This window comes from Nicotiana tomentosiformis, chromosome 12, assembly GCF_000390325.3.
Source record: "Nicotiana tomentosiformis chromosome 12, ASM39032v3, whole genome shotgun sequence".
Taxonomy (NCBI): domain Eukaryota; kingdom Viridiplantae; phylum Streptophyta; class Magnoliopsida; order Solanales; family Solanaceae; genus Nicotiana; species Nicotiana tomentosiformis.
Genome location: NC_090823.1, coordinates 87057930 through 87130018, shown reverse-complemented (window position 1 = coordinate 87130018; position 72089 = coordinate 87057930). Strand labels below are relative to the sequence as shown.

General features: G+C 40.2%; 1 long non-coding RNA gene and 1 other non-coding gene across 2 annotated transcripts; one reads left to right on the top strand and one right to left on the bottom strand.

The window, feature by feature from the left end:
- The first annotated feature begins 35308 nt into the window (after positions 1-35308).
- LOC117274809 (small nucleolar RNA R71) lies at positions 35309-35415 on the top strand. The gene has a single exon (XR_004504992.1). It is a non-coding gene; the product is annotated as a small nucleolar RNA R71 (small nucleolar RNA).
- Positions 35416-40899: 5484 nt separating this feature from the next.
- On the bottom strand, positions 40900-70974 carry LOC138903675 (uncharacterized). Its single transcript, XR_011413010.1, has 2 exons — positions 70943-70974; positions 40900-41163 (listed from the first exon to the last, which is right to left on the bottom strand). It is a non-coding gene; the product is annotated as an uncharacterized lncRNA (long non-coding RNA).
- Between the last annotated feature and the right edge of the window lie 1115 nt (positions 70975-72089).

The window sequence follows — 72089 nt, the reverse complement described above, 5'->3', positions numbered from 1 at the left end:
GTCCAGGTGCCAAGAGAGGGTCATAACAAAATGGGTAAGGGCTTGTAACATAGTTATCAAATGAGAAAGACTAGAGGCTCAAAAGAGTTGACTAGGGATAACGATATTGGTTGGCAATAGAAAACTCAAACGGGCCAAGAAGAGCCTACAATCACTTCTCAAACCAAGCAAAACTTAGGATTTTACCTTGAAACACATTCGGGGCAAGTTCTAGACCCTTCACGCAACTAGATTGTAAAAGAGGATAGAGTGTAGAACCTACAACAACCACATTCAAGTTTAAAGATCACTATGGTCCAATTAAACCACTCGATGATTACCAAAGTCACTAACTAGAGCTATTTGTTTTGAGAACCTTGTCTCTAACAATACACATGTAGTTAAGTGTATTTGTGCTAATTGAACCATGGTTGACTCTTCGAGCATGACTTAATTAGGTCTTTTTATTCATTACTACTACTATTATTACTTATTCACAAAAATGAACTCATTCCCTTAAGAAGGTTGTCACGCCATCCATCGTTAGGAGGAGTCACCCGGTTCACACAACAACTACCTTTGGAAAGAACCGTGGCGTTAAGATTAATAAAGGCTTATTATCTACTAAAACATAAAAAGAAGCCACTTAACAAGACAAGAACTAATATGGAAAAAATAAAGAAGCTAGTAAGCAAAAAACTACTAAAGATAGAATGAATATACATAATGAGAGAGAGACAAAGAGAAGATATATAGATACAAATAAGAAAAAAGAGAATATCATCAAATTATTACAGGCCAATTGTATCAAAATGTACCAAATGTGTCAAATAAACTCCACCCCTCTCCGAATAAAAGTAAGCATTGTCCCCAATTTAGCAAAATAAGAGCAAAAAAGGGAAATGGTGAAGAAAACTCCCTATGGCTCATTGGACATCTGTATGTCCCCAACAATGTCATCGCCCTCCTGATCAGCCAACTGAATCTCATCATCCTCGACTCTAAGTGTGGCTGGGTTGGCGAACATGTGATGTACTGCCTCAACAATGTCGGTAGCAAGGTTTGGCTCTTCAGACTGGCTAACTGGTGCTACCAGTGTAGATGGGGCTGAAGGATCTGGGGAAGACTGGTGCGGGTCAAGCATCATGTCAAAGGGAAGGTCTCCATCTATAGCAATTCTGTTCACCTCTCTTCGGAGCTTATCCATAGACTTCTTACTGGCTTGGGAGTTCCTCATCTTCTTTACTTCCTTTCCCAGCTCTTCAATCACCGACCCATGTTGTACCAAGGTGCTCATAATTATCTTCTGGTTCTCCAAAATCTTCTTTAGTGTCTCATCAATGGTCGAGGGAACCTGAGGTGCCTGAGAAGTGGACTGCGCTGCAACAGTACTAGACAAGTCATACAACTTTGCAGTAGTTGTATGCATCCAGTTATTGAGACTCGCAATACATATAGTGGGACAGTAGGCCTGGGCACTGGCTAAAGAGCTGAGGTGGGAGTTGTGGCATGAGTTGTAGTAGGGGCTGTGGATGATGGCAGAGGCATAACTGCAGCACTGGAGGAAGGCTCAGCCGAAGTGGATGGAACATTAACTGTCTCAAAAACTACCACGACTGGCTCATCAGACTGACCTGTAATGGTAGGAGGCTGAACTTTCTTCTTCGGGTTGCTCGCATCCATCATTGAGTACCAAGTAAAAGGCTTCTTCGACTTCACCTTTATGTCACAATCCCCCGGCTTTACCTTTGCATCGATGAGATATTCTGTAATAGTGTTGGGATACGGGTAGGACGATTTATCTTGTCGTGCGATCACTGAGATGTTGGCCGACATCACAATACCCACATTGATTGGGTACCCGACCATAATAGATATCACAAGAACTCCACGAGGAATAGGAAGGTGAGTTTCGTTCTGGCATGGATCCAACCTGCTGCATACAAATGTCAGCCACCACTTTGCCTCAGAACTCAAAGTGTTCCGATGAATGGGAACCCTGGTGGCAATCCATGGTGGTGGTGGCCCTGGAGGTGCTAGAATATCAGCCAACCAAGGTCGGACTTCCTCTCCCAGTGCGCACTTCTCTAAATAATCCTTCGGCTCAACATCCTCAAAGACCAAATACGTGTTGAGTGTATGTTGATCAAACTACACCTTGAGGTTACGTACTTTGGTCACATTCATCCCCTTTTTTATATGAGCCACATTAGCACAGAATTCACGGACAAGGTATTCTTTGTCATCCACGACACTCTGAGTGAACCACATCCACCCCTTACGTGTGCTGAACTGTATCAAAATGGCTGGGTTGTACCTCACCAAATCCGTCAAAAAAAGTTGTCGCACAAGAATTAGTGACCTCACTGCCCACCACATACGGAAGCTGGTGAAGGCGGCCAGGCTGACAAAGCGGTCCTCCCAATCCTCTTTCTTCTTTGATCTTTCAAGGCCGGTAGATGTAGAATCTCCCCCTCTGCCATCATTGGGGATATAATGAACTGGTGTAGAAACCTGTGCCCCAGGAACTGGTGTAGCCGATGGCTTAGAAGCCTGAGTAGCACTCTCCGATCCCTCAGATCGGAAGTGCTATTGGATGAGGAAGGCTCATCCCTGAGCTGGTATCTCGCTTGCGGCCTCGACTTTATGGCCGACTGCTCCTAAACAGAGGTTGAGTTACCCTCTGACACTTCCCCAGATGAGATATATGAGCTAGTCTCAGAGAGGTCTGCACCTTTCCCTCTGCCGGCTGTTGCTTTCTTTCTTATTGTCTTTGGCTGGCCAAGGGTTAAGGCACTTTTGCCTCGACCCCGAGAAGATTCGCCTCTCCCTTTTGAAGTGTCACCTCGTCCTCTTGATTGAACCATTTTATCTATTAAGCAGAGGTGATTGTTAGTTGCAATTCAATATTAAAACATACATAAGAGACATGCGAGTAAAAGATAAACTAGAGAACGTAGTGGGGATGTGTTTTTAAATCATGATTGGAGGGAAAGTGATTTGCGGTCCGCAGATGGGGAATCGCGTACCACACATTTTTGTTGTGCGGCCACAGAAGTGAAGTGCGGTCTGCACAATTTGAATTGCAGGCTCACCTCTGAATCCCAAAATTGCCAACTCTCTGATGATAGAGAAATGACCTAATTGCGTCGCGAGAAGATTTCTGTGGTCCGCACAAATAGACTTGCGGCCGCACATTGGAGTCAAAGTGAGTACTCTCTAATGACATAAGATGGGTTGTTCTGCGGTCGCGATAGGAATTCTACGGTCAACACATTTTAACCTGCAGCCGCAGATCCCTTCTTCACTAATTTTCCCTCAATTCAACATCTGCGGACCGCACAAATTCAAGTGCGACCACATATTTCGAAAATTACGCACATACCAAACTTTTCTACCTAGATTTTTCAAATTCTCGCACAATTAGACATGGCAACATTATAAAATCATGAAATTTCACTAACCCAGTCCCAGTAGAGCATGTATCAAGTTAACTAAGTTTATATTTATCCTACATGGACACACAATTGAACTCGAATAACCAATGGCCTAAAAAGAACTAAAAATCTACAAATTAAACTAACTAAAAAGATTAACATGAAATTGAAACATACAAGATAGAGTGAGTGTAATGAGTGACTGATCAAAGTGGCTGTATGTGTGGACAGATGAAATCTCTAAGAAATTTCAATAGAGCACAATGTTTTAGTTCAGAGAGTGAAAAACGTAAAATGTGCCATGTTTCTCTATTTATACTACTTGTTTGATAAGGGGAAAAAGGATGAGTGCGGCCGCACATTTTCATGTATTGTCCGCACTCTGTTACCTGGGGACCTCATCTCAGTTATTCATCTGCGATCCGCATATTTTTGTGTGCGGTCGTAGATGACCTCCGCAATGACAGGCTAAAACTTCAGAGAGTTGGTATTTTCATCATCTCGATTGTGCGGTCCATAAGATAAATGTGCGGTTGCAATGCACTTTTGCTATAGCACCAACGAATGTGCGGTCCACATAATTAAAATACGATCCACATCTTATAACACTTAGCCATATTTTCGTCCACAATTCTCGTAAGTCACACTCACCCCTGTAGCACACTTCAAATCAAGTTAGAACAAAAATACCACCTAACTATAAAAGAAAAAGGAAAAGAAATATGGGTTACCTCCCAAGAAGTGCTCGAATAAATGTCTATGCACGACGCAGAATACCCTCAAGTGAAATGAATGACCGCCACGATGTGGCTATCTCCAACTTTTCCCAAGTAGTGCTTCACCCTGTGACCATTGACTCAGAATACTTCATTATTTTTGTTCTTCATGTCTAATGCACCAAAATGTGTCACACTCACAATTTCAAAAGGACCACTCCATTTAGACTTTTGCTTTCTGGGAAACATCATCAACCTTGAGTTAGACAATAATACAAGATCGCCCACCTTGAACTCGTTATTTCAAATGTATTTGTCGTGAAGATATTTCATCTTTTCTTTGTACAAGGATGAACTTGCATAAGTATGGTACCAGAACTCATCCAACTCATTCAAATGTGCAACCCTCAAGTTAGCGGCTACATCCCAATCAAGATTCAACTTCTTTAGAGCCCACATGGCCTTGTGCTCTAGTTCCACCAAAAGATTTCAAGCTTTTCCGAACACTAACCGGTATGGTGACATCCTACTAGGTGTTTTATAAGCCGTCTGATAAGCCCATAATGCATCATCTAGCTTCTTGGACCAATCCGTCCGATTAACATTCACCGTTTTGGACAAAATACTCTTGATCTCCCGATTGGATACTTTCACTTGCCCACTAGCTTGTGAGTGATAGGGAGTAGTGACTTTGTGAGTAACACCATACTTACTAAGTAAAGTGTCGAAAGCCTTATTGCAAAAATGTGACCCCCCATCACTTATAATTGCACGCGGAGTACCAAACCTTGTGAAAATATTCTTCTTTCAGTACGCCACCACACTTCTCGCCTCATTGTTGGGTATAACAACGGCTTTAACCCATTTGGACACATAATTCGCTGCGACCAAGATGTAGGTATTTACACAAGAATTTACAAAAGGGACATAAACACCCCACATATAAAAAATATCAATCTCCAAAATGGTAGTGAGAGGTATTTCATTTTTTTTTGAGATTCCACCGGCCCGTTGGCATTCATCACATCATTTCACTAACTCACTTGCATCCTTGTAAAGAGTGGGCCAATATAAACCACAACTAAGTACTTTGGTTGCCGTTCTCACTCCACTATGATGACCACCATATGGCGAAGAATGACAAGCCCCAAGAATTTCACCTTTCTCTTCATCCGGTACACATATTCTAATCACCCCATCTATGTAAATCCGGAAGAGGTATGGTTTATCCCAATAATAATCTTGACAATCCCGTTTGAGTTTCTTCCTTTGGTTTGAAGAGAACTCATCCGGGATGATTTCACACACAAGGAAATTTGCTAAATTCATGAACCATAGCACCTCTTTCATTGAAATCACCAAGAGTTGCTCATCGGGGAAGGAGTCATTGATTTCAAGGCCATCATGCGGCCTCCCCTCCTCCTCTGAACGAGACAAGTGGTATGCCACTTAGCTTTCACTACCTTTTCTATCTTGGCTTTCAATATAAAAATCTTGCAATAAAAGCACCCATATTATCAAATGAGCTTTGAATCCTTCTTGCTTATAAGACAATGAAACAACGCATGATCCGTGTGGACAATGACTTTTGCACCCATCAAGTACGGGCGAAACTTCTCAATTACAAACACAATGGAAATGAGCTCTTTCTTCGTAATGGTATAGTTGACTTGGGCACTATTCATGGTCTTACTAGCATAGTAAACCAAATGAAAAGTCTTGTTGATGCGTTGCCCCAAAACAACCCCAACCGCTACGTCACTTGCATTACACGTGAGTTCAAAAGGTACACTCCAATTTGGAGCGGTGATGATGGGAGTAGCTGTCAACTTGAACTTCAATAATTCAAAAGCTCTCATGAAATCATCATTGAAGTTAAACTTTGCATCCTTCTCAAGAGGCTTGCACAACGGGTTCACCACCTTAGAGAAATCTTTGATGAAACGCCGATAAAAACCTGCGTGGCCTAAGAAAATCCGAACACCCTTCACCAAAGTTGGAGGTGGAAGTTTAGAAATCACCTCAATCTTTGACTTGTCAACTTCAATTCCATTCTTTGAGATTTTGTGGCCAAAGACAATGCCTTCCTCAACCATGAAATGGCATTTCTCCCAATTGAGCACCAAATTTATTTCTTAATATCTAGCCAACACTTTGTCCAAATTTGTAAGACAATCATCAAAAGAATCTCCAACCAGCAAGAAGTCATCCATGAAGACCTAAAGGTAGTCCTCCACCATTTCCGTGAAAATAACCATCATACATCTTTGAAAAGTGGTTGGTGCATTGCACAAACCAAATGGCATCAGCTAAAAAGCAAAAGTACCATAGGGACATGTAAATGTTGTTTTCTCTTGATCTTCCGGAGCAATAAGAATTTGGTTGTAGCCCGAATACCCATCAAGAAAGCAATAGAAAGCACGGTCAGCCAATCTATCGAGCATTTGATCTAAGAAAGGAAGTGGAAAGTGATCCTTCCTTATGACTTTGTTGACCTGCGATAGTCCACACACACCCTTCAACCGGTCACCGTTCTTGTAGGAATCAACTTATTCTTGTAATTGGTGACCACCGTCATGCCCCCCTTCTTTGCGACATAGTTAACCGGAGAAGTCTATGAGCTATCGGAGATAGGGTAGACAACCCCGGTATCCAACCACTTGATATTCTTCTTTCTGACAACTTCTTGCATAGCCTCATTGAGTCTCCTTTGATGTTCAATAGATGGTATTTCACCATCCACCAAGTTGATCTTATGTTTGTAAAAGGCAGGGCTTATCTCCCGAATATCTGTCAAGGTCCACCCAATAGCTTTCTTCCTCTTTTGAAGCACCGCCAATGTGGAATCTACCTGCCCGTTAGTCAAACAAGAGGAAAGAATAACCGGTAAAGTAGAACAAAGACCGAGAATTGCATACCGAAGATGTAGAGGCAATGACTTTAACTCTAAGGTAGGAGGCTCTTCATAGAAGGCTTTGTAGGAGGCGTTGTCCTATTTTCAAGATCCAAGGATAATTTTCGAGGTGCATAATTGTACGACCCCATTCCTTGAAAAGAGTTCACATATTCTATGAAGCCATCCATCCCGTCATCATCAAAGTTGAGCAAGATGGCCTCCAATATATCACCAACATTGATTGTAGCACTTGTTTCATCAACCAATAACATCGGTCACCAAGCCCACAAAATAGCACACCTCATTGCTATTTGGTTGCCGCATGGACTTACACACATGGAATACTACGTTTTCATCATCAATCTGGAAGGTAAGTCCTCCGACTTCAACATCACAAAGATCCTTCCCCATAGCAAGGAAACGTCTCCTAAGAATAAACTGCACCTCATAATCAACTTCACAATCTAGAATGACAAAATCCACCGTAAGAATGAATTTATCAACACGAACCAAGACATCTTCAATCATTCCCGAGGGTCTCTTCATAGTACGATCGACCATTTGCAATCTCATAGAGATGGGTCTTGGTTTACCAATTCCCAAAGTCTTGAAAACGAATAAGGCATCAAATTGATACTCACTTGATGAATGACTTTGATAGTTTCAAAATTCATTGACTGTTTCTTTAGTCGTAAGATCTTTCTTGAACTTTGCATAATCAGGCATTTGTTCCAAAGCTTCCACTAATGGAACATTGATTGAGAGAATCTTCATCATTTGAATGAATTTATTGAATTGATTCTCACCATTTTGCTAGGCAAGTCTTTGAGGGTATGGAGGTGGAGGCTTAGGCAATGGTGCCTTAGCCTTTTGCACTACCGGATCTGTTATGACAATAATGTGTTCCCTAGACGGGTTCACTTTCTCTTGAGTCTCTTTCACACTATCATCAATATCAATCTAAACTTTATCATTAGGTTGCACCACATTGTTCGGGATTTCATATTCTTGCACCACTTGATCATCATCAACAAGCTGTCTTTGACTTGAGATGGGTGCATTTCCACCTATTCCACTTCTTGTGGTAATGGACATGCCATGTACCATGTTGTTTTCACCCTTTGGGTTTACCATCGTGTCACTTGGTAGTGCCCCCTTAGGATGAGAATTTAGTGCTTCACATATTTGCCCCATTTGAACTTCTAGGTTGTGGATTGATGTGTTGTGTAAGGCAAGTTGGGCATCCGAATCGGCATTCTTTTCCATCATTTGCTTGAATATATTTTCAATACGCCCCATCTCATTATTTGAAGAACTTGGACCATGGGAAGGATAAAGAGGTGGGTTGCTCGGTTGTTGATACATCGGGAACCTTTGAAAGTCCGACCCCCGGTTGCCTTGATTGTTACCCCCCCTCCCCACACAAATTTCCTTGATTGTTGTTGTCATTCAAATTCCCTTTATTGTTGCCACCATTCCAATTTCCTTGATTGTTAGAATTCCAATTGCCCTAATTGTTTTGAGGTCACCATTGTTGTTGTCTTGGGACTTGGAAGTTGTTTATTTGCCCTTGAAAATTGTTCACATATTGTACTTCCTCTTCTTATTCATTATAGGAATCATCTTGCTCAAAATCACTATCTTTTTGCACATAGTTCTCCATTCGATTTTGCACTTGCGGGCCCTTGGTCCTTCCCTTCTTCACCATCATGTTCACTCCTTCCATTGCATTGACTTGCTTAGGATTTTGCACTTGATGAAGTTGAGCTTTTGCTAATTGATTCACGGTAGTAGTCAATTCAGCAATGGCTTACCCATGGTCATGCAATTCTTTATAAAGGTGGATCATATTCAGATCACCTTGTGGAATATTTTCCCGGTATTGCCAAGCCGATGACGTTTACGCCATTTTATCCAAAATCTCACATGCCTCCACATATGGCCTAGTCATAAAGTTCTCATCGGCAAGTTGATTCACTACACATTGGTTGGTTGTGTTAATCCAACGATAGAAGGTTTGTTGAATAATGTTTTTCGTTATATCATTGTTGGGACATTCCTTGACCATAGTTTTATATCGCTCCCATATCTCATATAGTGGTTCATTCGGCTCTTTTTTGAATGCCAAAATCTCATCTCAAAGTGTAGCCATGTGCCCCGGAGAGAATAACTTAGCAATAAATATTTCCACCAACTCATCCCAAGTGTGAATGGAATGGTTCGGCAATTAATCCAGCCAATCTAAAGCTTTCACCCGTAGAGATAAGGGGAAAAACCTTAGCGAGATGCATCCTTTTTGTTTGTTTGCTCTCCAAACAAGTATCCACAAAACCCTTCAAATATTTATACACATTTTGAGTTGGAGCACCGGTGAAGAAACCCCGTTGCTCAAGCAAAGTGAGCATCACATTGGTGATTTGGAAGTTTCCCTCCCTAATACGGGGAGGGACTATTGCACAAGCATATCCTTCATTGGGTAACACCCGGTGTGGAGACACTCGTGGTGGAGGTGGGGGTGGAGCGGAGAAATTTTCATGAGGCACTCGGTCTCTTCTATTGGCTTGAGGTTCAAGAGGAACCTCCTAAACTTGCTCATCCTCGACGTCCATATCCCCCAAAGGCATATTTCCAAGTTCATTGTCTGCGGCCATGGTTATACCTAAAATTGTTTCACACAAGTTAGTAACATGGAAGGAAAAGAACATATTACAAAAAAAACCAAATATATAGCTAACACCATTTTAGCTCCCCGACAATGACGCCAAAAGTGGATGACGTCCACAACACACCTCGATAAGAGATATGATACAGTCGTATGCAATATAAATTACCCAACTATGAGTCGGGGTCGAATCGACAGGGAGTTATAAGGGGTGTTAGGAGTATATACTTGATGAGAGTGACTGGACTAACTAAATTTGCACGTCCACAACAAAGTGTTGATTTCTACTTCTACTATAACTCTAGTAATTGCAAGCTAAGGAAAAGAAACTAGAAATGAACGATTGTTTTTGATATTTTTTCCAAATAATTTAAAAGCCTAGGGATGTGATCATAACCTAGGTGTTCACCTAATGGGATAGAGACATTAATACTTGTTTTGTTTATTGGGGTGTATTATAGCTCTCAACTCTATATTACCCACTCAATACCTCTCAGTCAGAGAGTGATTTTGCCCAATTTGGCTTTCTCAAGTCCAAATGGTTATCAAACAAAATAGTTGATATGAGCTCAAGTCGGGTTCTTACTATCTATAGTTTGAACCCTTTAATTAGACTAATCAATCTCTCAATTAGCCCAATTCTTGTTATCCAAGTTATCCTAGACTAGATCTCTCTTTCTCAAGTAGAGACTAACTCGAAAATGCATGAATTAATATTTGTAACCATTAATTCTAAAATTGAAGCACGAACTAAGCTAAATAATTAACACCAAATCATTAAAAATATTAAATTAAATACCCATAAGTCACAACCCTAGTAAGAATCTTGCTACTCATAATAGGAATTGAAGAAAATAAAGAAGAAAAGCTAATTAAACTCATAATCAAAGATTACAATGATGAAATATAATGTTTACGCACTAAAATAATCACAAACTTCCTAAAATGGAAAAATGTAACGGCTACAACAACTTTGAACTTTCAAACTTGACCTAAAATTGTGAAACTCGTCTATTTATAGTGGGCCAAAAATTGCTGACAAAAATGCCCATCGGGAGGTTCTGCCGCCACAATTCCATGTGCAGTCCGCAAATTTCTTCAAATAACATGAGAGTGGGTTTTGCAGCCACACATTTCTGGATTGCGGTGTCACGCCCCGACCTTATGGAGCGTGACCGACACTCAACCGATATACCTCGGTCGAGCAAGCCTGCACAATGCCGTCTACCCGACTCACCCAAGAACAAAGAGAAGGTACATCTCATTAATCAGACAATAAGATGTCACGTAAATAACACCATATCATTACCATTTGTTACTTCATTTATAAGTCTCAAAATAGATTACACATTCATGGTCTGAAGTGGAACATGTGATTCAAATACAACAATTTTAGTTTGACTTTTCCAACACCAATATACAACCCACACCATGTCTACGGAGCCTCTAAAAGAACCAAAGAGTGTATTGACAATGCCGACAAGAAGGCCCCAACTATACCTCAAAATGCTCTGTACAAAGGACAACAAACGCATGATCCCGAAATGAAGTGGGACTCACCAAGTTAGCTGAGGAGAGGGTGTACTGCTATCACTGCTCAATGTCGTGTGCTATGGAACCACCTCCATCCATTAAAGATGCAGCACCCCCGGCAAAAGGTACGTTAGTACATATGGAATAGTACTAGTATGAAAACTAAACACCCCCTCAATAGAACGAGTAATAGTATAATGATAAAGAAATATGAAATCAATGAGGGTCTCATCAATATTAAAGTACCAAGTTAGGAGAAAGTATAAATTTCAAGCAAGTTTTAATATTTTAGGTTGGGAGATCTTTAGTACCGATACACCATCGTGTTTTTAGCGGAGTCCGATCTCAGCCTGATCAGCTAAGCCGTCTCACCCGAGACGTCTACCCACAATACCACCATGTGGGCGGCATGTCGTCCGATCTCAACCCGATCGACTAAGCTGTCTCACCACAATGTCGTGTGGGTCGACATCACCTCACATTCCTCTAGCAATAATCTTATCCCATTTAAGGAGAATTATCCCAAAACATCAATCTCATCCTATATTTGGGGAAATATCTCACCACCTCACACGAGTATTTTACCCCTCACTCACTCCTACACCGACACTTGTATTTTTGGGGTTAGGTAATTTCAACCTACCCTTCCTCGGTGACTAAATGATACTCCCAAGGCATTTATTATTTAAGGAATTTGCAGCTCATTTCAATGGCTTTTACACTTCTCTTCATTTCATTGGCATAATGGACTCTATTGTAATATCATTCTCGGCACATTGGCCGTGTTTCGCATCTCATGCTCACTTCTTTTGCTTTCAAACACCACTAAGGATTTTCAACAACAAGGCATTTCTATTCAAGACTTTAAGCACACAAGTGAGCAAATGAGAGTCTTAGGCACAATGAGATTTCTTACACAATTCGACATAATAACTTTCATTAGAATCACGTCTTGAAGTTTTAACATGTTAACACACAACACATACTTAGATCACATTCCTGAAGGATAACACAATAAGATAGAAACATTCTGAATAGTCACATTTAGAATGATCAACCCGAGGCTTACAAGAATAATGTGGGATTCAATTCTAAGAGAGATTTAGCCAACATACCTCGCCTCGAGCTTTTTAAATTACTACAATGTTCCGAAAATTTTAGCCACTTCGATCTATTTATTGATATAGCAAAATTGAACACAAATTACGAAGGAGTTCATAGTTCTACCTCACTTGACCATTTTATCAAATACTAGGTGTGCATTAAGATTTCAAGGTTCTCCTATGATGGATTCCTTCATCCCACTACCCAAAGTTTACCCAAATGATCTCAACAATCTTCCCACTACCTTTGATGGTACATTCATACATAATGAACTACTCCCATACCCAAGAATTTCTTTTCTCATTACCTATTTCCAATTAAATCCCGGAATTGAGGGCTAGGGAGTAGAATCTTACCTCTAGGACGAAGACCTAGAGAGTTTTTCTTGTGAATTCTTCAACTTTGAGCTAGAATTTATGAATGATAAGCTTAGGAACTTCCCTTCTCACTCTATGGCAGTACCTTTCTCTAGAAGTATCATATGTTGGCTTCAAATGTGGCCCTTTACTTCAACATATCAAAATAGGGTCGGGTAAACAAATTAGGAAAATGAAGCCCTGATGCAGATCTGTGGTCGCACATGCGACCACATAATGCTTCTGCGGTTCGTAAAATGGCCTTTTGGAACTGGGCATTTCTGCTTTACTCTGTAACCGGTCTGCGGTCCGCAGACCTATTTTGCTATCGCATAATGCATCGTAGAACTTTCCTCCAAAACATTTCATGATGGATCTGTGATGGATTGTTCGGCCCGCAAAATGATTATGCGGCCGCATAATTGAACGTAAAATATCATCCATAATTTGCCCAGTTCCCTGCTCCACTCTACGGTGGATCTGCGGTCCGCAGATCAGTTCTACAACCGCAAAACTGACCGTAGAAATGCCCTACTCTGGCAAATATTTTCTTTAACTCCCCAACGCGTTGTTCAACCCAAAAAGCTTGTACATCTCTACAACCATCAACACATAAGTCTATCTAGGCATCACAAAACCCCGGATTTTAGGTAAAGTTTTTCGGGGCCTTACATGCGGCTGCGAAGCAACTTTTACAGGCGCACAATTCTTGTGCGGTCCGCACTTCTTTGCCTCTGCACAATTCATTAGTTTTAGTCGAATTTCATCATGGGAGACAAAACATCCAACATTCCTACAATTTGTACAATTTCATTAGTTTCGGGATCGTAAATCATTACTTTCGGACTAAAACAAAAGTAAAAAGGTGCTAATAAGTAGTCAAAATCCACACTTATCACCACCTATGTACTTAACAGAGTGCCTACAAAATCGATTACTACTACTCCATATGAGTTATGGATTGGAAGATAACCCAACCTGAGTGTATTAAGACTTTGGGGTTGTACTAACTATACACATGATTCCTCTCACAAATTTGGCAAATTGGGCCCGAGGGGAAAGAAAGGTATCTTTATAAGATACTTTGAAACCTCAAAGGGTTATGTGTTTATAGGTCATCAAGACAATGGGAGTGTAACTGAGTTTGAATCACGAGGTGTCACATTCTAAGAGATTGAGTTTCCTAAGAATAGAGAGGTAGGTCAAGACCTAACCTTATTTGAGATATGGATCAATAAGTACGAGGATTACTTCATTCGAGTGGCAAAAGTTTAGCAGATGATGACTTAGTTTCTCATCAACGACCTCCTTCATCATCAGATGTGAATAAAAGTAATCCTTCTATATTTCGTGAAAGTGACCAAATAGATCTTGTTTCAAGTGGGAGCGAGATGGTCACACATCTTGTTCCAAGTGGGAGCATGATGAAAGTTCTTGATCCGAGTAGGAGCAACATTGATCCAAATGGGAACAATGATAAATCACAAATAATACTTGGTTATCATAAAAAGATTCCCCACCAACCATTTGATGTTGAAATCGGTGAACTATTTATGATGCTCCTACAAGAAGAAAACGATCCTAAAAATGCAAAAAACGCTCTCTCATGCCCTTCTATGGATAAATAGACAAAAACAATGGAAGATGAATTGGAGTCTATGAGAGTCAACAAAGTTTGGGAACTAATTGACCTCCCTGAAGGATGCAAAGCAATTGAAAGCAAATAAGTTCTCAAAACTAAGCTCAAGGTTGATGGCACAGTCGAAAAATGTAAGGCTCGAGTGGTATACACAACATAAAGGAATAGACTACGAAGAGACTTTCTCGCCTGTTGTACGATTTACCTCTGTTCGCCTGGTTCTAGCTATTGTTACAAGCTTGGAACTTGAATTACACCAGATGAATGTAAAGACTACATTTCTCAATTGAGAATTAGATGAAGAAATCTATATGGAAAAACCTGAGTGTTTTATTGAAAAAGGCCACGAACAAAAGGTTTGTAGACTTTTGAAGTCTATTTATGGCCTTAAACAATCTTCAAGGCAGTGGTATATACGCTTTCAGAATGTTGTTGTATCCAATAGATTTACCATAATGGATGAAGGCCATTGCGTTTATAACAAAAGATCAACGAATAAGTTGTACCCTTTTTCGATTAATACACACTAAATAGGCACATTCAATTGAGAGCTCTTCAATCAACCACAATGTAAACGTAGTTGAACATGTAGAGAGAAATCAAAGGCAAATCTATATTAAACGTAGTAAAAAATCATCCTCCAATAGGTTCCATCAAACCCTAGATTAGAAAGTTTATCTACTCATAAATGTATCAACAATCATCATGATATTCATAGACATTAAACTACAAAGTACAAAGATAAACAGAGGGAAAACTTGTTTGATTCTTGCTCCACAGTGATCTGTAGCCTTTTTATTCTCCAAAATAGTGTCCAATCCTTTCTCAACTCGTTTGGGGAGTATTTACATGTTAGGGCAGAAATCCTTCAGTCCAAATCTGGGTTGGAGTCTTTTAACCCCGCGACTTTTAATTACTGAGCTATAGACCTCGCGAGGCCAGACTTATAGCGCGGTCAGCCTGACGACAGAGCTGGCTATGTCTGGCCTGTAGTGTGGTCAAGCTTGCTATAGAGCTGGATTTACTTAGTTTGTAGCACGGTTATGCAGGCTATAGAGCTGACTTAACTTGGTATGTAGCATAATTTGGGTACTTGATGCTTTTGTGCTCTTTTCTTGCAATTTTTGTCCTCTTTTTGTGCAACTTTCATTCGACTCTTTCTTTTGATGCTCCTACACATAAAAAAACATAATTTAGATCAAATATCCTACAATTAATCAATAGCCAAAAACAAAATAGGGGGAGTAAATTACTAAAAGTATAGCATTTTGGCCGAACATCACCACCCCACACTTAAATGTTGCTCGTCCTCGAGTCAACCACCAATTCACATTAACCTAGAGCACTCTATTTTCTTTTAGCACATCCGAACCACGCCATACCTATGACTATGGTTGATAGCAACAATTAAACTTTAGCATATGCTTTCAACACACACTTCCCATTACTTTATGCCATACTTCAAATATTTATTCAACACAAGGCAACATGTTTATAACAATTTGAGCCTCACAAACCGACTCAGTATCACGATGCATTCATGGCTTGAACACTTAACATAATAGAGAAATCTAATAATGTCACCTATCTCTCGTGAAATAATGTGCACTCACAACAAAAACAAAAGAGTAAGTCGAATCCACACACTCGAATCAAATGTTCAAATACATTTTAAGGACTCAGATAAATCAAAAAAATTCCTCACTCTCACAAATAAGTCATATGCATGCACAAAGTACCATAGGATTGCACATTATGTAAACCTCTACTAATGTAGGCTTGCTCGATCTAAAATCAATTAGGATTTTTTATGGTTGTAATGTGGGCTAAAGGACGGGTAGGATAAATTTTGGAATAGTGACTAACCCTCCTAAGCACTTTAACGCATCACAAAATTTACTTTAAGCGCATTTTTCTTCAACCCAACTGAAATTTCACAAATAATATCATCCCCAAAGTATTTTTTCTTTCTTTAAGCACTACTTTAATTCATACCCACTAGCAAGGACAAGATATGCTTATTTTTCTTTGCTACATTTTTTTCTTTCTTTTCAACCATAACTTCCTTTTTTTTCTACCATTCCTGCTAGTGGTGTAATCCTTACAATACAAGTGGACCTTTATTTCTTTCATTGGTTCCACTCACAAGCCACCCAAGTTCCATCCTTACTTCTTTTACCGCTTATTTTATAATTAATGTACTTTAAGAGGTAAAAGGATCAAAATAATGATAATTAAGATCAAATGGGTATAGGATTGTAATGTGGTTGCTAAATAAATATTTATAGGCTCAAAAGGATTGACTAGGGATAATTATTATTTGTGCTAAGAATTAAGCTAAAACAAATCAAAGAAAGCCTAAAATCATTTTTCAAACCGAGCAAAACCTAAAATTTCGCTTCAACTCACATGCCGGGCAAGTTCTAGACTTTAATACAATGACATGGACTATACAATTTCTCCCCACACATGGCACATGACTCACTGAGGACGGTTCCATTCCGATTCTCAAACAATTGCAAGTATTCACGGAGCGACAAAATAGTAAGCATCAAGCAGAAAGTGACACAAGCTAAGAAAATGAGATATATGCGTCAATAAACATGTTATCTACTCAACAAGGCATCATAAACATTTTCAAACCATAGGGAAGGTACTACACATGCAAGAGTCTAAATATACTACTATCAAATTAGTCAAAGGCCCCTAACAAATCTCATTCTGCCCATCCTTTTATTCCCTAAATCTACTCTACTCTAAAGATAAAAATAATTACTACCCGGTTCGACTACATCCCATGAACAGAACTGAGGTACAAATAAAAATCACGAGGGATTATTACTACCTAAAATAATAAAAAGACATTTTTTTGGATTTTTCTATTTTTTAATTTTTTTTAGACTTTAGTCCCTCAAGAAAACTGCCTATGAGATCCATCGTCTGGAAAAGTCCAATCATTTCATTTTTTTCGCTTTTCTGTATTTTTTAAAGAGATTAACTACTAAAGAAATCCTAAAAACTATAGACTAAAGATAAAATACTATACTATTTTTTATGCTAAATTAGAAATGACAAAGTCAAAAAAAATAAAACAAGAAATAATTAGTTTATCTAATATTTACAAGTCACAGTGAATATATAACCTCCCATCCCACACTTAATCCATGCAATGTCCTCATTGCATATATAAATCCATAACAAAATAAGTAAGGTAGTAGGAAAAACTCCTTGATCACGGCGGGTAGTTGTTTAATTAAGGGTATGTGTTTTAGGAAAAGGAAATAGAAAGAGAAGAGAATTAAAAATATATATTTAAACTTACCGGGCGTCGTGAGGTCTTCCGCGAGGTGGATCTCGCTACAATCCAGGTGACGCGAGGGAGGCAGCGAGCAGGGGACTAGGCTACGCGCGTTCTGCAGCAAGGAGGGGACCTGGCGACGCGAGATAAGCAGCACGGGCTAGCGCGCTAGGAGCTGGGCGAGGTGAGGTCTGCTCCCAGGTCCACTATGCTTTAGGCTATGTGGCACGAGGTAGGAAGCGAGGTCTGGAGCACACTCATGTGATTTTTATTCCGTTTTGTGAACTACTCCAAGTGTTGTGACCTCCCAATATCTCCAGTACATGTTCAAACACCAAGACTTAAAGTGATACGCCTTTTCAAACACCAATTTGTACAGTGACATACCAATCAGAGTTTTAAATGCAATGCGGTAAGCCCATAGTGCATCATCCAATTTTGGTCAAAGCACTCTTGATTTCTCTGTTTGACACCTCCACTTTCCCACTTGTTTGTGGGTGATACGGAGTGAAAACCTTATGGAGAACGCCATATTTTTCCAACAACTTTGCGAAGGCTCGGTTTCAAAAGTGAGTTCCTCCATCACTGATGATCGCTCTTCTAGTACCAAATAGAGTGAATATATTTTTTCATTGAAAACCAAAAACTCCCTTTGTATCATTTGTTGGGAGTGCCACGGCTTCTACCCATTTCGAGACATAGTCCACCGCTACCAGTATGTACTTGTTGCCATATGAGCTGACGAATGGTCCCATAAAATTTATTCCCCATACATCAAATACTTCCACCTCTTGATAGGGTTCATGGGCATCTCATGTCGACGGGAAATATTACCAGTCCGTTGGCACTCATCACAACTCTTTACCCAAAAGTGTCCATCTTTAAATAACGTCGACCAATAAAAGCCTGACTCCAACACTTTAGCAGTTGTCCTTACTCCTCCAAAATGGCCTTCATAAGGCAAAGCATGACATGCCTGCAAAACAGAAGCTTGGTCTATCTCGGGAAAACACCTCGGGATCATGTTATCAATACAAATGGTTGCACAAATATGGTTCATCCCATAAATACATGCGACAATTATGAAAGAACTTTTTCTTCTACACAAGGGATAAGTCATAGGGAACAGTATCGCTCGCCAGGTAGTTTGCAATATCTACATACATTGGCGCAATCTAAAGGCTCGTGGCTAATAGTTGTTCATCTGGGAAAGTATCCACGATCCCTTCCACCTATGTCACGACCCAAACATCCCTCCGAGACACGTTGTGATGGCACCTAGTCTCTACGACTAGGTAAGCCTAACAGATTGCGGAAATATCAATAATGGAAGCAAAACTAAACAGCTAACTGCATTAGATACTGAATAACCAATAATAATGCCGCTCGGCATATACAATAATCAAAACACTAGACGTACACAATTTCTCAAAACCCGGAACATCATAATTCACAAGCTACAGAAGGAAACTAGTATCTCTATACACCAAAGTCTAACAAAAGAAGTACGAAAGGTAAATGACATAGGAGAGAATAGAGGGGGACTCCGAGGTCTGCGGACGCAGCAGATGTACCTTGAAGTCTCCGTGCAACAACAAGCACTCTCAGCTAGTAGCGAGGCTGATAAGAAGTACCTGGATCTGCACACAAATACATGTACAGAAGAGTAGCATGAGTACACCACAACGGTACCCAGTAAGTGCCAAGCCTAACCTCAGTCAAGTAGTGACGAGGTCAGGTCAGGCCCACTGGTATATAATAAATAAAGCAGGAGAATTTACAGAATTTAACAAAAGAAAACACAACAAGGCAATAGTGCAACACACAGGGGTAAACAACAGGGGATCTCCTGTCACGACCCAAAATTTTCCACCGACGGGACCGTGATGGCGCCTAACATTTCACTTGCTAGGAAAATCAACGTTAGAAAATCATTAAACCAATTCCTTATTTCTATTCAGTAAATAACAATAATTAACTAATATGAAATATAATAAGTGCGGAATATTATAAAACTATATTAATTACTACCACCTGGATCTGGAGTCATAATTCACGAGCATTCTAGAATTTTCTACAAGTAATAGTCTGAATGAAATACAACTGTCTGAATGAAAGAAATAGTAGGACAGAGAAGATAGATGGGGACTTCAAGGTCTGTGAACGCCGACATATTTACCTTGAGTCTCCGGACAGCGGACCAATAGCAAAAATCTCGATCAACCCGAGCATGTACCAAAATCTGCACAGAAAGTGCAGAGTGCAGTATCAGTACAACCGACCCCATGTACTGGTAAGTGTCGAGCCTAACCTCGACGAAGTAGTGACGAGGCTAAGGCAAGGTACCTATAAATCAACCTGTACAATTTAATAGTGTATATACAAATAACAGAAATGAAGAACTAAACAGGAAATGTCAGGAGGGGAACATGCTGAGGGGAATACGAGATAAAGAAATACAACAGAATGATAACCGTAGTAGTCAACATACCAAGAATCAACAGGAATAGTGAATACAATAAAGAAAAAATGCACGGCATCACCCTTCGTGCTTTTACTCTCAATCTCATCATAAAATCAATAGAAACGGCACGACATCACCCTTCGTGCATTAACTCTCATATCATGGCACGACATCACCTTTCGTGCATTAACTCTCATATCATGGCACAACATCACCCTTCGTGCATTAACACTCACAATATGGCACGGCATCACCCTTCGTGCATTAACACTCACAATATGGTACGACATCACCTTTCGTGCATTAACACTCTTCCTTACCATAATGAAATGCATAAATAACAACATGGAGATAGAATAACAAGTACAAACCTTACTTCAACATTTGGTTCCATAATATCAATCTCAACTTTGAAATAAAAACTCAATTATCACCAGAAAATTCGTAAACATGATACGAACGATAAATTGAACAACAATAGTATAACACATAGCAATTAGGCATAGGAAAAAGACAATATAAGAAAAACAGAGAAACATGGAAAATAGGTAAATTGGCAGCGCATAAGTACTCGTCACCTCACATATATGCCGCTCACATGAATTTCACTTAGCAAGTAATCTAAGGTTCCTAATTCCCTCAAGTCAGGGTTAGACACAACACTTACCTCGCTCTGAATGTCACTTAATTCTCAATCACAACTTTTTCTTTGGAATTCACCTCCAAAACACTCGTATCTATTCAAAAATGATTCAATAATATCAAATATTGCTAAAGAAATCAATTATATTGCATAAATTAAATTTCCCAAATTTTTCTCCAAAAAGTCAAAAAATCGACCCCGGGTCCGCTTGGTCAAAACCCGAGGTTCGGACCAAAATCCATTTACCCATTCACCCCCGAGCCCGAATATGTAATTAGTTTTGGAATTCGACCTCAAATTGAGGTCTAAATTCTTAAATTTCCGAAATCCCTATTTTCTACCCTAACCCCTAATTTTACCATGAAAACTCTAGATTTTAGGTTGATAATTCATGAATGTAATGGGTAATTGAAAGAAAATGGTTTCGAATCACTTACCAACACTTTGGTGAAGAAATGGCTCTTGAAAAATTGCCTCACACCGTTTGGTTTTTGAGAAAAATAACTTTTTTGGCTAAATCCCGTGTTTGGATTCTGTTAAGTGCTGGGAGACCGTGTTCATCGCGATCGCGTGAACACTGCCGCGAAGAGCAGCCTTCTAAGGACTTACGCGATCGCGAGAGGCTTTACGTGTTCGCAAAGGCTTAGCCCGCCTTGCCTTCATGTTCGCGTGAAATGACTCTTGTTCACGTAGAGCTTCCCCAGGTCCTCTGCCCAGCCTTGCTAAAGCTACGCGTTCGCGTTAGATGGGTCACGTTCACGTAGAGCAACTCCCCCCAATGCTCCACGTTCACGACCATGGTCTCGCATTCACGTAGAGTAAATCCTCCCCAGCCTAGTTTCCCCTTCGCGATCGCAAGAGTAACTACGCGATCACGAAGCACAACATAGTAGACACCAGATACAACAAAAATACTAGATTTTTCTAAGTCCAAAACATCCCGTAGCCTCTCTGAAACTCACCCGAGCCCTCAGGGCTCCAAACCAAATATGCACACAAGTCTAAAAGCATCATACAGACTTGCTCGCGTGATCAAAACGCCAAAATAACACCTAGAACTACGAATTTAGCACCAAATCAAATGAAATTCTCAAGAGCACTTTTATAATTTCTATCTTCTCAACTGGACGTCCTAATCACGTCAAATCAACTCTGTTTCTCACCAAATTTCACAGATAAGTCATAAATATCATATTGGACCTATACCGGGCTCCAGAACAAAAAATACGCACCCGATATCAACAAGGCCAAACATCAACCAATTCTTTAAAACAATAAATTTTCAGACTTTTAATTTTTATCAAAAATTCATAACTCGAGATAGGGACCTCCGAATTCGATTCCGGGCATACGCCCAGGTCCCATAATTTGATATGGACCCACCGGGACCGTCAAAATACGGATTTGGGTCTGCTTACAAAAAATGTTCACCGAAGTCAACTAAAATCAACTTTTACGGCATACATTCTTATTTTCATCAATTTTCAACATAAAAGCTTTTTAGAAACATGTCCGGACTGTGCACGCAAATTGATGAGGGTAAAAATGAGATTTTTAAGGCTTAAGAGCGTAGATTCGAGTTCTAAAACATAAGATGACCTTTTGGGTCATCACATCTCCCGAGGTACCGCCTCGTAGTCTCAAAATAAATATACAGGGAGAACTCCCGTGGTACCGCCTCGTAGTCTCAAAAGTAAATATATAGGGAGAACTCCCGAGGAACCGCCTCGTAGTCTCAAAAGTAAATGTACAGGGAGAACTCCCGAGAAATCGCCTCGTAGTCTCAAAAGTAAATGTGTAGGGAGAACTCCCGAGGAACCGCCTCGTAGTCTCAAAAGTAAACACACAACTCAAACCGACAAATATAACAGTTAATAGCAAGTTTTCAACAATTATACTGATAAAGAACAAGGAAAAGCTTCAACTAGGCATGCTTCACAAAGTTCAAATAAGTAGTTAAAGCACATAGACATGCGATATAAGACTAAACAGGATAGCTACACATATTGGAATAGCTCAATTAAGAATGAAAACATACTAATACTCATTTAAATGGTATAATTCAAATTAAAGGAAAAACGGGTTGCTACTCAGTAAAAATAAATCGGGTTTTACAGCAAATAGCCCGTGTATGTACTCGTCACCTCACGTACACGGCGCTCACATATCAAAATAGTACCAAATCCTAAGGGAATTTTCCCCACACAAGGTTAGGCAAGCCACTTACCTCGAACCAAGCTCAATCAATCGGTAACAATGCCTTTTCCATGAATATCCGACTTTGAATGGACCAAATCTAGACAAAATCAATTACATACCATAAATACAACTATAAGAAACTAATCTAATTAATGAAATCAAAGTTAAAGAAAGAAATTAGAAAATTGCCCCAAAAAAACTCCCTGGGCCCACATCTCGGAATCGGGTAAAAGTCACAAAATATGAATACCCATTGACTCACGAGTTCACTCGTACCAAAATTATCCAAATCCGATGTCCAAATCCCAATCAAAACCCAAAATCTTGGTTGAAGAATTTCTTTCCATTTTTCCCAAATTTTCACTCAAAATCCGAAATTAAATGATGTAATTAATGATAGATTAGTAGGATATAACCAAAATGGAGTGTAGAATCATTACCCAATCGATGTCTCTGAAAATCCCTCAAAATCGCATCCAATTCCGAGCTCCCAAACTCAAGTTTTGATAAAAATGGCCAAACCCTCGTTTTCAAATTATATAAGTCTGCCTAGTGATTCCTTAATCGCGATCGCGGAAATAGCCTCGCGATCGCGAAGAACAACTTTGTTGCCCCAGGATTTAACCCTACGAGAATGCACAAAACACCAAGCGAACACAATGTGTTGGCTCTTAGACTTACGCGATTGCAAACGTCCTCACGCATTCGCGATGAGCAAAGCGCGTGGCCTAACCTTAGCCTCCTTAACTTTACGTGAACGTGACCTTGGCCATGCATTCGAGAAGCACCACTTCACACCACTACGCGTTCATATCCTTATGCCCGCGAACGCGAAGAACAAAAATTCCTCCACCCAGTTGAGCCTACGGGATCGCGGCCCCTCTCTCGCGATCGCGTATAAGGAAACCAGATGCACCAGATCACAGAACTTCGGCCATTTGTATAAGTCCAAAACGCATCCGATAATGATCCGAAACACACCCAAGGCCCCCGGGACCTCAACCAAAGATACCAACAAGTCCTAAAATACCATATGAACTTAGTCGAGCCCTCAAATCACATCAAATAATGCTAAAAACACGAATCACCCTCTGATTCAAACTTAATGAACTTGAAACTTCCAATTTCTACAGCCGACGCCGAAACCTATCAATTCACGTTCGATTGACCCCAAATTTTACACACAAGTCATATTCAAACCAACGGACCTACTCCAACTTCTGGAATCGAAATCCGACCCCTATATCAAAAAGTCTACTACCGGTCAAAATCTCCAAAAATTCGACTTGCACCATTTCAAGCCTAAATGAGTTTCAGACCTCCAAAACACAATCCGTACATGTCCCTAATTCTAAAATCACCCAACAGAGCTAACATAACCGACAGAACTCCATTTCGGAGTCGTCTTCACACAGGTCTGACTACCATCAAAATCCTAAGGCTTAAGCTTCTGTTTAGGGACAAAGTATCCCAAAACACTCCGAAACGAAAAACAAAACCTTCCGGCAAGTCATATAAGCAGAACAAAATACGGGGGAAGGGGATCGGGGCTAATACACTCAAAATGACCGGCCGGGTCGTTACATCTTCCCCCTATTAAAAACACCATTCGTCCTCGAATGAGTATAGAGATATACCTGAAGTGGTGAAAATATGAGGATAACGTCTGCGCACATCCTGCTCGGTCTCCCAAGTGCCCTCCTCGACCGGCTGACCCCTCCATTGCACCTTTACGGAAGCAATGTTCTTTGACCTCAACTTTCGAACTTGCCTGTCCAAAAATAGCCATTGGCTCCTCAACATAAGATAGATCTTTGTCCAACTAGACTGAACTGAAATCCAACACATGAGCCGGATCGCCGTGATACTTCTGGAGCATAGAAACATGGAATACTGGATGGACCCCTGCAAGACTGGGAGGCAAGGCAAGCTCATAAGCAACCTCCCCAATATGTCACAACACCTCAAATGGGCCGATAAACCTTGGGCTCCCCTTGCCCTTCTTCCCGAACCTCATAACGCCCTTCATAGGAAAAACCCGGATAAAGACCCGCTCTCCAACCATGAATGCAACATTGCGGACCTTTCGGTCTGCATAACTCTTATGTCTGGACTGGGCTGTACGAAGTCGATCCTAAATCACCTTCACCTTATCCAAGGCATCCTGAACCAAGTCCGCACCCAATAATCTAGCCTCGCCCGGCTCGAACTAACCCACTGGAGACCGACATCGCCTACCATATAGAGCCTTATACGGTGCCATCTGAATGCTCGACTGATAACTGTTCTTCTAGGAAAAGTCCGCAACTGGAAAGAACTGATCCCAAGCATCCCCAAAATCTAACACACAAGCGCAGAGCATATCCTCCAGTATCTGAATAGTGCTCTCGGACTGTCCGTCTGTCTGAGGGTGAGATATTGTGCTCAACTCAACCCGAGTACCCAATTCCTATTGTACAACCTTCCAGAACTGTAATATAAACTGCGTACCCCGGTCAGAGATGATAGATACCGGTACGCCATGAAGCTTGACAATCTCACAGATATAAATTCGAGCCAACTGCTCGGAAGAATAGGTAGTCATCACATGAATGAAATAAGTTGACTTGGTCAGCTTATCCGTAATCACCCAAACTGCATCAAACCTTCGCTGAGTCCGTGGGAGTCTAACAACGAAATCCATAGTGATTCGTTCCCATTTCCACTACGGAATTTCTAACTTCTGAAGTAACCCACCTGGCCGCTGATGCTCATACTTCACCTACTGGCAATTTAGACATCGAGATACGTGTTCCATCATGTCCTTATTCATTATTCTCTACCAGTAATGCTGCCTTAAGTCCTGATACATCTTCGCGGCACCCGGATGAATGGAGTACCGCAAACTGTGAGCCTCTTGGAGAATCAACTCACGCAAACCATCCACATTAGGCACATATAGTATGCCCTGCATCCTCAATGCACCATCATCCCCAATAGTGACCTACTTAGCATCACCGTGCTGGACCGTGTCCTTAAGGACAAGCAAATGAGGGTCATCATACTGACGCTTCCTAATACGATCATAAAGAGAAGACTGAGAGACCACACAAGCTAAAACTCACACTTTGAAAATTTCACATATAACTTCTCTTCTCTCAAGGTCTGAAGCACAGTCCTCAGGTGCTGCTCATGATCCTCCCGAGTCCGGGAGTACACCAAAATGTCGTCAATAAACACAATGACGAACGAGTCAAGATAAGGCCGTAACACACTGTGCATCAAGGGCATAAAAGCTACTGGGGCATTGGTCAGCCCAAATGACATCACAAGGAACTCATAGTGGCCATACCGAGTTCTAAACGCAGACTTCGGGATATCTGGCTCCCGAATATTCAACTGATGATAGCTTGAATATAAGTCAATCTTGGAAAATACTCTGGCACCCTGTAACTGATCAAATAGGTCATCTATACGAGGCAAAGGATACCTGTTACTGTAACTTTGTTCAACTGGCGGTAATCATTACATATCCGCATAGAACCATCCTTCTTCTTCACAAATAAGACAAGAGCACCCCAAGCACTGGGACGAATGAAGCCCTTATCAAGCAACTCCTGTAACTCCTCATTGAACTCAGGAGGAGCCATACGATATAGAGGAATAGAGATGGGCTGAGTGCCCGACAACAAATCAATGCCTAAATCAATATCTCTGTCGAGCGGCATTCCCGTAAGATTAGCTGGAAACACATATAGAAAGTCCCTCACTACTGGAATTGACTCAACTGTAGGGGTATCAATACGGATATCTCACATAAGCTAGATACGTGCCACACCCCTTCTCAACTATTCGTTGAGCTTTAAGAAATAAAATAAATCTACTGGGAGTATACTCTAAGGTACCTCTCCACTCAAATCACAATAATCCTAGCATAGCCAACGTCACGGTTTTGGCGTGACAATCAAGAATAGCATAATGGGGCGACAACCAGTCCATGCCAAAGATAAAATCAAAGTCTACCATGTTGAGTAATAATAAATCAGCTCTTGTCTCAAAACCACTAAGAGCAATCAAACACGACCAATACACGCGATCCACAACAAGAGAATCTCTCACAGGAGTAAACACATTAACATGCAAACTCAAAGAATCCCGTGATACTCCCAAATAATGGGAAAAATAAGATGACACATAGGAATATGTAGAGCCTGGGTCAAATAATACCGACACATCTCTATGAGAAATCAGAACAATACCTGTAATGACAGAGTCGGAAGCAACTGCCTCTGTACGAGCCGGAAGAGCATAATATCTGGCATGGCCTCCCCCTTTAGGGTGACCTCAACCTCCACCTCGAGCTGGCTGAGCAGGTGGGCGGTAGCTGGTGCTGGAATCATAGCCTGAGGACCCGGTGGAGCACGCTGTGCCTGAGAAGTATGTGGAGGTGAACCCCTCCTAAATCTGAGGTAATCCCTCACCATATGGTGGGTGTTGCCACACTCAAAGCAAGCTCTCGGAGTGCATGACTAATATGAATGGATCGGGCCAGGTCTGCAAGACTGGCTGCTAAAAGCACTCCGAGCAGAAGGCACACTAGATATTGGCGGTGCATAATAAGGCTCCTGGGGCCTAACAGTGACCGGAATACCACTGGCAGCTGGAAGATCTGAACGAACTGGGCGACTCCCATAACCCCTACCATGGCGAGCTGCTGGGGCACGAGCACCAGAATAAGAACCAGTCTCTCGAGACCTCTTGGCCTCTCTTTCCTCTCTATCCCGGGCAAGCATACCCTCCAATCTCCTGGCGATACTCACAACCTGCTGATAAGAAATATCTATCTCCAACTCCCTGGCCATACTAATCCGGATACTAGGGTGCAGTCCCTCAATAAACCATCGAACCCTCTCTTGAACTCTGGAAACAAGTCCGGTGCATGTCGGGCCAAATCACTGAAGCGGATTGCATACTCTGACACAGTCATAGCACCCTGGTGCGGTTGCTCAAACTCTACGTGCCATGAGTCCCTGAGGCTCTAAGGGACATACTCTCTCAAAAATATGTCGGAGAACTGAGTCCATGTAAGTGAAGCTCCCTCATCCGGACTACTCATTTCATAAGCACGCCACCACTGATAGGCTGCTCCTCTAAGCTGGAAGGTGGTAAAAGAAACCCCACTCATCTCCGTTATGCCCATAGTACGGAGAATACGATGACACTCTTCCAGAAAACCCTGAGCATCATCTGTAGCCAATCCGCTGAAGGTAGGTGGGTGGTACTTATTGTACCTCTTAAGTCTGAGCTGCTCCGCCTCAGAAGCGGTTGTCCTAGTCTCGTGCTGAACCGGAGCTACCGGCTATATCGGCATAATCTCTGAAATCTAGTCGGCCTGGATCTGCTGCTCTGGAGTATCGACGACGGGAGTCTGTGCTCCTAAACCGACCAGAGATGTGGCAAGAGCAAGTGGAATCAATCCAGCCTGAGCTAAGGTGCTGAACATGCTCAGAAATTGGGCTAGAGTCTCCTGGAGGGCTGGTGCAGCAACAGGTACCTCAGGTGCCTACCCTCCAGCTAGAGCTACTGAGGGCTCTTCTGTAGCAGCTCTTGCGGGTGCTCTGGATGCACCGCGTGGACGTCCTCGGCCTCTACCCCGACCCCGGCCTCTCGCGGCTCTAGCAGGGGGCGCAAATGCCTGGTCATTAGATCCTCTGGTACGAGTCCTCACCATCTAAGAGAAAGAATAGAATACAGAAGTTTAGAATTTTTTTTTATGTCAACAAATTTCGCACGACAAGGAATCAAAGAAGTATAATTTTTCCTAACAGTTCTATAGCTTCCCGAAGATAAGTACAGACGTCTCCATACCGATCCGTGAGACTCTAATAAACCGACTTATGACTCACGACACCTATGAACCTAGAGCTATGATACCAACTTGTCACGACCCCAACATCCCTCTGATACATGTCGTGATGGCACCTAGTCTCTACGACTAGGTAAGCTTAACAGATTGCGGAAATATCAATAATGGAAGCAAAACTAAACAACTAACTGCATTAGATACTGAATAACTAATAATACTCGACATATATAATAACCAAAATACTAGACGTACACAGTTTCCAAAACCCAGAATACCATAAGTCACAAGCTACAGAAGGAAACTAGTATCTCTATACACCAGAGTCTAACAAAAGAAGTACGAAAGGTAAATGACGTAGGAGAGAATAGAGGGGGACTCCGAGGTCTGCGGACGCAGCAGATGTACCTTGAAGTCTCCGTGCAACAGCAAGTACTCTCAGCTAGTAGCGTGACTGATAAGAAGTACCTGGATCTGCACAAAAAAATATGTGCAGAAGAGTAGCATGAGTACACCACAACGGTACCCAGTAAGTGCCAAGCCTAACCTCGGTCGAGTAGTGACGAGGTCAGGTCAAGCCCATTGGTATATAATTAATAAAGCAGGAGAATGTACAGTATAATAAAAGACTAGAATTTAACAAAAGGAAATACAGCAAGGCAATAGTGAGACACACAGGGGTAAATAGCAGGGAATCTCCTGAGATACCGTCTCATAGTCTCAAAAGTAAATATGCAGGGAGAACTCCCGAGAAACCGCCTCGTAGTCTCAAAAGAAAATATATAAGGAGAACTCTCGAGGAACCGCCTCGTAGTCTCAAAAGTAAATGTGCAGGGAGAACTCCCGAGGAACCGCCTCGTAGTGTCAAAAGTAAATATACATGGAGAACTTCCGAGGAACTGCCTCGTAGTCTCAAAAGTAAATGTGCAGGGAGAACTCCCGAGAAATTGCCTCGTAGTCTCAAAGTAAACACACAACTCAAACCGATAAATACAACAGCTAATAGCAATTTTTCTACAAATATACTAATAAAGAACAAGGAAAAGCTTCAACTAGGCATGCTTCACAGAGTTCAAATAAGCAGTTAAAGCACGTAGACATGCGATATAAGACTAAACAGGATAACTACACATATTGGAATAGCTCAATTAAGAATGAAAACATACTAATACTTATTTAAATGATATAACTAAAATTAAAGTAAAAACGGGTTGCTACTCAGTAAAAATAAATCTGGTTTTATGACAAATAGCTCATGTACGTACTCGTCACCTCACGTACACAGCTCTCACATATCACAACAGTACCAAATCCTAAGGTGATTTCCCCCACATAAGGTTAGGCAAGCCACTTACCTCGAACAAAGCTCAATCAATTGGTAACGATGCCTTTTCCACGAATATCCGACTCAGAATGGCCCAAATTTAGCCAAAATAAATTACATACCATAAATACAACTATAAGAAACTAATCTAATTAATGAAATCAAAGTTAAAGCAAGAAATTAGAAAATCGCCCCAAAAAGCCTCCCCGAGCCCACGTCTCGGAATCGGGTAAAAGCCACAAAATATGAACACACATTCACTCACGAGTTCACTCGTACTAAAATTATCCAAATCCGATGTCAAAATCCCAATCAAAACCCAAAATCTTTGTTGAAGAATTGCTTTCCATTTTCCTCAAATTTTCACCCCAAATCCGAAATTAATGATAGATTAGTGAGATATAACTAAAATGAAGTATAGAATCATTACCCAATCGATGTCTCTGAAAATCCATCAAATTCTCGTCCAATTCCGAGCTCCCAAACTCAAGTTTTGATAAAAATGGCCAAACCCTCGTTTTTAAACTATATAAGTCTGCCTAGTGATTCCTTAACCGCGATCACGGAAATAGCCTCGCGATCGCGAAGAACAACTTCGCTGCCCCAGGATTTAACCCTACACGAACGCGCAAAATACCAAGTGAATGCGATGTTTTGGCTCTCAGACTTACGCGATCGCGAACGTCCTCACGCGTTCGCGATGAGCAAAGCACGTGGCCCAACTTTAGCCTCCTTAACTCTACGCGAACACGACCTTGGCTACGCATTCGCGAAGCACCACTTCATACCACTATGCGTTCGCATCCTTATGTCCGCGAACGCGAAGAACAAAACTTCATCTGCCCAGATGAGCCTACGCGATCGCGGCCCCTCTCTCGCAATCACTTATAAGGAAACCAAATGCACCAGATCTCAGAACTTCAGCCATTTCTCTAAGTCCAAAACGCATTCGATAATGATTCAAAACACACCCGAGGCCCACGGGACCTCAACCAAAGATACCAACAAGTCCTAAAACACCATACAAACTTAGTCGAGCCCTCAAATCACATCAAACAACGATAAAAACATGAATCACCCTCCGATTCAAACTTAATGAACTTGAAACTTCCAATTTTTACAACCGATGCCGAAATATATCAAATCACGTTCGATTGACCCAAAATTTTTCACACAACTCATATTCAATCCTACGGACCTACTCCAACTTCCGGAATCGAAATATGAACCTGATATCAAAAGGTTCGCCATAAGTCAAAATCTCCAAAAATTTGACTTACGCCATTTCAAGCCTAAATGATCTTCAGACTTCCAAAACATAATCCGTACATGTTCCTTAGTCCAAAATCACCCAACGGAGCTAACGGAACCGACAAAACTCCATTCCGGAGTCATCTTCACACAATTCCGATAACGGTCAAAATCTTAAGGCTTAAACTTACGTTTAGGGACTAAGTGTTCCAAAACACTCTGAAACCAAAAACATCCTCCCGACAAGTCACATAAGAAGAAAACGATATGATAGAAGAAGTTAATAGGGGATCGGGGCTAATACACTCAAAATGATCGGCCGGGTCGTTACAACCTCAACCCTTTTTTCAGCTTCTTCATGCCTGGATAAGTGATCGGTAACTTGGTTTTCCATTACCTTTTGATCATGAATTTCCAAGTCAAACTCTTGTAGCAGTAGCACCCATCAAATCAGGTGGGACTTTGACTCCTTGTTCTCAATTAGGTACCGAAGAGCAGCATGGTCAGTATAAACAGTTACCTTCGAGCCTATCAGGTATGACCTGAATTTGTCAAATGCGAACACCACTGCTAGCATCTCTTTCTCTGTCACTGTGTAATTCAGTTGGGCACCACTCAAGGTTCTACTTGTATAGTAGATTGGATGAATGACTTTATCTTTTCTCTGCCCTAGAACTGCTCCCACAACATAGTCATTTGCATCACATATCAGCTAAAAAGGTTGTTCCCAATCAGGTGCCACTATGATTGGTGCAGTCACCAATTTCTTTTTCAACTCCTCGAAAGCTACCCTGCAATCACTAGAAGACACAAATGGGTGTTCCATTTCAAGCAATTTACAAAAAAAGGTTAGAAATTTTGGAAACATCTTTTATAGACCGCCTGTAGAAGCCGACGTAACCAAGAAAACTTCTTATGGCCTTGACGGAAGTGGGTGGAGGAAACTTTTCAATTATATCAACCTTAGCACGGTCCACCTCAATGCCCTTACTTGACACTAGGTGTCCCAATACTATACCTTCTTGTACAATGAAATGGCATTTTTCCTAGTTCAGTACCAGATTAGTATCCATACATCTCTTCAATACTCTTTTCAAGTTCATAAAGCAATCATCGAATGGGTTTCCCACCACTAAGATGTCATCCATGAAAACCTCCATTATTTCCTCAACCATATATGTGAATATGGCCATCATTCACCATTGGAATGTGGTGTGTGCATTGGATAGGCCAAACAATATTCTCTGAAAAAACATAGATGTCATACGAATATGTGAACAACGTTTTTCTCTATCCTCGGGGGCAATAGGGATCTGGTTATACCCCGAGTATCCATCCAGGAAGCATAAAGTGGAACCTCCCCGCCAATCCATCTAGCATCTCATCAATGAATAGCATCAGAAAGTGGTCTTTTCGGGTGGCCTTGTTCAATCTTCTGTAATCCATGCAGATTCGCCATCTTGTGACTGTTCTTGTTAAGATCAACTCATTATTCTCATTTTGCACTACAGTTATTCCACCCTTCTTTGGCACACACTGAACTGGGCTGACCCAGATGTTGTCGGAGATGGGGAAGATGATTCTCGCATCTAACCACTTGATCACTTCTTTCTTCACCTCTTCTTTCATATTAGGTTCAGCCTTTTTGATGTTCTCTAGAAGGTTTGTGCCCATCTTCCAGTAGAATCTTATGCATACAAAAACGTTGGGTTGATACCCTTTATGTCTGCAATGGTCCACCCAATTACAGCTGTGTATTCCTTTAGAACCTGCAAAAGTTGTTCTACATGTACATCTAACAAACCAGATGAGATAATAATAGGTAAGGTTGAGCTAGGTCCCAAGAAAGCATACCATCTACATGTACATCTAACAAACCAGATGAGATACTAATAGGTAAGGTTGAGCTAGGTCCCAAGAAAGCATACTTGAGGTGAGATGGTAACGAATTTAACTCCAATTGTGATGGCTCTTCAATTGATGGCTTAGCTAGAAAGGTCTTTCTTTCTTCTAAGTGTAAAGGCTAGAATTCAAGCTCTCTTTTCCAGTACCCTTGGCCTTCAAGGGCCAAAACCCACTCCCCTAAGTCCTCACTATCTACCTCTTCTAAGTTCATTAGGAAGGCTGCTAAGGGGTCTTTTGCATTCAGTGCCTCATCTACTTCCTCCAGAATCACATCCACAACGTCGATCAGAGAGCAATTAGCAAACCCACTAGGTCGCCGCATAGACTTCTACACATTGAATGTTCATTTCTTTATAATTTAGTCTCATCTTTAGCTCCGCAGTTTCAATCAATCAAAGCTCTCCCTATGGCCAAGAAAGGCCTTTCCAAAATTATGGGAATCGTTTCATCAACCTGGAAGTCCAGAATAACAAAATATGTCGGAGACACAAACTTTTCAACCTGCATAAGTACATCATCAAGTATACCTGATGGCCTTTTGACCGTTCGGTCAGCTAGCTGTAGTAACATGGATGTGGGTCTTGCCCTTCCAATGCCTAATCATTTATAGATAGACAAGGGCATCAAGTATATGCTCACCCCCAAATCACACAATTCTTTGGCAAAACCATAGTTGCATATGGTGTACGGGATTGTAAAACTCCCTGGGTCGGATAGCTTCTCAGTTATAGGTCTTGTCACGACAACACTGCAAGTCTGAGTTAGTGTCATAGTTTCCAAGTCTTGAAAGTCTAACTTGCGAGGCATCAAGTCTTTCATCATTTTTGTATAACCGGGCATCTCCCTCAAGGCATCAATAAGTGGAATGTTCACCTTAATCTGCTTCAAAATCTCCATTAATTTCTTATACTGCTCATCCTTCTGATATTTGGCCAACCTCTACGGGAAGGGTGCTAGAAGTCGCTTCCTTCCTGTGACTTTAGTTAGATCCTGCTCAGGCACTTTTTCTAATGCCTTCTCTTTTACTTTCTCTGTCTCCTTTGCAATGTCTTTCTCTTTGATTAGTTCCTCCTGAGCTGGTTGCACTCTTACTTCTATTAGCTCAGTTGACTCATCTACCTTAACTGGTACTGGCACGAGTATCCCAATTGGTCAGATTTTGCGAGCAGTTTCTTGCTCTAGATAAAGATCACAACCGTTTCTCAGACTCATCGCCATAAGATGCTTCGCTCCCTGCTCTTTTGGATTGACATGTGTGTCCGCGGGTAACGTACCTTGAAGATGATTATTCAGAGCCATAGATATCTGCCCCAATTGAATCTCAATGCCTTTTATCGCTGAGTCATGTGCTTTAACCTTCTATTGTATTTTTTCCAATGGACCCAATCAGTTGTTGCAGTATTCCTTTAATTTCAGACAACCCATCATCTTGTCTCACTATCTGTTGTTGTTGAGGTTGTTGAAAAGCTAGCTACTGATTTTGTTGATTGTATCTATATTTCCTATGATAAGGCACGACTTGACTTTGTGGTCGGATAACTCCAAGATTGTTGTTGTTATTGTACTGCTGTTGTGCTGGTCTATACTGCTGATTCTGCTGCCCCCAGTTCTGACCACCTTGCCTTTGGCCTCCATAGTTGCCCACATAGTTCATATTCTCTTGATAGTTTTGATTTTCACTTTCATATTCACCACTCCACGAGCACACATATGGTTAGTTAATTCATGGTATGCATAAGCCTCCATTGGCCATGTCAACTATGTACACCTGATTTTGGCCCGACTCAACAATCTTGTTGGTTAGGATACTCAGTTGCATCATCATAGTAGCCATATTCTCAGTGATGAAGTTGTTTGGTTCTAGAGCTACTGAGTGAACTACAGGAATGATTGTAAAGTCTCTTGTCATCCATTTTGAGTTTTGAGCCATTTTATCAAGTAAGACCTTACATTCTCTGAATGATTTTTTCAAAAATGCTCCACCTGTTGAAGCATCAACATTGGCCTTCAAGCTATCGTCCAATCCCATGTAGAATCTTTGACCCAACATCTGATCAGGAATGCCATGGTGTGGACACTTGACCAGCATCCCCTTGAATGTCTCCCACGTTTCTTGAAGTGTTTCAGCTGGTTTCTGCCTGAAGCTCAATATCTTATCAACTTGCTTGGCAGTCTTATTGGGTGGGAGAATTTGTTCAAAATCCACTTGACTAATTCATCCCAGGTAGTGATGGAGATTATGGGGAGCGAATTGAGCTAAGTCTGAGCCTCTCCCATCACTGAGAATGGAAATAACAACAATCTTATTGCTTCCGGTGTTACATTCGGTTGATTTTGCATAACACAAATCGACAAGAAATGTTACAAATGTTGTTGTGGATCTTTAATGTAAGACCCCGAGAACAATCCCTTGTTCTGCATCAAATGTAGCATGTCGTTTGTAATTTGAAATGATTTCGCTTGTATTGGAAGGACAACAATTGCAGTTGCCAGGTTTTCGGCGGTGGGTTGTGCCAATCATACGAGGTTTCTTCTGACACAAGAGGTGCCACACCCTGATCGTTCGGGTTATTCACATTGTTTTGGTTGTCTATTACGTCACCCATGTCTAGTTCGATTCGTTCTGTTGCGTTCTGTTGTCGTCTGTCTTTCTTGTTTGCTCGATTTATTGTCTTGAAAGCTTTCTCAGGGTCTGGTAATGCTTCGTACAATTCACCAGTTCCGGAGGCGTTGCTAGGCATGTGCCTGTAACACACAAGACTATAACGTTAGCGTTTCAATATAATGAATTTCAAGTCGAGAAAGCTGACTAAACTAAGAATTCTAACAATTCTTTTAGCCGTAATTAATAACACCGTTAATTTCCTAGCAACAACGCCAAAATTTCATCACGCCCACCTATGCCTCCTAAGAGGTCTAGCGGTGGTTGCAAATATAATTCGGTTTATAAGTCTGGAGTCAAATTTTACAGAGAATTAACCTACTAATTACAACCACTAGTTTCGCACGAATTCAAATAGTCAACCTTTAGAAATATTAAATAAGGATTTGAATGTTTACTAACTAAGAGAAAAGTAATTAAAATGCAGTAATTTATAACTAATAGAGCAATTGGAAAAGTCTAGGGTTATGATTTTTCCTATTGTCGGCATCCTCACCGCTACGTTTCCTATAAATTTGCCTAAGTATTCTCTACCGATCGTGAGTACTTTGGGTGTCGTAATTCTCTTTCAAGTAACTACCACAATTTACTAGATGTATTCTTACGAACTACGCTAGCAGGCACTAATTCACCGCTCACTAAGATCGCACCAAGGTTTCGCTATTCCTAATCCCACCTTTAAACATGTCGTATTGATTTCTCACATACGTTAGGAGTGATGTTGTTCAACAACTACCTAAATATGTACCATTTTTCAAGCAATACACACTAAATAGGCACAGTAATTGAGAGCTATTCAATCAACCACAATGTAAATGTAGTTGAACAAGTAGAGAAAAATCAAAGGCAAATCTATATTAAACGTAGTAGAAAATTATCCTCCAATAGGTTCCATCAAACCCTATATTAGAAAGTATAGCTACTAATAAATATATCAACAATCATCATGATATCCATAGACATTAAACTACAAAGTAAAGAGATAAACGGAGGGAAAAGTCATTTGATTCTTGCTTCACGGTGCTCTGTAGCCTTTTTCTTCTCCAAAATAGTGTCCAACCCTTTCTCAACTCGTTTGGGGAGTATTTATATGTTAGGGTCGAAATCCCTCAGTCCAAATTCGGATTGGAGTCTTTTAACCCCGCGGCATTTAATTATCGGGCTATAGACCTCGCGAGGCCAGGCTTATAGTGCGGTCAAACTGGCTATAGAGTTGGCTTTACTTGGTCTGTAGCACAGTAAGGCAGGTTATAGAGCTGGCTTTACTTGGTCTGTAGCACGGTTTGGATATTTGATGCTTTTGTGCTCTTTTCTTGCATTTTTGTCCTCTTTTTGTGCAACTTTCATTCGACTCTTTCTTCCGATACTCCTACACATAAACAATATAATTTAGCTCAAATATCGCATAATTAATCATTAAACCAATAAAATATTGGGCGAGTAATGTACTAAAAGTATAGCATTTTGGCCGAATATCATATATCTTCTTTTTTTTTGGGTAAGGAGTCCTTATCTCCCTTAATGGCCCTGGCCAACGCAAATCTGGATTAATTGAATCAACGGTTTCCGAAATGCTAAATGACTAAATCAAAAAGAAAACAAAAATTTAAGGAAACATCAAACAACATAAGAAAATCTATGTATTAATTATATTCTGAAGTGCTGAACATATGTGTTTGTGTTGATGCTATACTACTACACCAGTTGCTATATCATTTTTCTGTAATTATATAAACAATACAGTTTATTTTATTTGTACGACTTCACTTCAAGTACGTGATGGCCAACTGTAATATGTATAAATATAAAAATTGTAGAAGGCATTGATTCTGCTATTTGATATGAGGCATATAGTTTGATCGAAAAACAATAAATAATAATTGTTTGACAGATTCCATTTTAATCTTATCTGTTATTTATGGACTATGGTAATGTCATGTTGAGAATCAATTCTCATGATTTAGCACAATAACTGGAGTCGTCTTCACAAATTAAAGGCTTTGGAACACACATGAATTATCATCAGGAGGCAATGCAAATCTCAAGTCTGCTAAAAAAGGGTAATATGGTTTCAATTATTGTGCTTTTGTGGTAGTTCAATGTCCCCAATTCCAAAAGCTATAGTTTTATTGTCAATTGTTGTTGCCAAACTGTCCAATAATGAGATGCGTTACAACAATAGATTGATTAGTTGCTTTATTGTGAGAACGAATTAAAGTAATGGTATGTTACTAGTAATAATTTTCATAATATTCTTACAACTCATATACCTTTGTGAGTTGTGGCTAAGAAAAGTTCAGGAAAAAGCGAACTAAAGTTATTCCAAACGGCTTAATGAAGTGATTAGCATGTAATCATAGAATTATTAAACTTGAGGTGGACGTATTCTCCACTTTTGTCTTGAGATAACCTTTTACCTTTTCTAGTAATCAGACATCACACAAAATAGGGAGCAAAACGGTCCAGCACAGATTACTCCATTATGTTTGAAAAATAGGGTTGATGAAGCGTTTACCAGGCCTACTATTCAACTTAATGGAGCAATTTGTACTGGAGTTGATCAACTCCCCACAAAATACATACTAATATAACGGTAGATATTTATTTGCACACTAGGGAATATGCCGCGCTTCGCGCGGTTATAAATGATACACATATATTTAGAAATAATTTTATAAATTTAGTTTATATATATGTGCACGCGCGCATGCGCATATAATTAAACAGTTAATCATACGAATAAATATTTTAGTGAAAATAAATAAAAATAAAAAAAAAGTTCACTTACACTTATATGATCTGCCGGGGAGGTTAATACATGATTCTTTCTCTCTTTATTCCTTTGACTCCCCTCTACCATCTACTATTAAGTAGGGGCGGGCATAAAATCCGAAAAATCGAATTCCGAATCGAACCGAATTAATTTGGTATTTCGGTATCGGCTTTTTTGGTATTTTGATATATTGGTATACTTCGGTACAGAAATTACGGTACTTCAGTATTTCGGTACGGTATTCTTGATATTTTGTTATACCGAAATAGTGAAATATTTAAGTCAAAGCCCAACTCTATTTCTATTTTCTAGCCCAACAAGCCTAAGCCCAACACCCAAGCCTCGTACTTCCCTAATCCCTTAGCGCCTAGGGGCCTCTTTAAGCTCAGAGACAGACTTACGGGCAGTAGCTTCTTCAAGAGTAAAAGAATTGAGCGTGAGGCATGAGTGCACCAGCAAATGATCAGTTGGCTCTGTCGTGACTCGTGTAAGTCATAGAACTGTTCTTAAAAAATGGTTTCAGCATCTGCAACTTGTAACATGTTCATACATGAAAATGTAGGATAAGTGTCAAACTCTTTGACTGGGTTAATCTTTTAGCCGGGAACATTTGTCTACTTGACCCTAATGTCTAATTTGATTGGGAAATTGTATAATGCAGCTTTTTCTCTCCGCTTCATTCAGCTTTTGCAACTGCGCAGAAAACATCATATTAGAGTTGGGGGAGTCTTTTGTAATTGGAGCAATTCAAAAGTCCCCTCCTAAATTTTAATTATATTATCATATGGGTGTCGGCTAAGTGATTCACGTTTTTTACTCTATGTAATTATGAAGATTCTATTTTCTAAGTTTGCCTATGAATCTTGGGAGATTTGAAAGCTTTTAGTATGATACTGAAATTGTACCGAATCAAATAAGAAAATATCGAACCGTACCGAACTATTTTGGTATGCATAATTGATATATTAAAAACCAAAGTATCGAACCGTAGTTATTAAATACCGTACCGAAGTACCGAACGCCCACCCCTACTATTAAGTTCTAATTTTTTCATTATCACCCTCTTTCCTAATGCTATTTTCCTATACAGTCAAAACTCTCTATAACAATCTCGTTTGATCCAAAAATTGTTAGTTGCTATAGTGAAGTGTTGTTATAGAGGACATATATTATAACATAATATAATATTTAGTGAATGGTTATTATATAGGGATATTTTAGAGATCTCTCACCATATTATAACATCCACTTTCTTCTCTCAATTCTCTATAAAATTTCAAAAGTTTTGTTTTATTTCTATTTTAATATATCCCGAAATAAGCTTATACATAGGAAACAATAACTCAATAAATTAAGAGAAATAATAAGAAACATAGCAATACAAGTTTCTTCTACCCGCTTACAACTGGTTTACATTTTTCCCTTTTTCTTTGATACCATTGAATGAAATTTTTTATTATGTTACCTATCAAGCATCAAGATTCTAGAGTTCAAGACTTTTAATTATTTAAATGATTCTGAAACACTCAAAACTAACAAAAAAAACTTAGCTTTTGTAGTCACATAAGAAGAAAGGAGCATCAAGAATATCTAACTTCAAAACTTTTAACTATTTCAAAGACTGAAGCACTCTCAAATCCAAAAAACTCAGTTATTATAGTAAAAAATAAATAAATCTAAAGATAAAAAGTTTAATATTAAAAATTTGAAGTAACACCACAACCTCACAAAAAACTAAGCTTTTGTAGTCGTATAAGAAGAAGAAGAAGACACATGATCCACACAAACTGAAGGATCGGAGTCCTTTTATTCTTGCTTCATCACCGTTTCAAATCAAAAATAATGTTGTTATTATATAATAGAACCGCAGAGGGCTAACCAACCTCTTGCAGCAAAAAGAATTTCCATGCATATATACCTTTTTTCCCCCTTACACTAGGAAATAAAAGTGAGAGGGTACAGAGCATTATCTGCAATTACTTTAAAGAAATGGAAGGAGAATTCTTTAAAATCTACGATGAGCATGACATGAGATTGGAATGAAAAACTTTGTGACAACATAAGCAAATCTCCTTTTTAAGCATGCCTCAAAGCAAATAACTGGAATTATAACTAAATTCTTATAAGCAGAAGTGCATAATATATAATTCGTACTTTACAGTGAAATTAAGATATGACATCAACTTCTACTTAGATATCCTCTGTTGGGAACAAAGGGTTCAACCTTGCTTAAACATCATGTGGCTGGAAAAGACATAGAAAGAATAAGATGTTAGATGAGATGACATTTTGACTTAGGAATCAATAACATGATCCGTTTAATTTCTCACCTTTCTTTCTCTTCTTCTTTTGTTTTTGTATTGCATTTGTTTCAAGTTTTTTTTCTCTTGCATTTGTTCATTGTTGCAACTTTCCTATAACGTAGAGAGGTGTCCTTTCAAAGTGCTGCGTTACTATTATTGAGTGTTGCAACCGTTACACTTGTCATGTCCCAAATTCCACTAAAGGCCGTGATGGCGCTTAACACCGCCGTCAGGCAAGACAACAGTGATTTATCAACTTAATTACTCATTTTAGTAGTTTGAAATCATAATTTTCATTAATTAAATAGTATGAAATAGAATTTACAGGGTGAATGGTAATATTTACACGAACTATAATGATGAACAATCTGTGGGAACCCCAAAAATCCGGTGTCACAAGTGCATGAGTATCAACTAAGAAATATAATAAAATACAATATTTGTGTGGAATACAAATTAGATAGGAGAATATAAATAACTCTCATAGAGACTCTGCAGGTTGCGGATCGTAACATGAAATGCAGCTCACGGTAAAGTCCCTGCAATAGCCGCGCCTCTGCGCCAAAAAAGACCACCAGATATATATGTACGTGCACAATAATTGCAGCAAGTGTAGCAGGAGTGCGTAAATCAACGCATACTCATTAAGTATCTAGCCTAACCCCAAAGAAGTAGTGACGAGGGATCGACATCGACACTTACTAGTGATCCAATAAGACAGATATAGTAGAAGTAAACGGATGTGAATCGGAGTAAATAAACGAAATATTAAGTATAAATACGTGGTACAATTCTCTGCTCAGCAATAACTCAAGCTCTCAGCTAGTAGTTACCTCCTCAATTGGAGTATATATATGATAGACCTCACCAAATAGGTCGTCACAGTTCAAATAAGGAAAACTCTTAGATATACTGGCTTCTTGTCAATTATGACGCACGATTTCATAAGAGTATTTTATAGAAATATCGAGGCGTACAGCTCAATCCCATCATAATATGTGCACTACCGAGGGTCGAACCGCACGAACTATAGATACATCTATTATATTGTCGAGGCGAATAACCCGCTCCCATGAGAGTGTGATACATAATCCTGTCGAGACGAACGGCCCGAACGGCCCGATCCCATCATAATGTGCACACTGCCGAGGGTCAAACGGCACGAACCATAGATGTATCTATTATACTGCCGAGGCGAACGGTCCGATCCCATTAGAATAAAAAGCTTCAATGGGTCATTAACCTCATTCATGAATAAACGTGCGAGTTATGAACTTTAAGAAAAACTTTTGGATGAGAATGCATAGCGCGACGAAAATTCGTAAGAGGAGTACAATTATTCCGCTGCTAATCATGAAGCCCATCAAATCTCTACAAATAGCAAGTCTATCACTCTACGCAATTCTAGTCTGAAGTCGTAATGTAAGGTAAAGGAATTTGATAGGCAAGGGACAGCTCAAATAGTACAGTTATAGCATGGCGGGAACCTAAGTCTACCCGAACATAACATGAATATGGCTATGTATGGACTCTCGTCACCTCGTGCGTACGTAACCCCTGCAACAAGTAGCACATATCAAATACATCACCCAGGGGTAGTTTTCCCCTCATAAAGTTAGACAGGAGACTTACCTAGTCTCCGAAGTTCCATAACAGGCTCCAACACCTCCCAAACACCTCAAATCGATGCCCGTCTCTCCAAAACTAGTCAACCAAATATTCAAATCCCTAAATATATACTCTATTACCCATAATTAATCAATTTATAACAATTTCCAACTCCGGTCGAAAAGTTCATAAAGTCAACCCTCGAGCTCACTTGCCCGAATTCCGAAACTTTTCGAATATAATTATTACCCATACCACCACGAACTCGAATACATAATTTATTCCTAATTCCATGTCCAATTTTGTTGTCAAAATCCAAAAATACCAAATTCTAGGTTTTTCTACCAAAATCACACAATTTCCATAATGTTTCATGTATATACAAGCCCACACTCGTATATTTAACTCACAACTTGTAGAAATTACTTACCTTATGATTGATGATGAAAATGACGTTCCAAATCACTCCAAGGCCGGCTCCCATGGAAGAAATGAAATGAAAATGAGCCAAACCCTAGCACTTAAGCAAGCCCTCTGCCCAGCGATCATCGCAGATCGCACCTGCGGCCACTTGACCGCTTCTGCAGTTTTGTAGGTGCGGCTAAAATTCTGCTTCTGTAGTCCCCCTTTAGCCCTCCAGCCTTCGCATCTGCACACCAGACTCCGCTTCTGCGGAGTCGCACCTGCGACCAGGTATATACTTCTGCAGAAACAACGAACTCACTCCCCCTTGCACATGCGTATCTCTTTCCCGCATCTGCTATCTCGCAGGTGCGGCACAAACCTCGCACCTATGCACCCAACCATCCTCACTTCCTACCGCTTCTGCGACCCCCCGGCCACTTTTGCGGTCTCGTAGGTGCGACACCAACCTCGCACCTGCGCATCCAAAAATCCTCACTCCCTACCGTTTCTGCAACCCCTGGGTCGCTTCTGCGGTCTCGCACCTGCAGCCATAACCTAGTAGGGGCGATCGCACCAGAAGCCTTAAGCTTCAGCAGTTTTCTCCAAGTTCAAACTCGATCCGCTTACAATCCGATTCGCATCCGAGGCCTCCGGGACCCCGTCCAAACATACCAATACATCCCACAATACGATAAGGGCTTAGTCGAAACCTCGAATCACGTCAAGCAACATCAAAATTACAAATCGATGGCCAAAACCTTTCGTCTAACTTTCCAACCTTCTAATTTCGTTGAACGCGTCTGAATTACACTTAAACACCCCAGAATGACTCCAAACCTTACGTGCAAGTCACAAATCATGATACGAACCTATTCCATGTCTCGAAACTCCAAACGGATATCGATAACATAAATATCCACTTCAAACCAAACTTATAAAATTCTAAAACTTTCAAAAATGCCAGCTTTCCATAATAAGCACTGAATTGCTCCCGGATGATCCGATACTCAACCCGAACATAAGCCCAAGTCCGAAATCATCATACGAACCTATCGTAACCTTCAATTTCTGATTCCAAGGTCGTTTACTCAAAAGTCAAAACCTTAGCCAATTCTTCCAACTTAAAACTTTCGAAATTAGAATTTTCTTTCCAAATCAACTCCGAACTTCCTGAAGTTCAATTCCGACCACACGTACAAATCATAATACCTAAAGTAAAGCTACTCAAGACCTCAAACCGCCAAACGACGTGCTAGAGCTCAAAACGACCGGTCAGGTCGTTACATTCTCCCCCACTTAAGCATAGGTTTGTCCTCAAACATGCTATGAACTGTTCCGGAGTTGTCCGAAATCACTGTTTAACACCTTGCGCACCTACCTGTGACACCACAAACCATATGAGCACGTTAGCTCGAGCCATACGAAGATCCTTTCTATAACCTTAGCTAACAAGCTTCAAAACCAAATTCCAACATCTAGAATTTTCCACGGGGCCCGATCCTAACATACGTGCACCACATCAATCACCAGAGACTGTACCCAACATGACCATGCTCCTCCGCTAAAATCATACCATCCACCACATAATTCGCTTGACCATAACAACATCCTTTGACAACTATAGCTGCATTTTCATGATTCTGATGCCCATAACACACCTCATGACACATATAAGTCCTATTCCATCTCTCGCAATATTGCCACGACGGTACAGATGCGTAGAAACTAATAACCACCTGCCGAATCAATAAATTATGGAGTCTTTCTTCCTGACAAGGACCATTACCTCATTGTGAACTGAATAACGATATTTGATCTTTAATATACCCTACATAACTCTGATCGCATTGATTCTAGGTCCAATAATCGCATCTCACCCAGTACAAGCTGCTCAGGAAATAAGTCATCTCAAACACTGACCCAGATCTCATCAACGCGCCGACAAGCTACAACTTGAATATGACACATAAGAGGGAATGAACTTTGGAACAAAAGAACTACCCGGCCCGCCTAACGAATAAAGTGACCGAAGAGATGCTATGAACCTTTCTCAGATAATGAGAAACAAATACACAAAAATAAGTATAAGGGACCGTACTCCACATCTCACTGTTGGGGCATGCAACCCGATCCACACATGATACCGTTGCGGTGTGCAACATGATCCAAACATGATACTGTTACGGCGTGCAACCCGATCCAAACAACGTACCTGGACGGTGTGCCACCCGATCCACTCATAACAATAAATAAGGACATACCCATCAAGCCATAATGCGTCTACCTACGGAATACATAATATCATCCATAAGCACGCCAAGTGCAAAAATACAACTCTAGGGAGACGGATAATGCAATACGCCACAAAAGCCAAGCACAACTAAGATGTGATAAATGACCTGCATCTCGAGAGCCATCCTGCTCATATAACACCACAAGCTACACGGGACCTCAACACATGTGCGAATAATCAAGCCGTCTCAATCCGGAACAACTCCCACAGTTCACAACTAAAGGAATAGAGCGCCTCCCAGGCATAAACTCTCACATTAACGATAGTACCATAATCTCCATGCTTGGTTTCAATCTTTAACAATCAAGTGACTAACATGTCGCACTATACAGATTTCCCCGTGGGGTATTGTCCCATGACCTTTCGCACCAGATAGCAAAGTCTGCACCTACACACCACCAACCGCACTAATTCTGCAAAGCCAATCAAGAGTCCGCAATTCAATACACAAAGCCTCTTATATAGGACACCGTTCTCAGGTGACACTAAAGAAAATACCAGCTTACTCTGAACATCTGAATTCTCCCCTGCTCATCCGAACTCGTGAGATTCTTGTCAACACCGAACCGCAACCTTGATCCTCAACTTTCCAATCCCCATGCCGCTCACTGCACCTATCATGTCGCTACACGAGAATAAAAGAATTCATCATAACCCCTGAATTACCAGTAGATTAAACACTTCATTGGATAGAAACCTTTCACTCAGCTCATTTCAGAAGATCTAATGCAACACGCAACTGAATTCCCAAATCACAGAAAAATACAAACCTCAAGTCGTGGTCTAAACCGTCATGACTTTTTCAGAATCCATTTACACAACAAGGCCATTTGAATCAAATACCTCCAAAATCAATCAAGTTATGGTGGTTGTCAAGCCCGCACGTACAACCACAAACCACATGTATAACTTCACACGCCGAAGGAACTCATCATTGCCATAATCATGCCGATTCAACTATTACTAACCGACCCAACTTCTTCCAATTTACTCTCGACTCACCTTAGAAATAATAATAGCTCCATTCAAAAACGTAACCAACCAAATCCGCACTCATCTGAGTGACCCGCATCACGAGACCACATCGTCTCAATACTCATGAACCATCTAATACTTTCCTTATGCGCACAATAGCATCTCCAACTGGTACACCCATTCTGCAAGACCTCCCGCGAATCTGAAGCTATTTCTTCTTTTCCTCCAATACTGCACCACATACCCGATGATAACATAGAACATTCCAACTCTCGTTCGTAATCCACTGCGAAAACTTGATCCTTAACCACACAACGGACCCGAAATCCTTAGGCATTGCACTTTAATTCTTGAACCCGCTAGGACTGTTATTGAGAGTCACCCACTCTGACCTGGTCTCGAATATGAGCAAACTCCATCGCTCTGATAGCCCATGAACACCCTATCAAAGAAGCAGCTGGCTGAATGCTTTTCCTTGTACATTACATATACAAGAAGCATAAACTCTGAGTCTTCCCGAAACCTGCACCTAAATCGATAAGGCAAAGTATAGCACACACTTATCAAGTTCCTTGCTCGAATTACCCCTGATGTTTTATTTTCTTAGTCATAAATAATCCACCAAAGCATCGATAACCAGAAACCGCATATGCAGACAACCACGTGATCCAATCATAAACGGTGGGCTCCCCCACTTAGCTTTAAACTACCACCACATAAAGTAGAGCCCATAAGGATTACTCCTTCTCAATTACCATGATCGTGCACCTTTAACCTGCCAAATTTGTCGAAGTCTTTTGTTAAGCTTTTCAGGAAACATTTCGAATTATCTACCACGATCACACACTCGACCTTCTGTTGGGTAGTAAGTAGAACTCTTCGTAGAAGCCTCATCAAAATAACACAACCGCTAACATGTTCACATGAGATAACCCACATGTAGTATTCCATGCCGTCATCTTCCAACAACGCTGCACCGGTTACAACTACCACGAGTTCAGTAAACCCTCCTGAGCCCACGCTCGTCCACCGGCTGTACAAGTTCGTTCCTTCCCCATTGACATCAACTGAAAGTCCAACAATACCTTCCAAACACAAAGTCATGTTGCATCCGAAACGATAATCAAATCTTCACACCCCTCTTCATTTCAAGAAAATTCCTTTCTGCCATATTCAATCTTTTTCTATGCAGTAACCACCATTCCAAATATAATCCGTGTACCTAGTCACTTCCACCGTGCCTCCCAAATTGCTCTAATCTTCCTCAAGGTATGTGGTTATCCTACCACAGAATCCATACACTACTCTGTCACTCCCACTTCGGTCAAACCATTTCCTTTAAGCAACTTCTCAACCTCCGATTTTCATACTTGGCCTGCCAACCACCGCGAGATACCTCCCATCCTGTCCTTCCTCACACTCCGCTGCCCAAATGTTGCCTCAAATCAAATACATACCTTTAGCACCGGAACTAATGTATTGATACCGAATCTAAACCTCCCAGAAGATCATCTTTCTCGAGCCATCAACACTAGAAACAAGAATTTGATTCTAAAGCCGCTACACTCTGCTATCTATGACAACCGCTTCTTAGGCGCCACTTTCCCAATATCCTGCCCCGAAAGCAAATCTAGGAAGACCATAACGCCAGCAAACCTTAATGCATTCCAACAAGGATGAAGACACTACACCACAAATGAGAATTCCACTACGCTCGAAAATACCAAGTCTCGTCACTTTATCAACCAAGGCATGAATATCAATAGTCTGATTACCTTTCCTTTGCTGGAAATAAATGTTGAACCTCTAAATCATCCAATGAGAAATCCTCCTTTCAAGTAATTCACTGCCTCGACACACAAACAATCACCCTACCATTACACCAATATTCTGCGATAACAACGCATAGACATTATAGCAATCCGTGCATAGTCTAGAAACCATAGGGCATACAAGTACTAAGCTGGAACAAAAGAACATCCTTCTGCAAGGCGACGATAATAGCCTGCCCAAACACGCATGGAAAAATATCTTGCACCACGTCTGTAGTACCACTACAACTCCTAGACGCCCAATTGACAACAAGCGCCCCACATCGCGTAAGATTAAGTAGGAAGGAAATAAAGGCACAAGCCTAAATGAAATCATAATTTTCATTAATTAAATAATATAAATTTACAAGGTGAATGATAATATTTACACGAACTACAATGATGAATAATCTGTAGGAAACCTAATAATCCGGTGTCACAAGTGCATGAGCATCAACTAGGAAATATAATAAAATACAATATCTGTCTGGAATACAAATTAGACAGGAGAATATAAATAAATTTGATGGAGACTCTGCAGGCTATGGATCGTAACATGAATTACAGCTCACAGTAAAGTCCCCGGAATAGCCGCGCCTCTGCGCCCAAAAGACCATCAGATATATATGTACCAGCACAATAAGTGAAGCAAGTGTAGCATGAGTACATAAATCAACGCGTACCCAATAAGTATCTAGCCTAACCCCAGAGAAGTAGTGACGAGGGGTCGACATCGACACGTACTAGTGATCCAATAAGACAGATACAGTAGAAGTAAATAGATGTGAGTCAGAGTAAATAAATGAAATAACAAATATAAATACGTGGTACAATTCTCCTCTCAGCAAGAACTCAAGCTCTCAGCTAGTAGTTACCTCCTCAATTGGAGTATATATATAATAGACCTCACCAAATAGGTCGTCACAGTTCAAATAAGGAAAACTCTTAGATATACTGGCTTCTTGTCAATTATGACGCACGATTTCATAAGAGTATTTTATAGAAATCCCCAAGCATATGGCCCGATCCCATCATAATATCAGCACTGTCGAGGGTCGAACGACATGAACCATAGATACATCTACTATATTGCCGAGGCGAACGGGCCGCTCCCATGAGAGTGTGATAAATAATCATGTCGAGTCGAATGGCACGAACCATAGATGTATCTATTATACTGCCGAAGCGAACGGCCCGATACCATTAGAATAAAAAACATTAATGGGTCCTTTACCCTATTCACGATAAACGTGCGAGTTATGAACTTTAAGGAAAACATTTTGATGAGAACGCATAGCGCAGGGGAAATTCGTAAGAGGAGTACAATTATTCTACGGCTAATCATGAAGCCCATCAAATCTCTACAATAGCAAGTCTATCACTCTACGCAAGTCTAGTCTCAAGTCGTAATGTAAGGTAAAGGAATTTAATAGGCAAGGAACACCTCAAATAGTACAGTTATAGCATGGCGAGAACCTAAGTCTACCCGAACATAACATAAATCTAGCTAAGTACAGACTCTCGTCACCTCGTGGGTACTTAGCCCCCGTACGTAGCCCTCCTACCTACGCATCTGCGGACCAGACTCCGCTTCTGCGGAGTCGCACCTGCGACCAGGTATCCGCTTTTGCGAAAACAACGAATTCACTCCCCCGAGCACCTGCGTACCCTTATTCCACATCTGCGATCTCGCAGGTGCGGCAGAAACCTCGCACCTCCGCACCCAACCAGCCTCACTTCCTAACGCTTTTGCAACCCTCTGGCCGCTTCTGCGGTCTCGCAGGTGCGGCACCAACCTAGCACCTGCACATCAAAATAGCCTCACTCCCTACTGTAGCGCCCTATTTTCTCGCGAAAGAGGGTTTCGACATGTGACAACTCTTTTAAATAGAAGAGTCGCTATCTAATGATTTTGAGGTGCGTTAGGGCCCCAATTTGTAAATAACTCCATTTGACTAGTCCGTGTTACCTAAGATCGGGTAAGGGCTCAAATTACCTCAAAGAGAAGGTATTAGGCACTCTTCAAAGTCCATAACTGTGGGTCCCGATCGAACTTTAAATTATGTGGATTACGTAATTAGGCTAGGTGATCAAATAAATAAAGGGAAATTTAGAAGCCAAAGTGTCTTATTAGAACACGTGAGAATCGGCACAAATATTAATGAGTATAAGGATACAATTACATTGATCTATGTTAGATGACCAAGTGTAAATAACAAATACATAAAGAAAAGGAGGGGGTCCTAAGTTTTTTAGCCTAAAGGATCACCTCGTGTAACATAAATAATACTTTACAAATCCTTTAAGATAGGGGTTGCTCATATTATTTAGCGGGAATAGACTATCATATCATGCTACCTGATTACTATGTTAAAGTTGTTTACCTAAAGGCGCTCTAATCCAATTCTAGGTCGTACCCTATGCGTGCACTATCCGTCCCATACCTATGGTCTAGGAGGCTTTGGACCTCTATTTGGGTGGTTCTAGACTTCACTTAGGATGCTCAAAATGATAAAACTAGCGCACATTCAAAAGCATGTAGGACTACACGTGAGTACAATTAAAGGCTCAGGTTAACCTTCACACATAAACAACAAATGCACGCGGGCAGTTAGGCAATAGACAATTTCAAACGCATTAGAGCTATTAAGTCCTATAGGCATAATTTCTATGTGATTCTAATTTCCAGTGTTGTATAGCAGCAGTGCAACTTTAAACTAACAAACTTGCAGATTAAACGCGTTGCAAGTCCTATAGGCATGATTCTAATTATTTGCGCAATAAGATAGTGAAATGATCTCATATTTCTGAATTACCAGTGCTGATTTTATAGACATACTTCTTAGGCAGGTGACGGCATCCTATAGGCAGGATTTTAAGTAGTTGATAACTGAAATTGATTTTACAACACTTTACTCATATATGCATGTCATCTAGGCGGGGCTGTGTAATAAAAACAACATAAGTAGTTTATTAAAAGATTAGGGTCCTATAGTCATGAAATCTAGATAGGCAGTACCCTAAAAGTAATAGAAGAAATAGAGTAATTGATTATTTGAAGTCCTATAGGTATGGTTTCTAGGTTGACAAAGCATGTGTTATACATCTTATAGGCATGATGTCTAAACACATAGTAATAATATGGAAATCAAGTATAGCAATTACTAACATGTTTGCGATAGTGTGCGAGTATTAGACAAATTAGGTGAGGTGTGTGCAATTCTTATAGATTTGATTTCTACTAGATAGGGGTTGCTCATATTATTTAGCGGGAATAGACTATCATCTCCTGCTACCCGATTACTATGTTAAAGTTGTTTACCTAAAGGCGCTCTAATTCAATTCTAGGTCGTACCCTATGCGTGCACTATCTTCTCATACGTATGGTCCAGGAGGCTTTGGACCTCTATTTGGGTGGTTCTAGACTTCACTTAGGATGCTCAAAATGATAAAACTAGCGCATATTCAAAAACATGTAGGACTACACGTGAGTACAATTAAAGGCTCAAGTTAACCTTCAAACATAAACAACAAATGCATGCGGGCAGTTAGGTAGTAGACAATTTCAAACGCATTAGAACTATTAAGTCCTATAGGCAAAGTTTCTATGTGATTCTGATTTCCAGTATTGTATAGACAGAAGTGAAGCTTTAAACTAACAAACTTGCAGATTAAAGGCGTTACAAGTCCTATAGGCATGATTTCTAATTGTTTGCGCAATAAGACAGTGAAACGATCTCATAATTCCGATTACCAGTGTTGATTTTATAGACCTACTTCTTAGGTATGTGACGGCATCCTATAGGCAGGATTTCTAGTAGTTGATAACTGAAATTGATTTAACAACACTTTACTCTTATAGGCATGTCATCTAGGCGTGGCAGTGTAATAAAAACAACAAAAGTAGTTGATTAAAAGATTAGGGTCCTATAGTCATGAAATCTAGATAGGCAGTACCCTAAAAGTAATAGAAGCAATAGACCAAATGATTATTCGATGTCCTATAGGCATGGTTTCTAGGTTGACAAAGCATGTGTTATACATCTTATAGGCATGCTGCTAAACACATAGTAATAATGTGAAAATCAAGTATAGCAATTACTAACATGTTTGAGATAGTGTGCGAGTATTAGACAAATTAGGTGAGGTGTGTGCGATTCTTATAGACATGATTTCTACTAGCTTGCAAAAGTAAAGCAAGTTAAACAAGGTAGCAAATAAAGCACGTAGACCCTATAGGCATGTTCACTACCCCTTATGTAAGAATAAATCACACCCATTCCCCAGTTCCACTAACGCCCAAATTATTTGATTACAAATCATTACAGGCCCAATAAGCAGAGCAGGCCCAAAGAGGAATAACCCAGCAACTTCAAGGTCTTCAGTGATCTCATTCATCACACAAAATATAGTAAACCTAGGTATAAGTACACCCCAGGACATTAGAGTGAATCAGTTGCATGACTCGAACCCAAACCCATACCAAGTCTGAAAGGGAGAATCAACTTACCCAACAATTCCAGACTTAACCACATGAGTAACAAGTTGTTCATTAATTAATCAAATCACTCGAAATCCACACACTTAATTCTTAGGACTGCAACTAACAGTGGTTTAAACCATAGCAGGTAGATGAGATCATACGGAGTTATACACAAAATATGCTAGAAGTTCAGAAGACATGATGGAATATCACAGACCAACAGACAACCCTGAATAGAGTTTCAGGATATAATATGATCTAAGGTTAACTTAAACACAATCTTGACAGAGGAATCTTGCAGAATCACAGACGGAAACAAGTAAGATTTCTAGCCTGAGGGTCTAGAGCAAATATAATGCAAAACAGGCTAATGAACATAGTCTGTAATAATCTAATCAACTGGGAAGACTTTAACATTATCAATCACACACGAAGGTTTAAATAGCACCAAGACTCACAATGGTCAAGAATATGTCAAATATAGGTTAACAGGACAAGTCTGCACTAGGCTTAATCATATATGGGGGAAGAGGCTAGACATGAGGTCATCCCTAAGGTCTCAAAGGGGATTGCATAAGCATACATTAGAACTTAAATGACATGAAAGCATACCCTAGCTAATCAGTACAACATCAAAACTTAGCATGTTGGACAGGAATGACTTGACAAGGCCTGAAACACATGCATGGATTCATCACAGAGGTACAGGACAAGGCAGGGAACGAGCATTAGTTCACAAGTAGCATGGAAAGCATGCATGGGCTAATAACATGATCAAGAGATAATTGTTTGAAAAGTATCAAGTCGCGCAGGAATGACTCAAGACTTAGAAGAGGTTATGGGCATGACTCGACTTATCACAAGAGTACAGAACAAGACAAGAAACCAAACTCAGAATAGAAAACAGTAATGAGCATTCAAGCACATATATTAGCAAGTACGCTTAAGAAGGCAGAATCAAGGCAACAAATATGCAAGTTGGGCTACTAAAAGGTATAGAGCCTCAAGAAGAGTTTCAAAGTATATAATGGCATGTTGGTTCATAAAAATTCTCAGAGACATAGATATGCAGAGCAGGAATTTAAACGAGAAGAAAAAAAATAAAATTGCAAGAGTCATAGCTACATTACCAGTTACAGACAAAAAAGTAAACAAGGAGAGTAATTTCAGTAACACTTCAATGTCAATATCAAAACGAGCAGTATAACCCAAGAATCTCAGTGCGTCAGAGTTCCCAAGGGTTTCGAACGAATCATGGGCAGTGCTCACACTGAGAAAGGTTCGAGAATTGAATTTTGGTGGCCTAGGCTTTCAGCCAGCCAAAAGATTATGCCTCAGAATAGTATAGGACAAGAAAGAATAAGAGAACATTAATAATTTTCTTTAGCGATTCAGAATCCCCTGGGGGAGTTGGGGGATGGGTTTATATAGTAATGGAAATTGAACAAATAAACAAGGAAATATAATCAATCAAATACAAATAAGGAAAGAAAAGCATGCAGAATCGATTTGGAACCAAATTAGGAGAAAAATAAGGCAAGCCCTAGTTCTGACCAGAATCTCAGATTGGCCGAAGAATCTTGGTAAATCATACCCATATAATCTTTCCATGAGTGTATATAGACGAAAGTTCGTTTGAATCTTGAGGAGTGAGTCTGATTTCTCTTGATTCGGAAGATTGGTGCTTTCCAAAAATTAGGCAAGTACTATGTAATAACATAATCTTGTAAAGAACAATGACATAATCCATAAAAGGTAAGTGAATCGTGGCAGGAATCCATGAATTAATCAGATTCTGAGAAGGTTGGTGAAGGCGGCTAGTGTTTCTGAAGGAGGGAGGAGGAGAAATGAGGGAAACGGGGGTGGCGGTCTGTCGGAGAATGGGGATTAGGGTTTTGGGATTGGGTTATTAAAAATGCCCAGGGTAGTGGTGGGTCGTTGATCTTGAGAGATCAACGGCCAAGATTAAAACTCGAGCGAGGCTGGTTGGTTCAACGGGTCGCGACCGGGATGGATCAAAAGGGTCATTTGGTTTGGGCTAAAAGAATTGGGCCAGGGATTTGGGTCTGTTTGGTCCAAAAATTAGCCCTTCATTGGGCTATAAAAATTAAATATACGAAATTTATGAAACAATAATTTATAAAAATGATTAATAAAAAATAAAATACTATTTTTGCAATAAAATACAGGAAAATAATAGATTAACATTATAAAAATATAAAAAATGTTATTCTAACATAAATAATATAATTATGTATAGAATGTAGGTTATTCTTGCAAAAATTGTGTAATTAGGTAAAAATACAAATGTTATCATATTCAATGAAGTAAAAATGTTGTAAAACATATATGTGGGTGTAAATGATAAATTTGTATGAAGTCATCACAAAATAATTTAAGGGGTAATTAATGCTTATTCAAGTAATTAAAATGTAAGAAAAATCAATTTTAAAACGTTAAAAATTATAAAAATTATAGAAAATACTTGTATAACTCTTGTAATTAAGTAATGATACAAAGTGATATTTTGAAAGTATATATACTATTAAGCAAAGATGAGGGCAAAATTGAATATCAACAGCTGCCCCTATTTACCCGGAAATGATTAAAGAGTTATCGGGTAAAGAAAATGATGACCAATTTTGTCTGAAGTGAGTGAGGAATGATGTATTTTGAAAAAATGGGGGTCGAACCCTGGTTCTTGAGTTGCCTACATATCCCTGGTGTTATGGGAATTAGGCTGTGTGTAGTTTTGGATCCAACGGCGAATGAAACTGATGGAGTTATTACAAGATTGGTCGTGTGTTTCAAAAGATCTTTTGGATATGATAGTGTCGTGAATACCGGATAATTTTAGGTGGTGCTATGAATACGAACTTTAACGTTACGGGCGTATAAGGAAAATATTTGAACGGTTATAGAACAAAAAGAAATCAATTAATGATCATCGGTTACGTTTGAGGTAGTCATAGGATGTGAACGTTGTGAACGGAAATCGGAGCGAAAGTTTCTCCTGTTTGTAGAACGGTTACCTCTCGCGTTACCTGCAAAACTCAAAACACGATGCACGCAAATATATGGGGTTACTATATAAACTTAAACATGATGCAGATTCCCTTCAGACCATGAGAGTTGTCTTTCGGACGATGAGGATGATATCCTTAGACCATGACGTCCTGGGCCATATAGCATATGATAAGGGATTTGCATGCCATGGAATGGTGTCCTCGGGCCATGAGGATGGTGCCTCCGGACTATGACACCTTTGAATAATGATATGCAATTTCGAGAGATCCCCAAGCCATGGCATGATGTCTTCTGGCTATGAGGATGATGCCCTCAGACTATGACGCCTTCAAACAATGTGGCTATGTTTCATCCCATGAGATGCAAAGATGTGGCGATATCCATCGTTTGATAGAGGAAACAAATAATGCTTAATCATATGCGAGAACAAGACGAGACAAGGTTTAGTTTTGTATGAGATAAGGGCAGTGCTTAGCTCGATGCAAAGAGCAGAGACAATGTTTAGTCTCATGCAAGGAAAGCCAATTCCTAACCTTATGCGACAATGGAGGCAATGCTTAGCCTCGTGCAAGGAATGGAGACAGTGCTTAGTCTCATACAAGGTAAGGTAGTGCTTAGCCTTATGCAATGATGGAGACAATGCTTAGTCTCGTGGAAGGAAAGGCAATGCTTAGCCTTATGCAATATGGAGACAGTGCTTAGTCTCATACAATAAAAGGAAATGATTAGCCTTATGCAATAATTGAGGCAATGCTTAGCCTCATGTGAGAAATGGATACAGTGTTTAGTCTCATGCAAATAAAGGCATTACTTAACCTTATGCAGTGTGGAGGTAGTGCTTAGCCTCACGCAATGAAAGGCAATGCTTAGCCTTATGCAATGAGTAGAAACAATGTTTAGTCTCATGCAAAAGAAGGCAGTTCTTAGTCTTATGTAATGATGAGGGCAGTGCTTAGACCTATGCAAGAAAATCAATTACTATATGCGAGAGAATAAAGCATTTCTTAGCTTGATGTGTTTGTGATTGGTGACCTTTGTCGGTGTGAATATAGTGATCTTGTTGTTTACATGAATTTGCGGACGTTCCTGTTATGTTCAGTGTGCTTGCATCCAAATAAAAATCATGAGTTTTGTGGGGGGAAAGGTTGGTTCGTGCTCTTGATTCCTTTCTTTGCCTTTACTTTCGTCTGAAGTCCCTGCTTGAGTTACCCCAAGTAACGTCTGGCTGCTACAGAAACAAAATTTTTTGAAAAACATGCGTTTGATAAATTATTTATGAAAATGTAGTTGTTTGAAATATGTGATAATGCACGAGAGCAAAATATTTGTTGAATTGATGATTGTGACACGCTTTTGAGACATCGCAACCTCGCTGACTCAGAATTCTTAAGATCCTCCACAAAATTCTGCCCCAGTTTAAGTGCATATTTCATGTGATACATTCCTTGGCGATTCCAAACATGATGAGGTCGGGCAAACTCAAGATCATGCCCTAGTTTCTAAACATAGGGGAATGAAGATTTTATTATGATATGACCGAACCCAGGGGGCTACCTACGTATCCCCTCTTAAACGGGAATCATGTCAAGCGTAGTTCAGTTACATCAAAGAGAAAGTGCGAACATAATCTTAAACATAGTATCTCTTGACTGCATCCGAATTGATAGGTTTTGGCCAAATCTCTCCATCCATTTCTACGAGTATAAGTGCCCCTTGTATTATTACTCGGTGAAATATGTAAGGGCCTTGCCAGTGGGGTGAGAATTTCCCCTTTGCTTCATACTGATGTGGGAAGATCCGTTTCAAAACCTATTGCCCCTGTGTGAATTGCCTTGACTTGACCTTTTTATTGAAAGCCCTTGCCATTCTGTTATGGTAGAGTTGACCATGACATACTGCGTTCATTCTTTTTTCATCAATGAGAGCTAGTTGTTCATACCAGCTCCGTACCCATCCTGCATCGCCGAGCTCAGCTTCCTATATGATTCTTAAAGAAGGGATTTCTACTTCGGATGGAATAACGGCTTCAGTACCGTAAACCAGTAGATAGGGGGTAGTGGATGTACGAACTGTGGTGCACAGAAACCTGAGTTTACGGATACCAAATAGTGTTGACTGATTTGCGATACTAAGATAGCTCTGATATTCACTTCTTTGAAGTTTGCTGCTCCATCGAAGAATATCATCCAACCATCGTATGCCTTGGTAATATCTTCTCCTACAAACGATACCTCATCGGGAAAATGTGTTTTCAATGGTTCGTATTCTCCGTCTGCGGGAATGTCTGCCAAGTGATTCGCCAAAGCTTGCCCTTTGACTGTATTTTGAGTTACATAGACGATGTCGAACTTACTCAGTAATATCTGCCACTTTGCTAACCTAACCCGTAGGCATGGGTTTATGAAAGATGTATTTTAGTGGATTCATCTTTAATATGAGATATGTAGTGTACGCACAGAAATAATGTCTCAACCTTTTGGCTATCCATGTCAAAGAATATCAGGTGCATTCCAATAAAAAGTGTCGGGCTTCGTAAGGCGTAAAATTCTTGCTTAGAAAATATATCGCCTGCTCCTTCCTGCCAGTTTCATCATGTTGTCCTAAAACACAAGCAAAGGCTCCTTCCAACACAAACAGATAAAGCAGCAGAGGTCTTCCTGGTTCTGGTGGGACCAACACGGGAGGTTTAGATAAATACTCCTTGATTTTATCGAAGGCTTTCTGGTATTCTTCAGTCTAGCTAGTTGCAACATCTTTCCTCAGCATTCTGAAGATTGGCTCACATATCACCATTGATTGTGCTATAAAACGGCTGATATAAGTGAGGCGTCCTAGAAAACTCATCACATCTTTCTTATTCATTGGCGGTGGCAAGTCCTGGATATCTTTGATTTTTGACGTGTCTAACTCGATACCTCGGCGACTGACGATGAAACCTAACAAATTTCCAACAGGGACTCCGAAGGCATATTTCAATGGGTTCAACTTCAAGTTGTATTTTTGAAGTTGATCGAAAAATTTCTTCAGGTCTACTATGTGATCTGGACTCCTTTTAGATTTGATGATAACATCATCCATGTACACCTCTATTCCCTTGTGTATCATGTCATGGAAGATAGTCGACATGGCCTTCATGTAGGTGGACCCATCATTCTTCAAACCAAACGACATCATTTTGTAACAATATATTCTGCATGGTGTGATAAAGGCGGTCTTTTCAGCATCATGTTCATCCATCCAAACTGGTGGTATCCTGTGAAGCAATCCACAAAGGATTGGAGTTTATGCTTAGCATAGTTGTAAATTAGTATGTGTATGTTGGGCAGCAAAAAATCATCCTTAGGACTTGCTCTGTTCAGATCTCGGTAATCGATACACACTCTAACTTTCCCATCCTTCTTTGGAACTAGCACAATGTTGGCTAACCAGGTCAGGTATTCGACCACTCGGATAACCTTGGCTTTTATTTGCTTGGTGTCCTCCTCTTTTATCTTCAAACTCATATCTGGCTTGAACTTTCTGAGCTTCTGCTTTACCGGTGGACACATGGGATTGATGGGTAGCTTGTGAGCTACTATGGATGTGCTCAAGCCAGTCATATTGTCATAGGACCATGCAAAGATGTCCTCATACTCCTTTAGGAACCTGATATACTCTTCTTTCTCTGACGGTGATAGATGAATGCTTATACGAGTTTCCTTGACTATTTCAGAATCTCCTAAGTTTACGGCCTCTGTTTCTTCCAAATTAGACTTCGGTTTGTTTTCAAACTCCTCTACTTATTTGACGATTTTCTCAGGTATTATATCATCCTCCAGATCTTCCGAATCACTTTCCTTATGTTGTGTTATCTCATTACATGTCACAGTCATAGGTTCATCGGGATATGTAATAATTATGCTGAAAAGAATGTAGAAAGATAATAATAAATATGAAAAGCAGTAATGCATTAAAGCTTTAAAATGTAAACAAGTATGACTCGATGGCTCGAGTATTATTTCAAAATAAAATGCTGAAAATGTCTTTAATACTCAAAACTATTTGAAAATAATTCATGCTAATTTGTCAGGCTACCCAAGAACTCGGTGAGCCCGGGACGGTGCAGCGGTCTAGTTTTTTAGAAGAACTCCCTCTTCCATTGTATGAATGGTAAGGTATTCCTCCTCCTCCTCCCCAACGTTTGCACTGCAGTACGTGTCTTCTTCATATAGAAACAACTTCCTCATACTGGCCAAAACCTCTCCTTCTTCGGTTCCCTACATCATGTCGGCTTGATGGAATGTCTGGTGCAGCGGTGGTACGGGTCAATCTAGTGGATAATAAGGGGCACACCATGGCGGTGTCCAGTCCTGATATTCTTTCCATGTATATTCATATCCGAGTCTAAAGGTCATGCCATGATACTGTGGTTGTACGGGTTTGGTGATCCCCTGAAGCTTTTTGCCAAGACCCTTGCTTGGTTCATATCCTGTCCACAACAATATACTTTCTATATTCTTGCTCCACTATCGATCCTTTTCAATTGCGTCCACCTGTACGATGCGGTGATATGTTTCCCCGCCCAACTTCCTCCTATTTTTGATGACTGGAACGGTCTGATTGTTGTAGATGGGGTTTCTTCCATCTCCATGAATGATCACCTCCTGATGATTCCACTTGAACTTCACAGCATGGTGCATAGTTGAAGCCATTGCCCTAGCTGCATGCATCCATGGACATCCCAACAATAGATTGTAAGTAGCAGATATATCTAGCACTTGGAACTCAACATCAAACCAAGTTGGACCCATCTATAGATCGAGGTTGATTTCTCCGATAATGGCTCTCTAAGATCCATCGAACGCCTTCACATTCATGCTTCCCATTTGTATCTCATGCAGGCCTTTACCCAATCTCTTTAGAGTGGTCAGTGGGCATATGTTCAGACTCGAACCTCCATCTATCAAGACCCTGGCGCATTGCACTGTGATGTGTAATGCCCAGTTGTGACTCCGTCCTTCTCGTGGTAACTCATCTTCGTAGAAAGTGATTTTGTAGCTATCTAGTACCTGTCCGACCATGTTATCCATCTCTCCACTAGTGATGTTGGCGAGTACATAAGCTTCACTTAACACCTTCATCAAAGTATTCTTGTGTGCGTCTGAGTTTTGCAACAGTGATAAGATAGATATCTGAGCAGTAGTCTTGTTCAGGTGGTCAACAACAGAGTACTCCTTTGCTTGTATCTTCCTCCGGAGATCGTCAGTGCTAGTCTTAACAAGAGGCGACTTATGTGCAGCTCCCTTGCTTGTTCCTCCCAGATTCTCAGGTGTGTAAACTCTGCCAATCCTAGCCGTACCTTGCGTGGCACCTATTTCTTCCATTTTGGATTTTCCCTTTCTCCTTTCTTTCGCAACATAATCCCACGGTATGGCATTAGACTTGTAAGATAGTGTGAAAGCTACTATTACAGTGAAGGGTATAGCTATCTCAACTTTAAATGGCACCTCGGTTTGTACCACAACTGGTGTGAGGGTGACCGCAAATGTTTTAGGAGCATCTCCCTCTCGAATCAGTCCAATGGACCCTTCCTGGTTCCACTCCTCATCAGTTTCTATGATGTTCACTCCCTCACCTCTGTGATCCGGGAGAGGGTTGTTGCAAACATTTGGTACAACTTCCTTTGCTTATATAACCTTAGTGTCGATCTACGTCTTAATCTTGTCTTTCAACGTGCGGCACTCCTCAATGGTATGACCCTTCATGCCTGAATGATAAGCATATGTTTTGTTGGGGTTGATACATTGGGAGGGAGTTTCCACAAAAATAGTAGGAATAAGGGTGACACAGCCGGCGTCCTTCAGTCTCTCATACAGTTGGGCTATGGTTTCAGCAATTGGGGTGTATTGTCTAGGTAGTCTGCAGTCGAAATTAGGACGTGGCTTTGGGTAGATTTGGTGGGAGAGTGGAGGTGAATGGTAATATGCAGGTTGAATGTTGTAGGCATGGTGGGTGGTGGCAGGGTATTGGTATTTTGGTGGTGAGGGTTGATATTTTGGTGGTGAGGGTTCTACCATCACGACACCCACTTCTTTCTTCTTTGAGATACCTCCTGATTGCAAGGCTTTATTCGTGGCTTGCAGCGCCTCGAAATTAGTTACCATCCTACTCTTGATTCCTTCTTCTATTCTTTCCCCTAATTTGATGATATCTGAGAACTTTGTGATTTTTGATGACCATCAACCTTTCGTAATACTGTGAATCTTGAGCCCTAACAAAGAACTTGTTCATCTATTTTTCTTCAGGTACTGGCCTTACCTTTGCGGCCTCTAATCTCTAACGAGTAACATACTCGCGAAAGGTTTCTTTCTGCTTCTTCTTGAGGTTCTGAATGTAGAAAATGTCCGGCGCATTTTCCGTGTCGAACCTGAATCTATCCATGAAATTTGATGCCTTATTCACCCAATTAACCCACTTCTTTGGGTTTTGACTGATATACCAAGACAAAGCGTCTCTTGTAAGGCTTCGCATGAATAGTTTCATGCAGATTTGTTCATTCTTATTCACTCCTACAAGCTTGTCACAGTATGTTCTCAAAAGCACCTTCGGATCACTAGTACCATTGAACATTTCGAACTTGGGAGGTTTGTAACCCTCCGGCAATTCCATATCCAGCTGAATACACATGTCTTAATAGTTTAGACCTCCAACGCCTTTCCCACCTTTAATACTCTAGACTCTCCCTGTGAGCTTCTTGAGTTCCTCTGCCATGTTTCTAATGAGCATGTCCTTCTTAGTTGGTTCGGGTATATATAGGGTATGTTGTGGGGTATGGGGTAAGGTTTCCACATATATCAGATTGCTTTGATAAGTTCCTGGAACTTGGGTATACGGGTGGTCGTTGGTCGAGTTTTCGGGATCGGGAGTAGGTTATGGTGCATTTTGGGAAGTATGATAAGTGGTGGTTTACGGGTATTTAGCTGGATGATGGTGATGTTGTTGAGGGGTTTGCACTGGTGGTGGGCTAAGGTTCTGGGGAGGTGCGGGATTATGATACTGGTATTGTGCGGGAGGATTCAGAACTACGGGTGGAGGATTCTGATTTTGTGCGTTTTGTGGTGGTGTTTGATTCTGGGTAGTTGGGTTTTGCTGGTTGATGTCGGGATCATTGAGAGTAAGGGAGAGATTTGCCAAATTTTGGACGTGCTCAAGCTCTCCCTGTAGTTCCAGTATTTTCTTCTCCAAACGTAAGACTAACTCATTCTGCCTCGGAGTACTTCTGCCATCTGAAGTGTCAACAGTTTCTGCCACAGCAGCGTTGTCTTTTCGGATACCACTTAAATCATCCATTTTCCCTTTGCTCTTGATTTTGCTTTTCGGGTCTCTCGGTGGAGGAGGAGGTAGAGGGTCTCTTCATCTAGAGTGGTATATTGATAATGCCAATATGCACGAACCAAACTTTGGGAATGGGAGTAATCAAAAAGAAAGAAAAAAGCAAAAGATAACCAAGTCAGTAAGGTGAAATAAAAGAGTGTTCGCAATATTTAAACATGTTTTGCAAAGTCATGCAATAATTCGCGTCTTAATTTGGGGACCTCATTTTGCCTGAGGTAAACTTAAGCGACATATAGAGTAGGAGATTGGTGCCAACATTTGCTTCATTTCATTAATGCAAAAATGAGTCAAAACAAACTTTTACTAAATCGACAATAATATAATAAAGTTACTAATAGCATTTAGCCTTATTTTATCGAAATCCAATCTAAGCTAGAAAGTAGTAAAGAACATCATCTCCTAATCTACTAGGTCCCTAAAGGACCTTCTCCATGCTTGGCTCTTTTGACCTCATCAATCAGATTTCCCAGATCGTGCATATCCTACAGTAAGTAATCTTTTGCCATATTTCCTCCTTCATCGTCGTCCATGCCTTGACAATCTGAGAGTCTCTTTATCATCTTCCCTTCTAGCTCCATCAGTCCTTGTTCCAAGTATTTCAATCTTTCTGTTGACTTAGTGGCAATCTCCTTTCATTCCCTTATCGCTTCCATATTTACTTTGTGTTGCTCCAGATGTTTAGCTTCGGACTCGAACACCCTTTTGCGTAGCCACTTGTACTTAAACTATGCCTCAGCCACTTCATCTATGACCCTATCCTCCAGATTGACTCTCGGCTTGATGTCCCTTGCTACGTCATCTTCTAGCCATGACAGATAGTCGTACATATGACTGTCGTGATACCTGTCTCGCTCAATAGTTTCCCCTTCCATAATGATCTTTTGGTTCCACGTGTGTTGCGCTTTGAACTTGAACGGAATGATATCTCCCTTGAAATTTGCCTTGTACTAGACCTTATTGGAAAGCTGAGGTGTGACTTTTTTTCTTTCGACTTGTCTCATTAACCTTATAGGATCGTAAAGGTGGATACCTCGCAGCCCGATCAGCACCAGGTGAGTAGTCCCCTTCGATCTGATGATGAACTCGCTACTAGAAAACCATTTTAACATCCAATACACATGTTCGTCTGTCAGATTGATGAAGAAACACACCCAACTTATAGCATTTCCAGGTTTTGCAAACGTGTCTGGAACAAACATTATTTTCTTTGGGTGATGGTTGGCTATGTAGTCATTTAGTGGCCTTCGCAGAAGCTGTTGATGATACTCGCCCTTCTGAAAGTGTTCCAGCAGCCAGACTTGTAGCAATAGATAATAACCCTCAAAGTGTCTGAATCCTTGCTTGCACCGATCTAGAGCGTGGTACATTTCAGCTAAGATCATTGGGATGATAGTATAAGTTTGTCCTTCGATTCCATCCATTAAGGTCCTGGAGACCATGGCTAAGCGAGTATGAATCCTTCCTCCTTTCATTGGAAATATCAACAACCCCAAGAAGAAGACAATGAGCACATAAATCTGGCGGTGCACCCATCCTAAGGAATTAATGGCTAGTTCATCATGGTAAAGACCATATGGCTTGCTATACCCATATCGCTCGTAGAGAAACTCAAAAGGGATGTATGATTTCTTTAGATAAAGCAGTTCGTCATTCTTCTTAAAACCCAACATTCTTATAAAACCACGGGGAGTACGATTCTCTGGTACCAGTAATCCTGGACTATCCCATGGCAACTTGGCGAAACCTCCTATTTCTTCTAGTAGAGGAGTCATTTCTATATTGCCAAATCGGAAAACAACTCTTTTCCCATCCCAGAACATGGTGGCGGCCTCGATCAGCTCCCTATTTGGTTGAATGTTCAACAAAGATGGTAGGTCAACAAGTACTCTCCTCACATAATTCTTGTCACAAGGTACAAGGTCTTTCCATCAGTCAAGTAGCAAAGGCGGGATATTCTGGACCATACCGAACCTGGGGATTTCGTGCTTCATTTTCTGCAAACAAACAAAGGTTAGCCATTTCCCCTCCATATTTTACTACTTATGCAATGATGATCAACACGTTGGCACATCTTCTCCAAGTAATGCACATAATATGATAGTGTCCATTAGGACTGTGGAAGTCCCGTCGGACTGTAGACAAGGTTCATCTTAGCGGGTTCTTACATTAACCACACTTCAACCCGTACTAGATTTAGCATGATGCATGTACATTTTAAATTGGAGTAGGGTTTCTAGAAGGGTCTAGACTGGTACTCCCAATTGGACAACTTGAGAGGGAAAGGCACGGGACCGTCGACTACACCGTTGATCGACTAGTCTATTTCAAATAAGCCTTTCCGATTTAAGAAGGGCGATTACAAGAAAGCGCGGACACTTATCAAGTGCATCTATGTTGATAATTGGCACGAGTGAAGTATGATACGGAGCATGCGTTATGCAAAAGTAATAACACATTTCCAAGTATTTGCATGATAAAAGTACATAAAAGCAATAAATAGTAAAAGTGAACATGAGGAGAAAAGAAAAGAAAGACAAAAGAGAGAAGTCAGTTTAGCTCATGAAAAATGTGCGAGAACGTAATGAAGCAAGTAGGAAAATAGGGATGGGAGAGTCATAATATAGCAGTCTTAGATAAGATGAAGGAGATGGAGAGAGATCATGCATGTCATATCAAATAAAGGAGAATAAGGGAAGGGATGTGCATATAATAGCGTTTTAAAACAAATAAAGGTGAATAGGGAAAGGGGTGTGCATGTAATAGCAGTTTAAGACAAAGAAATTAATCCACATAAGTCAAGTTCATTATGGTAAGAGCCTAAGTAATCCCTAGCAGAGTCGACATGCTGTCGCGCCCCGTTTTCTCGTGAAAGCGGGTTTCGACGTGTGACAACTCGTTTAAATGGGTATTAAAAGGGAATAGTCGCCACCAAACGATTTTGAGGTGAGTTAGGGCTCCTATTTCTAAATAACTATGTTTGACTAGTCCGTGTTACCAAAGATCGGGTAAGGGATCAAATTACCTCAAGGAGAAGGTGTTAGGCACTCTTTAATTATATGGGTCCCGACCGAACTTTAAATTATGTGGATTACGTAATTATTCTAGGTGATCAAATAAATAAAGGGAAATTTAGAAGCCGAAGTGTCTTATTAGAACACGTGAGAATCGGCACAAATATTAATGAGTATAAGGATACAATTACATTGATCTATGTTAGATGACCAAGTGTAAATAACAAATACATAAAGAAAAGGAGGGGGTCCTAAGTTTTTTAACCTAAAGGATCACCTCGTGTAACATAAATAATACTTTACAAATCCTTTAAGATAGGGGTTGCTCATATTATTTAGCGGGAATAGACTATCATCTCCTGCTACCCGATTACTATGTTAAAGTTGTTTACCTAAAGGCGCTCTAATTCAATTCTAGGTCGTACCCTATGCGTGCACTATCTTTCTCATACGTATGGTCCAGGAGACTTTGGACCTCTATTTGGGTGGTTCTAGACTTCACTTAGGATGCTCAAAATGATAAAACTAGCGCATATTCAAAAACATGTAGGACTACACGTGAGTACAATTAAAGGCTCAAGTTAACCTTCAAACATAAACAACAAATGCATGCGGGCAGTTAGGTAGTAGACAATTTCAAACGCATTAGAACTATTAAGTCCTATAGGCAAAGTTTCTATGTGATTCTGATTTCCAGTATTGTATAGACAGAAGTGAAGCTTTAAACTAACAAACTTGCATATTAAAGGCGTTACAAGTCCTATAGGCATGATTTCTAATTGTTTGCGCAATAAGACAGTGAAACGATCTCATAATTCCGAATTACCAGTGTTGATTTTATAGACCTACTTCTTAGGTATGTGACGGCATCCTATAGGCAGGATTTCTAGTAGCTGATAACTGAAATTGATTTTATAATACTTTACTCTTATCGGCATGTCATCTAGGCGGGGCAGTGTAATAAAAGCAACAAAAGTAGTTGATTAAAAGATTAGGGTCCTATAGTCATGAAATCTAGATAGGCAGTACCCTAAAAGTAATAGAAGCAATAGACCAAATGATTATTCGATGTCCTATAGGCATGGTTTCTAGGTTGACAAAGCATGTGTTATACATCTTATAGGCATGCTGCTAAACACATAGTAATAATGTGAAAATCAAGTATAGAAATTACTAACATGTTTGAGATAGGGTGCGAGTATTAGACAAATTAGGTGAGGTGTGTGCGATTCTTATAGACATGATTTCTACTAGCGTGCAAAAGTAAAGCAAGTTAAACAAGGTAGCAAATAAAGCACGTAGACCCTATAGGCATGTTCACTACCCCTTATGTAAGAATAAAGCACACCCATTCCCCAGTTCCACTAACGCCCAAATTATTTGTTTACAAATCATTACATGCCTAAAATGAAGAGTACATGCTTGAATATTACAAGTTGAATGAGTATAAGCCCAATAAGCAATGAGGCCCAAAGAGGAATAACCCAGCAACTTCAAGGTTTTCAGTGATCTCATTCTTCACACAAAAAATAGTAAACCCAGGTATAAGTACACCCTAGGACAATAGAGTGTATCAGTTGCATGACTGAAACCCAAACCTATACTAAGTCTGAAAGGGGGAATCAACTTACCCAGCAATGCCAGACTTAACCACATGAGTAACAAGATGTTCATAAATTAATCAAACCACTCTAAGTCCACACACTTAATTCTTAGGACTGCAACTAACAGTAGTTTAAACCAGAGCAGGTAGATGAGATCACACGGAGTTATACACATAAGATGCTAGAAATTCAGAAGACATGATGGAACATCACAAACCAACAGACAACCCCAAATAGAGTTTCAGGATATAACTTAAACACAATCTCGATAGAGGAATCTTACAGATTTACAGACGAAAATAATTAAGATTTCTAGCATGAGGGTCTAGTGCAAATATGATGAAAATGGGGCTAATGAACATAGTCTGTAATAATCTAGTCAATTGGGCATGAAGACTTTTAACATTGTCAATCATACACGAAGGTTTAAATAGCACCAGGACTCACAATGAGCAAGGATATGTCAAATATAGGTTAACAGGACTAGCCTGCACTAGGCTTAATCACATATGGGGGAAGAGGCTAGACATGAGGTCTTCCCTAAGGTATCAAACAGGATTGCATAAGCATACATTAGAACTTAAATGACATGAAAGCAGGCCCTAGCTAATCAGTACAACATCAAAACTTAGCAGGTTGGAAAGGAATGACTTAACCAGGTCTGAAACACATGCATGGATTCATCACAAAGGTACAGGACAAGGCAGGGAATGAGCATTAGTTCACAAGTAGCATGGAAAGCATGATTGGGCTAATAACATGATCGAGAGTTAATTGTTTGAAAAGTATCAAGTCGCGCAGGAATGACTCAATACTTAGAAGAGGTTATGGGCATGACTCGACTCATCACAAGAGTACATAACAAGGCAAGAAATCAAACTCAGAATAGACAATAGTAATGAGCATTCAAGCACATATATTTTGCAAGTAGGCTTAAGAAGGCAGAATCAAGGCAACAAATATGCAAGTTGGACTACTAGAAGGTATAGAGCCTCAAGAAGAGTTTCAAAGCATATAATGGCAGGTTGGTTCATACAAATTCTCAGAGACATAGATATGTAGAGCAAGAATTTAAACGAGAAGAAAAAAATGAAATTGCAAGAGTCGTAGCTACATTACCAGTTACAGACGAACAAGTAAACAAGGAGAGTAATCTCAGTAACACTTCAATGTCAATAGCAAAACGAGCAGTAGAACCCAAGAATCTCAGTGCGTCAGAGTTCCCAAGGGTTTCGAATAAACCCCGGGCAGTGCTCACACTGAGAAAGGTTCGAGAATTGAATTCTGGTGGCCTTGTCTTTCAGCCGGCCAAAAGAGTGAGCCTCAAAATAGTATAGGACAAGAAATAGTAAGAGAACAATTGTAGATTTCTTTTGCAATTCAGAATCCCCTGTGGGAGTTGGGGATAGGTTTATATAGTAATGAAAATTGAAAAAACAAACAAGGAAATATAATCAATCAAACACAAATAAGGAAAGAAAAGCATGCAGAATCGATTTAGAACCAAATTAAGAGAAAAATCAGGCAAACCCTAGTTTTGCCCAGTATTTCATATTGGCCAAAGAATCTTGCTAAATCAGACCCATATAATCTTGCCATGAGTGTATATAGACGAAAAATTGTCTGAATCTTGAGGAGTGAGTCTGATTTCTCTTGATTCGGAAGATTGGTGCTTGCCAAAAATGGGGCAAGTACTATGTAATATCATAATCTTGTAAAGAACAATGAGATAATACATAAAAGGTAAGTGAATCATAGCAGGAATCCATGAATTAATCGGATTCGGAGAAGGTTAGTGAAGGCAGCTAGGGTTTCTGAAGGAGGGAGGAGGAAAGACGAGGGAAACGGGGGAGGTGGTCTATAGAAGAATGGGGATTAGGATTTGGGGTTGGGTTATTAAAAATGGTAGGATAGTGGTGGGCCACTGATCTTGAGAGATCAACTGCCAAGATTAAAACTCGAGCGGGGCGGGTTGGTTCAACGGGTCCCGACCGGCTTGGAACAAAAGGGTCGTTTTGTTTGGGCTAAAGGGATTGGGACAGGGATTTGGGTCTGTTTGGTTCGAAAATTAGCCTTTCATTGGGCTATAAAACTAAATATACGAAATTTAAGAAATAATAATTTATAAAAGTGATTAATAAAAAAATAAAAATACTATTTATGCAGTAAAATGCTGTAAAATAATAGGTTAACATTATAAAATAGAAAAAATGATATTCTAACATAACTAATATAATAAATATAATTATGTATAGAATGTAGGCTATTCTTGCAAAAATTATATAATTAGGTAAAAATGCAAATATAATCATATGAAATGAACTTAAAATGTTGTAAACATATATGTGGGTGTAAATGATAAATTTGGATCATTAAGTCCTCACAAAATAATTTAAGGGGTAATTAATGCATATTAAGGTAATTAAAATGCAAAAAACATTAATTTAAAGCATTAAAAATTATAAAAATTATAGAAAATACTTGTATAACTCTTGTAAATTAAGCAATGATGCCAAATGATATTTGAAAGCGTATATACTATTAAAACAAATGAGGGCAAAATTGGGTATCAACACCTACCGCTTCTACGACCCTTGGGCCGCTTCTTCGATCTCGCACCTGCGGCCATAACCTCGAAGGTGCGATCGCACCAGAAGCCTTAAGCTTCGGCAATTTCCTCCAAGTACAAACTCGATCTGCTTCCAATCCGATTCGCACTCGAGGCCTCCGGGAACCTGTCCAAACATACCAACACTTCCCACAACACGGTACGAACTTAATCGAAACCTTGAATCACGTCAAACAACATTAAAATTATAAATCGACGGCCGAAACCTTTCTTCCAACTTTCCAACCTTCAAATTTCGCCGAACGCGTCCGAATTACACTTAAACACCACGAAATGACGCCAAATTTTACGTGCAAGTCATAAATCATGATACGAACCTATTCCAAGACTCGAAACTCCAAACGGACATCGATAACATAAAAATCCACTTCAAACCAAACTTATGAAATTCTAAAACTTTCAAAAATGCCAATCTTCCATAATAAGCGCTAAATTGCTCCCGGGTGATCCGATACTCAACCCGAACATACGTCCAAGTTTGAAATCATCATACAAACCTATCGAAACCTTCAAATTTCGATTCCGAGGTTGTTTACTCAAAAGTCAAACCTTAGCCAATTCTTCCAACTTAAAGCTTCCGAAATTAGAATTTGTTTTCCAAAAAAACTCCGAACTTCCCGAAGTTCAATTCCGACCACAAGTACAAGTCATAATATGTGAAGTGAAGCTACTTAAGGCCTCAAACTTCCGAACAATGCCCTAGATCTCAAAATGACCGGTCGGGTCGTTACAACACTATTTTTAGAAGGAAGAGAAATGATTGTTAGTGTAATTAAGAGGTGATTGTTATGGAGGTGACAGTTAAATTTTTAATCGATGAAAAATTTGAGAAAAAGCAAAAAAGAAACAGGAAAAATATAAATAGCAATCCTCCTCTATGAGAGGTTCCACACTCCTTCATTTCCTACTTTTATATTAATACTAGAAAATTTGCCTGCACTTCGCGCGATCGTAAAAGACCATTAAACTTACAAAATGCTCTTTTCCCAGTTGTCAAATATTAAAAATAACAAAGAGATAAGTTCTCGTAAAAACTTCAAATATTGACAACATTTTAGATGCTAAGTTAAATGAAAGGACCATAACATTTAAAATGAAACTGGCTAAGATGGAAATATGTTTATCTAATTAAAGAAATTTCATCTAAAAAGTAAAGCATCTCATTGCATAAATGTTACACATATATCTTAATTGATATTGATGATAGTGTGGAGGAGACTCAAGAGGAGGTGAACCCATATGGGGAATACATTATTGAGATACCGGAGCCGGTAGTACAAACGGCTAAGGTACAATCGCCTAAGCCTCAAGCTCTATACCCTCAAAGACTTTCCAAGAAAAATGGTGAGAATCAATTCAAGAAGTTCATTCAAATGATGAAGAGTCTTTCAATCAATATTCCATAGGTCGAAGTTTTGGAACAAATTTTCGGTTATGCAAAGTTTATGAAGGATCTTGTTACAAAGAAGGCGGTCAATGAATTTTGAGACCATCAAAGTCACTCATCAAGTGAGTGCAATTGTTCATTCAATGGCTCCTAAGTTGGAGGATCCTGGTGCTTTCACGATTCCTTGTACAATTGGAAAAGCCGAGTTTGCTAAATCTCTTTGGGATCTTGGGGAAAGTATAAATTTGATTCCATGTTCGGTTTCAAGACTTTGGGTATTGGGCAACCAAGACCCACCTTTATGAGACTGCAAATGGCTGATCACACCATAAAAAGGTTGTTTGCTGTGATTGAAGATGTTTTGGTCCGGGTTGATAAATTGATTCTTCTAGCGGATTTTGTCATTCTAGATTGTGAGGTTGATTATGAAGTGCCAACTATTCTTGGGAGAGATTTCCTTGCTACGGGTAAGGCTCTTTTTTATGTTGAAGCCGGA